Source organism: Enhydra lutris, unplaced genomic scaffold (assembly GCF_002288905.1).
Source record: "Enhydra lutris kenyoni isolate GAN:26980312 unplaced genomic scaffold, ASM228890v2 scaffoldscaffold12, whole genome shotgun sequence".
Lineage (NCBI taxonomy): Eukaryota > Metazoa > Chordata > Mammalia > Carnivora > Mustelidae > Enhydra > Enhydra lutris.
In genome coordinates this window covers 33,038,209-33,099,156 of record NW_019154096.1, presented here as the reverse complement: position 1 = coordinate 33,099,156, position 60,948 = coordinate 33,038,209, and the positions used below count along the sequence as shown (strand labels likewise).

The following is a 60,948-nucleotide window of genomic DNA, read 5'->3' as shown; positions in this document are numbered from 1 at the left end:
GACAAACTCATGCAGCAGCAGGGCCCAGCTCCCCGCCCAGTGTCCCCAAGCTCTCCCACCTGGATCACACCACCCGAGGCTGGACAGAGGTCGCCTAATGCTTTTCCTGCCACCTGCAGAGTCAGAGTTCGGCCTCGTGCTTCCAGCAGGCGTAAGCAAGCCACAAGCCCGCTTGTTCCGGGTGTAACCTCCACACCAAGGATAATGGAAAGTGGCGCACAGAATCTAAAACAAATCACCTGATGGAAGTTGTTTCAAACTGTGCTGCCCGTGGATTCCTTTACCCTCCACTGTCCTGTCCTGTCTCGTCACTCCCAGTGCCCCCGGTTCCCGTAGCAGCCGAGTTTACCACCGTGATGTTTCATGCCATCTTGATGTCACTCAAAATAAAAACGACCAAGACAACAGCATTAATATAAAGATATATTCCATAAAAGAGTTTGGCAGTCAAAGAAAAGCATCACACTTCCTGAAAACACAAGCATTCTTCTTCCTCTAATCTACAGAGAAAATTATAAAGAAATAAAACAAAAAACAAAAACAAAACAAAAAAAACAAAACAAAAAAACCCAGAAACAAAAATCGTAACATCATCCACAAACACCCACCAGTATACACCACACTAGCATGTACACTTCGGCAAGTCAGTGAAGGTAGCACTCAAGTCCCTGAACGAGGAGGACAGAACTGGTACGGGGTCGAGAGAAGCGTTAGAGAGGAGCCCAGCCAAAGACGCACAGACACGCCAGCCACCCCCGGCGGGGGGACCTTCGGTACATAAGACAGACTTCATTTCCAAGAGCAAGCCCCAGGACAGCCCTGCCAGGGAGGAGGGACATGATCACCACAGATCCCTGACTGGGGACAGTGGAGGGGGGAGTCACCACAAAAGTTAGCCAAAGAAGAACCATCCTGACCTTCTACCCAGCTGCAGGCTGGGGTCTCAGGCTCGACACAGGGGCCAGGCCACAGTTACGCTCTCCAGGGAGAGGCAAACACCAGGCCGGCCAGCGGCCCTTAGCATGTAGCCTTGATAGAAGCCCTGGTCACAGGTTCCAGGCTGGACGTCTCTGGCTGGGGCTCCCTGGCCTTGCAGTGGGGGGGTAGGGGGAGTGGCAGGTGGGGTCAGGATTCAAGTTCCAGGTGATGGATTCAGTAGCACCAAGACCAGAAGACGGTGAGGCCTAGCTGGGGAAGGGAGTGGGTGCATGTGAGCTAGGGTGCAAAGAGGAAGGGAGAGCACATGTGTGCACCTGGGCTGTGAGGGTTGAAAAGGAGAAGTTGAGGGGGTTGGTTCTTGAGACACACGAGGGAACTGAGAGGGATGGCTTCAGTCCCAGACATCGTGTAAGGCTGCTTAGAGGGAATGCCAGAGGAAATGAAGAAATGGTGTGAGAACATTCTTATCCCTATAAATAAACTATTTACACACTTTCAGAAAGGGAGAGCCGACTCTCAGAGGAGCACCCTGCCCGTGACCTGCTCCCCCCGTGTCATCAGGACCTGATATTGTGGAAACTGGAGGCAGGTCTTGTCCTGGAAGGGGCAGTCAAGGAGGCACTCCGTGGCGCCTGTCCACACATGGCTCAGGCTTCCTTGGATGTGGCAGAGGAACCCACAAACACCCCCCCAGCTTGTGCGGACACACAGGCTCCGCTGGTACGATCCCCTTGTTCCCCTTCCCCTCCCCAGTTCCAGGTGACACCTCTCTGCGGCTGGGAGAAGCCTCGTCCGTGTCTGCTGGGCCCCCACCCAGGTCCCACTCATAGCAGATGTGGCCGCCCTCCAGGCCGGCACTGACAACACAAGTGGGGAGGCCAGGGTGCCCTGCAGACACACTTAGTCTCCAGGAAAACTGAGTCAGGCCCTTTTCACAGCCATGGGAACCTTCTGTCCCTCAGAGTCCCTGCCCCGCTTAAAGACATGGTCTCCATCTCTGGGTAAATTCCGAGCGAGCGGGTCTCTGTCACGAGTCCGTGCAGGTCAGAGGAGCTCCTTGGTCTTCAGCACCAGCAAACAGAAATAGGGAGGTCGCGTCACGCTGATGCCGAAGACAGGGTGCTGACTCTGGCTGGGTGTGTCCACTTCTCTCCCTCTGGATGTCGGGCTGACAGCAGCGAAGGGCTCCGGCCTCCACGGCGTGGCTCAGCTCTGCTTGCTCACCTCTGCTCCTCAGAAGTGATGGCCTGCTTTGACCGCCTCAATGTCCGAGATCAAGGTCTTCGCCAGGAAGATGCCAAAAATCTGAAACCAAAGCCAGGGGAGGCCATCAGTGCTGGGGCCCGACGGGACAGGGTGGGCACAGAGGGCAAGGGGCACGGGCCCACTCTGCAGACACTGAGGATGCAGCACAGAGGACGCACCCGCCAGTAAACAGGGAGTCCTGGGGTCTGTTTTGCTCTATCCCTGGGGCCTAGAAGTTTGGGGCAAACGGCCAGCAGCAGAGAAGGCCTGCCTCCAACAGGGCCACGCACGTCACATATCATGCGCTGGGATACACTTTGTACCCACCGTTAACCCAAAAATAACAGTCACCTGACTGGCTTTGACGTAAAATAATACATCTTGATGCTTCCCGTAAACCAGGACTCCATGATAAAAACGAGGTTCTCCCTGGTTTCAGCCGTGGGGCCGTCCCACCTTGGTGACCAGCATCATCACTGTTTTTTTTACCAGGAACAGACCAATGTGCACTCGGAAATCTTGGAATTTTGCTTATTTCCCCTTTAAATTCCTGTTGTGGTTTATATCTTATGAGCCAGTTCTTCTGAAGTCTGAATGCTTTGCCCATTTGGCAAGTAAATTTGTTCTTTCCTTTTCTAGATGCTTCTGTGTCTAAGCTTCCCTTGCAATCACTCAACACACACTGGCGGGGTGAAGGAGGAAGGGGAGTGTGGACGGTCCGCAGCCCCCGGGCCGCATCAGGCACCCTCTTGACAGCAGCGTCAGAGCCGAACGATGCACCTTCTGCACAGCGGTGATGGCCGTCTGAGAGGCTGCTTGGGGGCTGCCAGTTTCTCCTCCCAAGCCCTGGGCACCCCGGAGAACCGGTCTCTCTGACTGGCAGAGTTCTTGCCTCCCCTGCCCCTCCCCATTCTCTGGGCAGCTGCCAGCTCAGCCCCCAGTCTCCCCACGTGTGAAATCTGGTTCAGATGAACAGGTGCGACCCGCAAGGACAAAGGAAGCCACAAAGGGCAGGGGGAGCAAACCTGCAGCAAGGAGATGGCGATGAAGACGCCGGCCACGATGTAAATATTGCGTGGAAGCCAGCCCTCCAGCGCCTGGATGCAGCCTTTTGTGAAGATGGACTCGTCCCACTTGCTCTTCAGCTAAAGGGAAACAGCACAGCGAACTGAGCCCAAGACATGTGGGGCATCCCCACCCCAGCTCCCCAGAGGGCTCCCCCGGCAGGCAGGGCGGAGCTCAGCGGGGGCCAGGGGGCCAGAAGGCGGGTGCCCAGGATGGACAGAACCCTCCAGGGGAACTGCCTCCACCTGCCGCAGTCTCTGCCTTCTCCCTGGGCAGTCTGCATCTTCTGCTCTGCCCAGAGGAAGGCTCCTGGCGGTGGTCTTTACCCACTCCTGGTGAGGCCTCCCCAGACTGAAAGAGGGACTAATTTGGCACACCTCCAGAGCCCACATCTGAAGGACACAGAGGGCCCCCAAGGCTCCAAGGAGGAAGATGGGGCTTTAAAGAGAAAAACTAGAAGGGCCTTCAGCATCTTCTGAGTCAGAGAAGTTGGCTGGGGAAAAAGGGGACAGTGGCTTCCCAGAGTGTGTCCCCCAGCCAAGGAAGCTTGGCTCCAGGAGCCAGAGTCACAGTCCTAAGCCAACAGGCACCTTCCAACCCTGACCCCTAGTGGAGGCTCAGGACGCACACTGGAGAACCCCCAGCACACACAGCCCATCCTCACCCCCACCCACCGCATACAGCCTCGCTCATGGCAATACTGGTGGAACAGTAATCCATTTTAGTGGGGTAAGAGACTGCACTGTGTCTCCCTAAAACTCAGAATGTGACTGCACTTGGAGACAAGGTGTTTGAAGTGGGACTATAACCCATTACCCTAACCTGAATCATCCGGAGAGGTCTCTGAACAGCAGGACACCAGCCACATACCCTAGCCCCTAACCCCCACCCCTAACGCTAACCCTAATTCTAAAGTTATCCCCCCAGACAGGTCTCTGAACTGCAGGATAATAGGCACATATCCTCACACTGTCCCCAGCCCTAACCCCCATTATGCTGGCCCTAAACCAAACCCAAACTCTAGATGTGAGGGAAAAAAAAAAGATGTGTTACATATCTACAACGGATTAGTACTGAGCCATAGAAAAGAGTAAGATCTTGCCATCTGCAACAGCAAAGTAAGTCAGTCAAAGAAAGAGAAATACTATATGGAGAAAAAGGTAAACAAATTAAAATGAGGTCATCAGATAGGCCCCAATCCAATATGACTGGTGTCCTTATAAAAAGTGATCAGAACACCAAAAGACAGAGGGAGGACCATGTGGGGACACACACAGGAGAAAGCAGCCACCTACAAGCCCAGGGGAGGCCTCACACCAGCCCTACCAGCACCCTGATGTCGGACTTCTAACCTCGAGTTCTGAGGAGAGAAGTTTCCGCGTTTCAGCCACAGTCTGTGGTACTTGGTTATGACAGCCCTAGAATCTAACACAAGCAGCAACGAAAGGATGATGCTGGTACAGGCCCGTCCCTGGGTAACGGGCGGAGGTCCCTGCAGAAGGGCTTTAGGCCTCCCAAACCGGAGGCACACATCCCTGGCGTCCATGGCCAATAGGAAAGGTGCCCATAGATTCCCCAAGTTCCCTCCTTCAGAATAGCAGTCACTCATATCACCAAAGGCCACCGAGCAGTGCCTGGGAGGAGGGGGACACTCACTTCTCTCCTCCCTCACACCCCCTGTGGCCTGAAGAAACCCCAGGAGAACTGAGCCTTCCTCCCGCCCCAAGACCCGTCTCCCTCCTCACTGTCACCGTGCCTCCATATGGCGGCTAAACCAAGCCCTGTGCTCCTGCAGCTTCACCCTGAGCTCCTACCGAACAGACACCCACGGAACTCCAAGGAGCCATTAAAAATAAAGGCTTTGTTCCCAAAACTTTCATCTGACCTCTTTCCACTAATGCAGCAACTGCTAGACTTTGTGACCGCAGTTCCCAGGCTGGGAAGCACCCCCATCACTGTTCCTTGGAGTCCTGCTGCCAGGGGCTCCTACCCAGCTTGCTCCCAGCTTAGACGGCCCCTCCCCGAGTCTCACCCATTCCAATTTGCACTTGTGCTAAATCAGGAAGTTGGACCACAGGGAATAAACCTGACAAACTCAAAGCTGCATGCCTCGGGCACTCACCTGGGTCCTGACGTCATATCCACACTGTGTGTTCACAACTTTTTGCTGTAAGAAAAGCAGAAAAAAAAATGGTCATTTTTGTTCTCTTGGGAAGCCAGTGGTAGAAGGTTCTAGAAAAGTCCCAACCAAACATCAGCAAACACCTGTACAAATTTCATTATAGCTCACATCCTTTAATCGCAATGCCAACTAACCGTTCACACTAGGACAAAGGTTGACCAACCGTGTCTGTGAAGGAGACCCGTCTACGTAGCAACTATTCAACTCTGCTCTCGGAGCATGAAACACACAGACAATACATAAATGAATGTGCATGGCCGCATTTCAGTAAAACTTCATTTACGGACGCTGAAATTTAAATTTCAAATGATTTTCACCCGTCACAAAATATTATTCTTCCTTTCATTTATGGTCAGCCATTTACAAATGGCTGAAACTACTTTCGGCTCGCAGATCATACAAAAACAGAGAGGAGGCTGGATCTGGCCCATGGGTCACAGTTTGGCAGTGCCTGAGCGGGGAGATGAAAGTTCCACTCGCTCAGTATTTCATGGTCACGGTGGGGATATCAGGCGCTGGCTGTGCGGCCACAGCAAACCAGAGCTTCCTGGTCTGGGAAGTGGGTCGTCTGACAGTGGCTCTGCCCTGCCTGCTCTGAGCCCTGGGGCCGCGTACTGAACACCTGTGAGCACACCAAGAGCTGCAAAAGGCTCAGTTCTAGCAAATGTTCAGTGCTCCTTCACACATCACCCCAAGGGCCCTGGTTCTGGAACCCACGGACCCGGGCTATGGGCTGGGAATAAGAACAGGTGAAGAAGAAAAGCGAGATGCCTCCACCACCCCCAGATGGTGAGTAACCCCCCCCACCCCCCCAGTTCTGTGCACGGGGCATTCTCTCCAGAGGATGGTGAAGAGGGTGGCCCAGGGCTCACCACATTTCTAGCATTTCGTCCAGGCACCCTAAGTGAGAGCCCCTCAAGGGAAAGACGCGACTGGTTTTCTCCTGCCTCACCCAGAACACTAGAGCAAGGGCAGGTCATGCAAAAATGTGCCTGGGATTTACACACAGAGGACTTGGGAGCTGCAGACCCTGCGTGGTGTGCAGAGGGAGCACAGAAGCAGCCCGGAGCCCAGCACAGCTGCACGCCCCCCGGGCAGGCCGACTCACCGCAGGATCCGGCACGCAGCAGGAGAAGGGCACCCCACACTTCTCGCGGCTATAGCTGGCACCACTGCAGTTGAAGTAGATGTTGAGGTCCCAGTCTTCTGGCCCATATGCCCCGCAGCACTGGTTCTGGGGTCACAAAAGCCGCGAACTGTCAGGGGCTCTGGCTCTGAGCCAGGGCTGTGACCACCCCCCCACAGGGGATTGGGGACATGAGGGGAAGCGCTGCTCCATGTACACACAGAGAAATCCAGCACACCCCCCGCCCCACTGACCTCCCACATGCACAGGCGCTAAGCACGGTAACCTAGGCAGCCTTTAAGAAGGAACCAGGAAACCTCATCTAAGACCCCCCACACACCGGGTGCGGCATGCAGGACTGCCTCTGCAGCGTCCCCTGGCCTCCCCGGGGACACCCCAGTCAGGTCCAGACCCTCCGCCCCTGGGGCTTCTCCTTCTTCCCCTCGCCTCAGCCCAAAGTGGATTCCTCACTCTCCGTGGAGACCCTCAGTATCTCCGATGCAGTTCTCTCATATCCTCCAAGAGAACCCCTCCTTGTGGGCAGTGAGTGGGGCTTCCTCCCAGAGAAACGTCCGAGCTGGCCTTACTTCCCTTAGGTGCCTCTTTACAAAAAACAGCTGCTAGACGTCTACTCCCAAGGCCAGAATCATGAGCAGGGTGAACGGTTAACACAATCACAGCTCAGTCCCCCTAACCTGGGGTCTCTGCACCCCCTACTGTCCAATGTAGTTGCAAACGGAATCGCCCCTCGTCTACAAACTTGTAAAACCAAACACTGAAAATGACACAGGGATGTCAAGGGCCTCCTAGACCGGAGCAGACTCCGCTGTCTCCGTTGTCACACTTGTCCTGGCTGTTGACATGGCATTGGCCATGATCACAACAAATAAACGACCAGGGTTCCTGGCTGTCTTTTATTTCTGAGATTAAAATCCCATGCCCCCCGCCGCCCTTACCCTGCTGTGGTTCCAGCTTCTCTCATGACTCCCAAATATTTCAGCATGAGGAATCTCCACAATTTACCGAATGCCTCTGGAGAGTGTATTTTCAAGAGGAAAGGACGGCACTGGAGAAGAGTGCCCTGTCCTCGAGGCTAGCGGGGGGCAGGAACACCCGGGCACGCCACGGCTCTGGGACAGCGGGGAACGGCGGGAAGGCTCAGTGAGGGCAGAAGGAAATGGCTGAGGTGGGATTTTCAAAGACAAATGCTAGTCACTATTATGACACAGGAAGTGTCTCTGGTCACATAAAGTGGGTTTTGCTGGGTCCCGGGCGATACAACGTAAGGGTAAACAAGTTTTAGTCAGCATGAGAGTGGACCAGAGTTATTTTTAATGTGTGCTTGCTTGTTTTCTCCTCAGAATCCAAGTGTTCCACGTGAAGTCCCTGGGGAAGCGAGGTTTTCCGGGAGCTCACAGACGGACAACACGACGGCCTTGCCCCAGCCGGTGGCAGGGAACGGGCCCCCCCCCCCCACCAGGGCAGGGACAGCAGTGGTCCAAGCCTCCAGGTGCAGCTGCACACAGGGGAGGCGGAGGCCAGATGAAGTCAAGGCCAAGGCCTGGGATGGCTTAGACAGCCCCCTGGGGACATATTCCAAGGAGGTCACATTCCTCCCCATCTGGGGAAGCTTCCTCCAGGCAGCTCTGCCTTCTTGAACAGGAAGGGGAAAAGGTCCCAGGGAGGAAGGGGACAGGAATAGCCTCAGACAGTGAGTCATGCACCGGGGAGGGGACGCTCTGCCCCTGGGTACCCAGAGTGCCTGGGGACCTGAGGCCGCCTGTGTGGCCAGGACCTGAGAAATCTGGGCCCCTGAAGGAGGGTGCCTGCGGGGGCAGCAAGACGGCCTGCCCCACGCAAATGGGGGAGGACACACTGCGAACACACCTACATGACCAGGCAACAGTAAACGGGCAGAGTCAAACTGACCAGAGGCCAGAGCCCCCCCCATAAGCCTCCCCGCCACCTGCCATGCGGAGGAGGGACACCCCGGGTTCCCCATTAGCCGAGGCCTGGGCAGCGTGCATGGCCAGGGAATCCCATGCTCTAGCCAGGAGGCCAGCACGGATGTTGTCCTTACCGCTTTCTGAAGGGAGTCAATGAGGTTCTGCAGGTCAATGTCGTCCCGGTAGGATCTGATGTTGCTCTCGAAGAACTCCCGGAACCGGTCCCTCACCCAGTCCTGGAAGAGGAAGGCCAGCACGGCCACGGCCAGCTCCAGGAAGAAGATGAGCACGATGGTACCGCAGAACTGCGTGGTGGCAAGAACAGAGGTGAGAGTCATCACACCTCCAGCCTCCAGCCAGGCACAAAGCCTCGTCTGACCAGGGATCGATGCCTGCTGCAAAGAGGGTGAGCTCCACCCCTGCGACACGAGTGCCGGAGCCCCTGGGAATCCCATGTGACTGGCTGGCAGCCCTGCCCCCTCTGTAAATGGAGAGGTGCACCCCCACCCCATCACAGCACCACTGGGAAGAGACGAGTGAAAGAACCAGAAAGCTCCAAGCCACTATGTCCCCCACTTCCTGTGAGGCAGCCTCCCCCCCACAACAAGGAAGCCCCATCCCAGGGAGGCAGGGCTAACCTACCCCACCAGGCCACCAGCAACTCTAGGGCAGAGCCTGTGCCCCAGACACAACACTTAACCACTCTCCTCGCACACACAACTGTCCAAGTTGCTAGAAATCTACTGTCGCCCCCGCTTTAGGGACAAGGAAACAGAGGCTCACTCTGGCACATGGCTTGCTTGAGGTCACGCAGCTCATGCAGGACATCTGAGTGCCTCTGTACGTGGCAAGACCTCTCCAGAAGCACAGCACCGTTGGCCACCACAGCGGTGGCCCTCTGCAAGGGCCCCCCACAGCTGCACCCTCCCATCCAGCAGACTTCCAGCCAGCAGTGCGTGAGTTCCCCCGCCCATTACCACCACTGGTCACCCTGGGCTCTAAGCTGGGAGGCCATGGCAGGCGAGGGTCTCAGGGTAAGACAACAGGAAATACCAGCGTGCGTGCGCACACACAGACACACACATACACACCAGGTCCTTCAAAACCTAACCTCCATTCACACAGAAGGAAGATACTAAATATATTTTTAAAAGGAAAAAAAATGAGAAGACGAAAAAAAAAAAACCAAAAACATGTTTTGCTTTTTAAATTAAGCCCAGGGAAGAGAAGGCTTGATCTAATAAGTTCAACAAATAATATATTGCAAAACACGATTATGTGTTTTCCCCACCAGGTGCTATTTAATTTTAACTGAATGCATTTCAGCATGAATTTTTATCTAAATATAAAACCAAACCCTAAGTAACTGGCAGTTCTGCCAGGAAATTAGGGATTCTGTGTTGCACATCCCAACACACACCCCCCTGGAGGAGGAAAACGGTTTCCTAACTTTACTGGCAACTTCTTTTGATCTTAGCCAAGAAGGGCAAAGGCAAGTAGCAAACAAACAATTCCTTCAGAACTTCAGAGGGAAGAGGCAAGGGAGGGGACAGGAGCTGGCTGCTTAGCCGTCTCTTCCCTCCAGAACCAGAACACCAGAGCGGCCCGACTTCTCCAGGGGTGAGCAGCCGGCTTAGCTGACTGTTTCCTGAAATCTTCCCAGTCGGTGGGCAGCCTCCTCCCCACACGGCTGGGGCCCAAGGGGCCCTGTAAGAGCTACGACCCTCTTCAGCCAGATAAGGGGTGAGCCTGCCCAGCAGAGTCCACACCCCCACCCGCCCCCGCATCCGCGGCTACTCACAAACTTAAGCAGACAGATGTTCTCCCGCAGGGCGCCCACGCAGCCCGCGAACCCCAGCGTGAACATCACCACGCCCACCATCAGGACCAGCACCACGGGGTCGATTCCATGCAGCCGGGTCACTTTGGTGAGGTCAGACAGCACCCCCTGAAAGAGGTAGAGAAAGCATCAGCTTCAGGGAGTTCAGGGAGTCAAGGGTGCCTTGGGGGGCAAGGGGGACCTAGGTTATGTCCAGAGATAAAATAAGGACAGGGACCTGTCTCCTGAGGCTCAGTCCTGTCCTTAACAGCCAGGCCAGAGCACAGAGCGTGGCCCCTGCCCACTTGCCCTCTTAGGGCCCCCTCTGCCCGCAGATCCTTGCCAGCCTCAGCTCCCAGGGCCCTTGCGCGCAGCAATCCTGGGCTGCACCTTGGCTCTGAGTCCCTCCCAGGCCGACCCCATGCTTTTTTTGGAGACTGCAGGGTGCCTGTGCCAGGCCTAGAGTGCAGGGGGGCCCTGGGGAACCCTGTGGTCTCCGGTCCAGGCACCTTAGGGCCAGAGGCTCGCCCTGGCCTCAGGCCATGTGACGGCTAACTCTGTACTCAGTTTGTAGAGAACCCCACGACCCTGAGCTGAAAACAGCTTCAGTATGCACACTGTTCTGGAAACACCCACCAAGGGCAGACGAAGCAGCGCTGTCCATAAAACCTTCTGTGATGATGGGAGATGTTCTCTATCTGCGCTGTCCCAAACGGTAGCCACCGGCCCCATGTCCTATTGAGTATCTGAGCTCATGTTTCATTTTAACTAACTTAAATACATACAGTCACATGTGGCTAGTGAGAACCAAAACTGACAGAAAAGTTCTACAGGATTCAAAAGAGGAAGGAGAAAGGAGCCACCAGCCAGGCCCCCAGGGACCCCTAGGGCCCCAAGGTAGCCAGGCCTCTGCTCAGGGCTCTGCCAGAGCTGCTGCTGTTCGGGAGATGGCCACATGGTGGCGATATGAGTCACAGTTTGAGCAGGCTTGTGGGGTTTGGCCGCAGGACGAAGGGACATTGCACTCCAGCTCCTGCGCTAAATTTAGGGGATTCCAGGGTACCCTGAAGATACCCAAACCCCAAGGCGGGCCTTATTCAGCTCCGAAGACCATGGCAAGAAGGCCCATAGATCTAAGTGCTCCTCCCTCTATCTCCCAGAACCCAAGGCAGGTTCCACTGAAGGGATAAGAGGATTCAGGGCCTGGGGCTCAAGAGGATGCTTTAGTTCCCATAGTTTCCCGCCCGGCTCAGTGCACCTTACTCCACCTTGCTCCTTCTCTCTCCCTTCTTCCGCTCTCGCTGGAGAGAGGGTCCTCCTAGGCTCTCACACCTCCCTGGCGTGCACCCACCAGCAGAGCAGAAGAGGGCCACAGCTCCTAAGTCTAGTCCCCTCAGAGCTTCCACTGCCCCTTGTCCCGCTGCACAGGAAGAGCCTGGTCTCCCCACCGCCCCACTGCCCCCGTCTCCTGTACAGGCTGGGCAAGAAGGCTCACAGGTGTAGAAGCCCCTGCTCTGCCCCACAGGGCACCCAGGGGGATTTAACACAGCCCTGCTCCCAGTCTCAGGACGAAACTTTGGGAACAAACACGACTGTGTTCAGGGAGCTACTGGCTCCCAGAGGCACAGACAGGAGCAGAAGGTGGCCCCAGGCCCACCCCAGAATCCACCACAGACAAGCCCCCGGGTTGTCTGAGGCTTCTGGGAATAGCAGAGAGGGCTCTCCGCATTCATGGATCTCAAAAGCCCAGCCCAGCCCACCCGTGGTGGCCCCTAGCAGTGACCCCACCACAGGGAAACAGCCAGTCCCAGGGCCCCAGGAGGTCCTCATGATCAGCTCAGTGACCACTTCTCAGAGCCGCCTCTGCGACAACCACAACCAATGGCTACAAACCTATAAACCATTGCCCCAGGCAAGAACGCTTATCAAGGGAGTCTGGAGGAAGGAGCAAGGAGAGCTGAACACACCCGGCCTGGGCTCCCCGATGCTTCCAGCCCTGCTAACAGGGACACTTACCTTTTCACTCCATGCCCACAGTCCGACTCCAAGGAAGACAACTCCAGCCAGCTAAGCAGGGGAGGGGTGGAGCGAAGGGGAGAAGTGAGCAAGGAGGGAGAGAGGGAGAGAGTTAGTTAAAAAACCAGGACCACGAACAGGCTCTGAGGAGCATCCGCACGACTAGTCAAGGGACGTTCCTGGCTCACGTCCATGGAGGCCAACCAGGGGCAAGGCAGGCCCTTGGTCCCTGCAAATGACACGCACTCCGCCGCAGAGCAAAGGGATGGCCAGGCATTTGGGATAACTTACACCTACCTTCCTAACATCTGGCTAAACTCCTTCTACCCCAATGGCCCCCCACGCTCCAGAGAGCAGAGAGCAAGATCTCTGAGCAGAGTCTGCCCCCGACACTGGAGTCAGAGACATCGTGACAGCCCTGCCCTGTTTCTTCCACATTCCCAAAGCCCCTGAAATCTCTTCAGTGCAGGATCCGGTGTAAGGAAGACATGACCTCCCTGTGACAGCCCCCCCCCCCCCCCCGGTGCACTCATGGGCTCCCAGGGCCAGAGAGCCTCTCTCCAGAGCCCTGGGCACCGCCACGGGGACACAGAGCCCGTGGCACCAGGGGCACACATGTGCTTCACGTTACTAGTTACTGGGTTATTCATTATAGAATTAAAATAGGCCTATGCGAAACAACACACTCACCCCAGAAAAGGAGCACCCCCCACCCCACTGGGACCAGGCTGACTCACCTGTACCACAATGGGAAGCCCCCCACCAACACCACACAAGTTTCTAAACCAGAGACGATTTCTTCCGTATAAAACAAAATACCTGGTCTCTGCAGATGAAGCTGCCTATTTTTCTATGTAAGTTCTTTACACCATGCTGGCATCTGCCTGCCTTTCGTCAGCCCCTCCTGCTAAATAATGGGGCCAGGTTTGCCTAGAACTCACCTCTCCAAGGCATACGCTCACACTTTAAGACCTCCCTGCCTCCTTTGTTCACTACTGGACCTTTAAAGAAAGCCCCCACCCCCACCCCGGGAGATCACACCCTCTTTTGAATCACAGACCACTTTCAGAGAATGCTTACGTGCCCAATATTTGGGATGGGATTTCAGAGGGTTCGCAGACCCCTAACCACTGGCTCCCACAGAAGCCCTGCCTGCACCTGATCTGACCATTTCACAAAGGAGAACACGAGCCCAAGAGGGCCAAGATCAAAACACCCAGCAGTGGAGGAGAAGGGCCTAGATCCCAAGTCATTCAGCAAATACCGCCTGAGGCCCTCCTAAGCACCAGGCCCCCTCTCCGGCACTGGGGTTGGCACAGAGGATGCAGGCAAAGCCCCCGATGCGTTGGACTTTCAACTCCAGGGAATGACACAAGGTCCTGTACATGCCATGCTGGTTTCTCAACTCCTCAAGCCTCCTGCTGAATTTAACTCGCTGCTGAAGGCCTTGGTTCTTCTTGATGGGGTGTACGAGCACTTCCTTTCTCTCCCCAAGCACCTGACACTGCAGGGCAGGCAAGCCCGAAGGTGACCCATCACTGCCCACTGAATCCAGCAGGCTTCCCGCCCCGCCATTCCTCAAGGTCTCCAGTGACTTAGCCTCTCGCCAGAGCTGGAGGGCAAGTCTTCTTTCTGTTCATCTGACCTGACCAAACACAGCTGGTCATTCCCTCCTGCACTGGTCTGGTCAGCTCTGGGGACACGAAGCACTGGTCACTCTTCAGCCTCTCCTGCCGGCTCCCCTTCCTCCAGGCACCTCTATGCGCTGGTGAGCCTCGCTGCTCTGTCCGGGACCCCTCCCCATCCCCCGAGTTCCCTAGATGAGACCATAATCACAGGGCTTGGAAGACCTTCTCTACACAGCTGACCCACACACCCGAATCTCCGCACCTAATGTCCATGTGACATGCACGGAACCTAGCTGACAACACTGCAGTCTGCGCATGTCCCAGATGGAGCCTTGCTCTCCCAGCCCCAACCCGCCCCTGCCAACTCTTGTCCTTCTCATTAGATGGCACCACAGCCGCCTCGCTTGGTTGTTTAGATCAGAAAACCTACACCTCATGCCCTCCAAATGCGTTCAGAGCAAATGGGGGCCGAGCAAAAGCCCAGCCTGGCTCACGTCCATGGTCAAGCTCTACACAGAGGCTTCAGGATCAGAACAGGAGGCTGTCCTAGAGGCTGTCCTTCCCTGTGCCTCCCTGTGTCCCCAACAGCACTGCAGCAACTGCCTTACCTATTCCCATGACAGCCTCCCTCCCACCTGGCACCGTGGTGGACGGTGAGAGAAACCCGAGAAAAATCTGCCCATCCAGGACCCCCAGCTGAGTCCTGGCCAGTTCCCTCCCACCGCAGCCCAGATTCCCTTCTCTCCCAACGACTGGGCACTAAGAAAAGGGCTCGTGGTTTTTTCCATTGTTTTAAAGGAAGAACTAACATGAACTAGCACCAGAAAGACAGGAACCGGCAGGGTGGGGGAGGAGGTCACATGTCAGATCATGGGTTCAATGAACACTGGCCCAAGGCAGGAACTTTGGGGACCAATTCTAGAGATGAGAAGACTGAGGGAGGACCAGACAGGGGAAGTGGCCTGTCTGGGAGCTCACTCAACAGCCCTGTGAATGAGCCAGGCCAGGACACGCGCCAGCTTCACCCAGCTCCCCGTGGGGCCCCTTCTCCGGATCTCTTTGGGGCAGATGGTCTGTGGGGCTGGGCTGTTGTACCTGGCAGCCAACCATCTGGGAGCGACAGTTCAGCTGGGTGCTTTCCAGCCTCAGAGTAACCTCCTTTGTCTCTCTTTTATGACCTGATTAAATCCCCTCCCAAAGGATAGGGTGGACTGCCGCTAAGCCTAAAGGGAGGCCGGCCTTGGGCCATCAGGTCTGCTGTCCACTGTGGTCACCATGGCAGGTGGTACCACTCTTTCCTGGGTGCCAAGCCCAGCATTCAACACTTCTCATGCTCAAAGGGCCCCTCTCAAACCCCATCACAGGTGTGTGGTACTATTACCCCCTTTATCAAACAGGAAAGCTCAGAGGTACAATGACTTGGTTTTCTGCCCAAAGGCACACAGCGAGCCAGTGGCAGAGTTCAAACCCAACCGGGTGTCTCCGACCCTCCTGACAGCACTTTATCCCACCGCCCACAGGGCCCAGGAAGACAAGTAGCAGTCGGAGTCCCCACCGAGGGGGGCTAGGACGGGCACCTGTGGCATGGGAGTTCCGCAGAAGGGGCTTACGGGCTGTGTGACTCTGAGCCCACAACCCATATCCGCAGGTGGTGAGGGTCACTCTGTGTCCCACTCTGTGGCCAGGAAGTAGGGCTTCCCTGGGTGTCACTGTAAACATTACTGACCCCTCCCCACAAGGCAAAGGCCCCTTATTCTGGGGCCGCTCTGGGCTAGAAGCCCCACGGAATCCACTCACCACGTGAGCAAGCCTGTGGCACTGCACCCAACAGGTTCAAGCGACAGCAGAAGTGCAGACACCTGTCCGGGCCCTGCCGGACGCCTGCCGGACGGGGAGGGTTCCAACACCAAGCAACTTAAAAGCAGCCTGACATCACTCACAGTTTAATGGCCACGGCCTCTTGCAAGACTGCATTTCAGTGTATGTAAAAGGCCCTGGGCAATTCCTGCAGGCCTCAGAGGCCTTCCAGCAGGGAGCTCAAGGCAAACCACCAACAGCAATGCAACCCTCTCAGCTCTGGCCCCCTGGCCTCTAGTTCTTGCAAATCCCCTGGTTGCCAGAGGCTGACATTCACAGGTCTGCCTACGGGAGTCCCAGAGAAAGGACCAGAAGGAAACCCAAGAGTAAGCCAGACTCAAGACCAGAGTAGTGCTGAACACACAGCACAAGTCAGCTGGACCTGGTTCCCGTCTCTACTTTGCACCTTCCCGGCGACTAGACTTTGTGTCAAGCCCAGGAACTCCTCTGTGCCTATGATTTCCTCTGCAAAACAGAGACGACCTTTCCTGGGTCATAGGAGGGTTGCAGGGATTGGAGGAAGTGTATCACAAGTGACATGCTTACCCCAGGGCATGGAGCTGGTCCAGGGGAGCCCTGCCCTCCTGCAAGCGGTGAGGAGCAAAGCAGAGACCTCAAGGGGCCTTCCGGATGCCATCAGCATTTGCTGACTCTCTGCGCCGAACCCCCCCAGTAACCCAGCCCTAGCCTTTGTTCTAAGACAGCAACTCTATACCCAACCTGACCCTGAGAGCCCAGGGGGCTGAGAGTGAGTCTCAAGACTTCTCTCCGGGCCAGGAAACCTCGCCCTTCAAGACTGTAGCCACTCTGAGCCCTACAGAGTCCAGGGAAGGCCACTTTCAAACAGTCCCACATTCAAAGAGTAAAAACTAAGCCACTTCTCGGTGGGAGTCTGGAAGGTCGGAGCCGGAAGGGACACTGGAGCCCAGCTTCCTCATTAGTGGGGAGCGGAGCCCAGGCCGGGTGGTGCCTCAGATGGGGTCACACAGCTATCACACACCAGCTTTCCTCCTGCCGGAAGGGTGGCTCTGAGAATAAGAAGTGTGTGTGCCCTTTCCAGCACAGCCAGCAAACAGATGCTAGGGGCCCTGGTGAGGAGGGGTAAGACTACCCAGAGGGCTCTGGGGGCAGTTTCCACAGATGTCTCTGAGTTTCCAGATAACAGACAGCCCACCCCCACCAAGCCCCACCCAGGAATGACTGTGTCAAGGCCTTCGAGAGGAAGGAAGAAGGGCAGAGTCATCTGAGGGAGGTTAGAAGCAGCCCTCCAGGCAAGGGAGAGAAGGAACCCCAACTGAGCCTCAGCCCCACCTTCACCCCAGTCTCCACAGTTGCCAGCACAGTTCAGTGAGGAACAGTGGGGCAAAACCGAAATACGAAGCCAGCATTGACATTTCTGTAGAGGGCCAGGCAGTAAACATTTTCAGCTTTGTGCTGATGTCTGTTTCAAGCACTCAACTCTGCTTTTATAGCAGAAAAGCAGCCACAGATAACATGTTAACGAATGGGCATGGCTGTGTTCCAATAAAGCTGTACGTGCAAAACCTGGCCAAGAGCCAGCCAGGCCTGTGAGCCACAGTCTGATGAGCGCTGCGCTGAACTTTCACACTAAAACCACGTAGACCTCGGGACCAAAGACAAGATTTCCTTCAGCTTGGTCCCACAAACCCTGGGCATCCCTATAATTCAAGTCTCCAACCTGGTCATCTTTATAGGGCCTGAACAGGTCATAATAAATAGCCTGAAACCGTAAGAACAAAATCCCAAGTGATCCATCCCCACGATGGAATATTATAACTCTCAATGTGGTGTCGTCTGGAGGTGGGCCTCTAGGAGGTATTTAGGGTTGGATGTGATCATGAGGGTGGGGCCTCCATGATTAGTATCCTTATTAAGAGGAAGAGAGACCAGACCTCTCTCTGCCACGTAGGACTCAGCGAGAAAGCAGGCATCTGCAAGCCAGGGAGAGAGCCTCACCAGAACCCAACCATGCCAGCACCCTGATCTCAGACTTTCAGCCTCCAGAAAAGTGAGAAATTACATTTTTGTTGTTTAGGTCAATGAGTTGATGGTATTTTGGTATGGCAGCCTGAGCTGACCAAAACAGGAGGATGTTTAAATGGAGAAACTCTATCTAGCATCTGATCAAAACTTACTAGACAGGGTGCCCGGCTCATTCAGTAGGTAGAGTGTGGGACTCTTGATCTCAGGGCTGTGAGTTCAAGCCCCATGTTGGGTGTGGAGCCTACTTAAAATAAAAAATTTACCAAAAAAAATACAAAAATTTACTAGATAGGCAAGAAGGGAAATAAATGTGATCTATAACAAGGAAAAATATTCAGTAACTAGAAAAAGACACAAACATGACAGAGAAGATGGAATTAGCTAAGACATGAAAACAGATTATTGTACACACCCTTGGGGATTTAAAAGGAAATATAAACATAATGAGGAAAGAAAGAGAAACAGAAGGTCAAATGGAACTATTACAAATAGAAAATACAACAGTGGAAATGTAGAATTCACTAGATGGTTTAACAGCAATTAGACACTACAGGAGAAAAGATCAGTCAACTTGAAGACAAAGCAATAGAAACTATTTGAACTGAAGGGTAGGGGTGGGGGAATTGAACAGAGCCTCAGGGACCTACGAGACAATAAGCAATCTGAGAAGAAAAAGGGAGAGATGTATATTTTAAGAAATATGTATATTTGAAGAAAAGGGAGAGGTATATACTTGAAGAAATAATGGTCAAAGTAGTCTTAAATCTAATGAAAACTATAAACCCACAAACCCAAAAGCCCAATGAACGCCAAACAGAATAAACAAAGAAAACCACACCAGCCCGTATCATAAGAAAACTGCTGAAATCCAGTAATAAAGAGAAACTGTGGAAGTGAGCCAGGAGGGGGAAGAAAGGACACATTACATACAGAGTACACATACACAAGATATTTTAACCAAATGAAAGGAAAATGTATCAAAATGAGTGAGATGCAGAAAAGAGTATCAAATACCCATACTAGGAAAGAAGATCTAAAATCAATGATCTAATCTACCTTAAACAGCTAGAAAAAAAGGCAAAGTGACCCCAAAGTAGAAGTGAGGAAATAAAAATAGGAGCAGGGGCACCTGGGTGGCTCAGTCAGTTAAACCTCTGACTCTTGACTGAGGCTCCAGTCATGATCTCAGGGTCGTGAGATCAAGCCCTGTGTCGGGATCTGAGCTCAATGGGGAGTCTGCCTAAGATTCTCCCTCTTCCTCTGCCCCTCCTCCCCTGCTTGCACAGGCTCTCTCTCTCTCTAAAAAAATTTAAAATAATAATAATAATAGGAGCAGAAATCAATGAAACAGACTTAAGATAGATGGTGGTAACAACTGCAGGAGAATGTGAATGGACCTAACACCCCTGAACTGTGCACGGAAAAATGGCTACAATTCTAAATCGTTCTGTATGCTTTACTATAATTTTTCAAAAATAAAATTTAAAAATACTTTTTAAAGTCTTTAAAGATATCAATGAAATTCAGAACAAAAGAACAGAGAAAGCATCATCTAAACTAAAAGAAGTCAGATTCAAGAGTCCATCCTAACATAGAGCGATGGGAGGCAGATGGATGGTTTTCCTGAGGATGGGGTGGGAGGGAATGACTACAGAGGGGCCCAGGACAGTTTCGGGAGTGACAGAAAGGTTTTCTATCTTCACTGGGGTGCAGGGGTTCCATGGGAGTATACAGCTGTTAACTCCCCGAACTACACACTACAAGTGGGTATTATTCTATCAAATTTACACCTCAATAGAGGTGGTATTTTTAAAAGTGATTCTGGGTGAAAAAAAAAAGAGAGAGAGAGAGAAGTTGGGAAGATGGGAACCAAGATGGGAACAGAGGGCACTCCTGCACACAAGACAAACCAGTAGACTGGGTCATGCCAGCTATCTACTAGGGAAGGATGCAGAGTTACACACATCACTGGTTAGCTACACTTGACCCCAATCCTGGGAGTGTATAATAGTCATGTACACTTGGCAATGATCACAGTGCACTGTGAACAGCCTCCGTCGGAAAACTCTGCTGATGATTCTGGTTTCCCACATGCCCAAGTGAGAGCAGGAGCTGAAGCCCCGCAGCGAGTAGCACTAGGGTGTTCTAGTGGAATCCCTGATTAAGCAATCTTTGCCCTCGGCCTTGGAAAATACAACTATGGAAAAATACACATACACACACCCAGGAGATAAGGAGATCTATTTCCTATGAATTGCGGCAACCCTTCTAGAGAAGTAATTTTGACTGTATAAATGTGTCAGCCAGGTCAAAACAACATACACACTCTCTGACCCATTTAATCCCACTCTTGGTAATCTATCCCAGCAAATAATTTCCCTCCCTTGCCCAAATGGAAGAATCTGTATTAAACCAAACTAATCTCTGCATCCTTATCTAGGATAGTAAAAAAAATTGGAAACAACCGAAATGTCCAATATGGGAATTTCCAAAAATACAATCAACAAGACTGTGTGGCAACCTAGAACGTTCTATGCTAGCTGACATGAAAACACAGAACTCATGACCGCAAGGTCGCTCTCACAAAGATGGGAAAGTGTCCTCGACTGCAGACATGGACGGGACGGGGTAAAGCTGGGGTGCCTTGTGCAGCCTTCTAGAATTTCCATGCAACTACAAAAGTTTGTTAAAACTTGAAGAGAAACGGTTATCATTTCTCAGCAATGGAAGTGAAAATATACTACACACATTATTAAAGCCCTAGACTTTCTCTTTGCACTCATTACCCAGAGACAGAAGCAGAGAAACTGCGTTTGAGACCAGGCAGTCAGGCCTTGGGATGTGGTGTTACATGGACAGAGTTCAGCTCAAATAAGGGCCATTCTAGATCAGAGCGATGCAGAGACCTGAGCTCACCACGGGATGTGGGGAGCCCCCTATCAAAGGATGTACACCATACAGGCCAAAGAGAATTAGACCCTCTATCCTCAAAGGTGCTGGGGGCAGGGGGAGGGAGCTGACCTTTCACGCCTTCCCCGTCAGACTTGCTCTGCCTCTCCTGGGTAGGGTGACCACCTGTCCCGGTCTGCCTGGGACCGTCCTGGGACACACCTGTCATTCAGGCAGAATTCTTAATAACCGCTCTTTCACTCTTAAAAGTTTCCTGACTTGTCGCCCTACTCCTGGGAGGTCTTTGTGGCTTTGAAGGAAGGGACCTGAAGCCATGCTGGCCACAGAGTACAAACGCCCATGGCTCCCCTCTCACATACAGGCTGCCCGCTGGGCTCCAAAGCTAATTCCCGCACTCCCTGAACAGCAAAACAGCAGCTCGGCTCAGACCTGCCCACGTCTCCGAAGGCCAGGGGCAGGGGGCTCTCCGGTCCGCAGAACACAGGCTCATTGTCTGTGCCACAAGGGGCCTCAGTTCTTCTCCGTTCAACCACCTCTGAAATAGATCCAGGCAAGGGCTTCATCTGAACCTTCGCAGGTCAAACTCGAAGCTGGTGGTGGGAAGCGATCCTGCGGTCGCAGACATCCTCTGAATCGTCCCCTCCAGGGGATTCACTCGGCCAGACCAGGAGGGCTCGAATTCTTGGTGGCACCAGGTGGGGCGAGAACAAAAAACAGGACCCCCTGCAGCCCTTCCTCTAGGGTATCCCTCTCCCAGCGGCCCATCCTCTGCCAGTCGGAGGGGACGGCTTTCTAATCTGAATCGTGGGAAAGCAGAGACAGTACGGAACGAGCCATTTGAACCATCTGATCGAGGCCGGCTCAGTGGCACTCAGCATGGCCACAGTGTTGAGCAACAGTGCCACCAAAACCGGAACTCTGTACCCCCTCAACACTGACTTCCCCTTCTCCCCTCCTGCCGCCCCGGCAACTCCCCTCTCCTGTCCATCTCCGGGAACCGGACTACTCTCGGGACCGCCTCTAAGTGGGGCCACACAGGATCTGTCCTTCTCTGACGGGCTTATTTCACTTGCCATGAAATCCTCGGAGCTCACCCGTGCTGTAGCATGTGTGTCACAATTTCCTTCCTTTTTGAGGCGGAGAAAGATCCCGCTGCATGCACAGAGCATGTTCTCTCTATTCATCTGTCGGTAGACACCTGAGCCGTTTCTGTCTCTTGGCTGTCGTGAATAATGCTGTTGAGAACACAGGTAAGCAGACATCTCTCTGAGATCCTGCTTCTTCATTCTTCTGGGTCTATGCCCATAGTGGAATTGATGGATCATATGGTAATTCTATTTTTTGACATTCTGAGGAAACTCCATACTGTTTTCCAGAGTGGCTGCACCATTTTACATTCTCACCAACAGTGCCCAGGGATTCCAATTTCTCCACATCCTCGTCAACGTCTGTTATTTTGGTGGGCGTCGTGTGTTTGCTTGTGTGTTTAATAATAGCCATCCCGATGGGAGCAAAATGGTATCTTCTTGCTGTTTTGATCTACATTTTCTTTTTTTTAATTAATTTATTTATTTATTTGAGAGAGAGAGAGACAGAGAGAGGAAGAGAGAGAGAGCACAAGCGGGGAGGAGGGGCAGACAGAGAGGGGAAAAGCAGACCCCCGGCTGGATCCCAAGACCCGGGGACCATGAACTGAGCCAAGGGCAGATGTTCAACCGACTAAGCCACCCAGGCACCCCTTGATTTACATTTTCTTAAGACAAAATGACATTCTGCACTTGAAACAGGGCTCACTAATAAACCAAAGAATGACTATGATTTAAAAAAAAAAAAAGGCAGAGGGCACCTGGCTGGCTCAGTTAGTGGAGCACACAGCTCTTGATCTCGGGGTCATGAGTTCAAACCCCATGTTGGGCATGAAACCTACATACGAACATACATACATACATCGATAAATACATTTTTTTAAGTAGAAAGTGCTAGTGCCCTCACAACATTCCGTCATCTAGAAGCATTGTTTCCCCGATGAACCCTATGAAGCCCAGCTCCCTGCTCACCCCGTATAGAGACACCAACTGCATCCCCATTTGTCCTCTCAAGAGAGTATTTAACAGTCCCTTGGGAAAATCTCAGCCATGAACCGAGGGAGAGAGCTTTAAAAACCCTGGTAGAGTGTGCAGGTATTGGCTATGAAGTATGTCAGTGTGCAAATAATTCTGAATGGGGCAAAGTGCTCAATATAGCCTTGTTTGTTCTGGCTCCCAGCATGGGTCAGAGAAACGACAGGTTGCCGTCCGTGTATCTGAACCTGCCTGTCGAGCCCAGGTCTGCCCGCAAAGCTGCAATCCCATCCCTCTGTTCATTGTTCCTTCGTCAAACAAAACAAACACAAAAACTCTCTGTGCAAAATGATTATCTACGCTTTACTTCAAAATAACGGGCGGAATGGTGTGTGGGGAGGGAATATAAATTAAACCGGATCAGCTAGGAGTTGATTGATGTTGAAGCAAGGTGATGGGAACATGGTGGGGCGGGGGGGCTGTTAGATCGTTTGATTTTGGTTATTTCTTCCATTTCAAAGAGAAAACTTCTCAGACGAAGTAAGGCTTGGCATATGACTGCATGTTTCCAGCGACCCTGGGAAGCAGGAAGCAGGCCTGTGACATCAGCATTTCACAAAAACACGAAGCCTCCTCAGGACCACTCAGTGTGCGTGCAAGTCCAGCCCAGCACCTGGGTGCGGGCCTCCCACTGCACCTACCCTGTGTCTCCCGGAGGGCCCTGCACCCCGCTTCTCAAGCCTCACCGCATACTTGAGCTCCGGTGCAGAAGAAGAGAGCAATCAGTGCCAAGGACCCAGAAGGGAGGCATCTGGGTCATTCTCCCCCCAAGCTCTTTTGTGCCTCATTTCCCTGACTGCTCCTTTTTGTCCCTTCCTGCTCGGCCCCCGGGCACACCAACTGAGAAACAGACTCTTGACCACACACTTGTCAATCCTGCAGAATGCAGTAACACGGCAGCACCCTTCGCTCAAGCAAACTTGCTACGATTCCGGACCCAGGAGCTCCAGTATTCGAATCTGGTGCTGCAGAGTTGTTACTACTGGGCAAGTTGGGAAGCTTCCCAAGAGCAAAGAATCTGTTCTGAAAAGAATGTGAAGAAATGGAGATTAGCGGGCCCTCAGCCACAGCAGTGAGAAGTTTTGCTCTTGCTGCAAAATTCAGGATGACCTTCAGAGGACAGGCACAAGACCAAGTAAGCAGTGCCTGGGGGTGGGAGAGAACAATATGCACCTGGGTGTCCAACTGTCCAAAGTGTCAGACTGCCTGCCAAGGCCAGGGGGCCCTCTGCCATACACTGGGCTGGTGGGCAAGGCCTCCAGGTGGGGCCAGGGAGGGAGCAGGGCAGGTCCAGGAAGCCATACACCGCACAAATGAGGCAGCCACAGGCCTCTCATTAGGAAAATCCCACAGGAACCACATCGACTGTCCTATATTGCCTTATTTCAAGGGAAATGATGAAGTTGCTGGTGACAGGTTGTCCAGGCAAAGAAAAAGATGTGGGGTGAGTGGCCAAGCCACTGAAACCCACCCTGTTTCTCCAGAACAGAAACCCTCTAAAACTTTGAGGTAAATCATCAGGAGTTGATGATGCCATAGGAAATCAAGGGTAAAAGCTGAGAATTCTTAGTGATCTGCCCTGTTTGCAAGAGTTCCGGTCCAAACAGGGCATGCCAACATCCTCAGTAGAAGCAAAATGTGGCATGACGGCCGATCATTCTGTCCCTCCTTCTCTATGAGCCCCCCCCCCACACCTTGAAGCTGACCAGCGATGCTTGCTGCAGGTGCACGATCACGTCCCCTCACCCACCCGCACAGACTCAGTGTCTGCTTCTCCCTGAACCGAGCCCACTGGTGACACACACATGCTGTGCTACCTCCCCTGATGCCCTGACCATCTCCAACCAGTGCCCAAGTTCTCTGATCTTCTTTAAGGCAAGAGTCCTTGAAAGAACCGTCCTGAGTCACAGTCTCCACTGCCTCACATCCCGCTGGCCCCCCAGCCAACCCCAGGTGGGTTTCCATCCCTCCAACCAGGACACACAGCGGCTCTGACCAGGGTCACCAACAACCTCTACCTCTTCAAAGCCAATGCCAATTTTCTGTCCTCATCCTACATTACTTCCCTGTGCACAGCTAACTGTTCCTCTCTACCTGGAAGGCTTCTGCAATACAGAGTCTCCTGGCCTCCCCTCAGCCCGCTTACTCACAGCCAACTCTGGAGCAGACCTTCCCCTTCAAGGAAGAGGTTGCTTCACCTCTAGCAACCCAGGACTCCATATTCACACCTCTCCTCTTCTCAGTCAACACATTCCCCCTCCATGATCTCATCTAGCCGCCCCCCACCCCCAACCTTCTCTGATGTGGCCAAGACTTTCATCTCTAGGATGGTCACAGACATGGGAGGTGGACATGTTCATGTGGCCAAGAGACCATTCTAACACTTCTGTCCCCAAATTCTCAGAACATGGTACCACCACCCATCCCTTCACTTTGCAGAATCATTCCAAAACTCGTAACCTACCAAGAATTACTAAAAGAAGTAGAAAATAATTGCACCTACTTACTGAGCATTGTAAGGTCCTACATGACCTGTTTCCTTCATGTCTCTGTCCTCACTTGTGTCCCCTCCCCCTGTACTCACTGAGCGCCAGTGACTTGGTCTTCTCTTTGTCCCCTGCACATGCATTTCTGCCTCAGGGCCTTTGCAGATGCTGCTCTTCCAGCCTGCAGCTTTCTTCCCAGACCCCTACTGGCTGTCTCTTCATGGGTACACTGGTCTCAGCCCTTAAGTCACCTCCTTGGAGTGCCCTCCCTTGACCTCCCTAGCCAAGGAGCTTCTCCCTCCCTGCTCTGTTGCTCAGGAGGTTAATGTCATTACTGGTTAAACACAAGCACTGAAAGGAACAGGGCTTTATTGCCCTTGCACACTCTTACCTCCCAGAGCACAGAATAGCGCCTGGCCCATAGTCAAAGGGGCACAAAGCGCCCCACCGCCAAGGTCTCGTTGTGAGCATCCCCAGGGCAGGGAAGGCAGGAAGCTGACCTGCATGTGGGCCAGAGCTCCAAGTGTTCCTGAGCCTCCAAGGCTGGGGTAGGGGTCCATTAGCCTGGTTTCTGATCACCCCGGCTATCCCCGTCACAGTACTTAGCAGCCTGTTGTATAGCATTAACTTGTCACTGGTTCTGCCTAGTCAGGGGCTCTTCGCCCTGCCCGCCTTCTCCCCCAGAGCCTCGCAGTGGGCCTGGCCAATCGGCAGTGCATGAAGAACGCGAACCACTGAATAAAGGACAAGGCAGGGGACCAAGATTGCTCTCGGGGACTCACCCAGAAGACGATGTTGTAGCTGAAGAGCAGGTACTTGTACCAGCAGCTGACCTCGGCGTTAGAGTATCTATAATAGTGCATCTTCCGAGAAGCAGGACCTGTAGGCAGACAGGGGGTGGTGAGACGACACGTGTGGCTGCAAAACACCCCCCAAAACTCCTCCCCTAGGAAGAGCCAAGGTGAGGCTCACACACAGACTCTAGAAGTCTCCAAATTGTTCCCATGTTCCTGCACGAGTCCAGGTGTCACTTTACTATCAGTGCCAGCTACAGACTGGGCAAGAATCATGCTAAGTCAACTTTCTAAAAGCAGCCAAAAGAAGAAGAGAATTTTTTAAAGAATGGAGGATGCCAACTTTTATTTATTTTTTTAAAGATTTTATTTATTTGAGAGAGAGAGAACACAAGCAGAGGAAGCAACAGGCAGAGAGAGGGAGAAGCAGGCTCCCCGCGGAGCAGGGAGTCCCGATGTGGGGCTTGATCCCAGGACCCCAGGATCATGACCTGACCCTCACAGCCTCCTCTTCATGACCTGAGCCGAAGGCAGGTGCTCAACCGACTGAGCCCCCAGGTGCCCCTACTACTTTCCTTCTGGAACCCAACAGCAATCCAGGTGGGCCCTTATCCTCCACCACCCCCTGCTGCCAAAACAGTGGCTCGGTGGTGGGGAAGGGGGTGGGGTCTCAAGCTGATCTCTGGGGGGCAGGCAGGACCTAGGGCTCCCAGGGGAATACTCACCCCAGCCCCTTGTTCTCCTCCCACTTTCTGGGGCTGAGCGGGCAGTGGGGGGTGCGGTGGGGGGAGGCAAAAACAGAAAAGGCTACTCGGGCCTTGAAGACACAACCCACCCACAACAGCCAGGAAGAAACCAGCGGCTGCCACCTTGTCGAGAAAGGGCTGCTGCAAAATCCCTTCCTGGGAGTGGCCTCGGTGGACTGGCCACGGGCTTGTCATGTTCTGAGCCAGTGATGCCAAGCAGGGACACGCAAACCACACCCTTCTGGAATGGGTGCTGTGACCGCTCACCCTCCTGGCCACAGGGTGGCACTGACAGGCGCAGCAGCCTGGACCCACCATTCGCTCACCTCCTCCCTCAGAGGGTGATGGGAGAGTCCGGCCCATCCGGCCTCCAAAACCAGCCAGGAAGGGGACAGTGACCCAGCAGCCCCCGCCCTGCCCTCAGCACAGGACTTCCACAAAAGTCCCCTTCAAGAAGGGAGAACGAATGCAATCCCAGGCACCAAGGGACACCATGGACACAGGACACACAAGAGGCCCCTGGGCAAGTTCCTGCCCTCTCAAGGCCTCAGCATCCTCAACAAACTGACCCCTAGCATCCCTAGTGCTAACGGACCCTGCTGGCAGCATCACATGACTCCTTCCAAATAGATCTGAGGGCTCTACCCTCTGCAGGTCCTGAGAAGTAGATGCAGGTTGAGGCAGAGAATTGGCATGTTTGATAAATTCCCTGGTGATTCTGACAAGCCTAACGTCCCAGGTAGCAGCCCGGGCACCAAGGGCCACCTGCAAAGGTAGAAGGACTGTGCTAGCCACAGCCCAGCACACAGACCAGGGCTAGGGTCGGGATGCCTGGCGGTAGGCAACTAACTAAAGGGAACCAACATTCACTCATTTGTGTTTCACACAAGACAAAACCCCCAAAGCAGTGGGTTTTTCTCTAACTACAGGTGACTGGCTTCATGCTATAGAGAAAAAACATTTTTTAACTTAAAACTCAGGTAAGTTTATGACAGAGAACTGTCAACTTGGCCAGAAATGGCCTAGAAGTCAGGAAAATGTTCTAAATGGTAGAAACCCTGTTCCTTTTTACGGACAAGATAATCCTACTTCTTGGAATCGTCAAACACAGCCTCCTCTTCATGGCTCTTAGAGAAGCTTGGAAGGATGGTCATACCCTTCCCATGGAACTGGACTCCACAGAGGGGAAGGCTGCCCAGGCCCAGTACCCCAAAGTTCAGAAGTCCCAGAGAGTACTCCCTGGGCATCATTTAACCATGGTAAAGCTCTCTCTTAAAAGCTATGAAGCAAAGTCAGACTCCCTTCTTCCTCCACAGAGAAACCGGCTAGTTAGCACAAGTCTATCTGTTTTCCTCAGTACTGGCGACCTCATCCCTGCCCCCTGCTTGGAGCCTTTGGGAAATGATTACCCTGAGGTGATACAGGGACTCTCAACCTGGAGATCCCTGTTCTTCAGCTCTGGCCAATTAACCGTGGAGAACAGAGAAAGGTCACAGGAACCCCATGGGCTTGCAGGCTCTGGAAGGGGGAATTCTCCACAGGGTGCCTGGCCACCCTCACCATAGGTTTCACCCCCTTTCATGTGGCCCAGAAGGCCTCACCCCACAGACACAAAGCCACCCAAGTAAGACTGCTTTCACAGACATCAGGGTCCAAATCCACACCCAGAGAATCTCCATACCCAGGACATACCCTCCCAACCCTCACTTCATGGAAACTCAGACATCTGGAATTACACTAGCCAGGTCCACACCGGGGAAGGACCAGAAGCACCCTAAGCAACCACGAGGCAGTGTACCACACTCATATGTGTCTCCTACACACCTGCCATGCACAACCCAGAGCATTCACACCAGGCATCACACCTTTTCTGTTGAACCAAGATAACCCTCTGTGGCCTTGGGGTGGGGCTGTCCCAGTGACAGCATTTCCCCATCCAACTCATGAATGAGGAAACTGTGGAGGGGAAACAGTTCAGTCTTTGTCCACCCCCTTGTTTATTCCTCCCTATGGGAAGATAAGGCACTCAACTAACCACGAGGTGGGGAGCGCTCACCCATTCCCCACCCCTACCCCACCGTGAACCTGAAGAGCAGGGAGGAAAAGCTGCCTCTCACCCTTGCACTGCTCTCTATCCCACTGGCCGGAGGGTGGAGAGGCAGATCCTGAACCTCAATGTCACGGAAAGATCCTGTCTCCACATGGGTGCATCCCAGGGTATAAATTAAAGGAGGTAACGAGGGAAGGAGGTGATGGAAAGGTTTGGACCCCAGCCTAAACCACACCCTCCAACATGGGGTTCTTGGCTCTCATCTGGAGAACAAAGCCAGCGCTGAGCTCCCGAGGTCTGGCTGGGCGGCTTCACTGCATCAGTGAAGGAAAAAGTACTGATGAGTACACCTTAGCTGCCAACCTGAGAGTCATCCACACAGACACGGAACCCCAAGAAGGGGACAAGTGCATCAGTGCTGAAACTAGAACCCAGATCTGACTCAACACTCAGCCAAAACGACTTCGAAGTGACTGTGGTCCCTGACAGCTCACCAGTCACATAAGAGGAAGGCAGAACTTTGCTCTCCATCAACTAAATAACTCAACAAAAACCAACACTGTTCCAGGGCACCTGCTGGCTCAGTGGTTAGAGCAGGTAACTCTTGATCTCAGCATTGTAAGTTCCAGCCCCATGTTGGGTGTAGAAATTACTTAAAAATAAAATCTTTTAAAAAGCAAACAAAAAAATCCGACCAAGACCATCTATCTTAAAACACACACACACCAAGAATCTTGTTTTAACAAAATATCTTAAAAGATAGCTAAACTTTTCACAAATGCTAATTATCATTGCAACAGAGAAGGATCTCCAAAAGCTATTCTGTAGCTTTCAAATTTTATAGAAACACATAGAAAACAACGATCAGAAAAATTTAATTCCAAGTCCTGAAACTGTCTCAGTTCCCAAACTTATTAAAACAGAAGAAAGCATTTACATGACAAAGTGTTTGTCAAAACATGTACATCTCAAAACAAAGGGGAAGGTTACAATCACGTCATAGTGTTGAGAGAGCTGGCTAGCAGTCTGAGAGCTAACTAATAAGCCAAAATAAGTCCAAATATTTAAGGTTGCAAGCATGCACAAAATAACAGAGCATTTCAGGAAATCTCCTTCGCTTTTGACCCAACAGGGAAAAAATACAAAGTATAAAAATATTAATATGAAACAAATAAATAGTTTTCAAATTCCCATACAATTAAAAATAACATTAACATAAAAAGAAATACAAATGATGTTTTCAGCAGCTGTAGCAGTTATGACAAAGGGTAAAAATCTACAATATATAAAAATCCACACTTAAAAGACTCCAGTGTTAGACACAAGGACAAAAGATATGGACATTATATGAAATGGATGGACAATATAACTAACATGGCAAAAGGCCCAACACCACCGACGGGACACCGAAAGACAACGCAGAGACACTATTTCATGTATCACCGTTTAGCAACAACTCCGGCACTACTCCAGGCAAGCCCCTGGTGAGGGTGGCAAGTTTGTACCTGGTCACTGGCAGCAGAGTCGACCGTGACTATCCTTGGGCAAGCAATATGTTTAGAGATATTCAAAACCAAAAAAAAAGTCATACCCTTAATCCAATAAAGTCATGACTAAGAACTTGCCTCCAGAAAATAAACCAACAGAGGAAAAGGAATATGCATTAAGTATGAAATCTGAACATCATGGTTTGCAATTATGGAACAATTTGTAAGCATGTGGTTAAAGGCCAAAACGGAATATAAGAGTGTGGAAATGGCTACATGGGGCGGAAGATTCTCTAAAAACATTTCCACTGTTGCGCTCACCATTACCACCTCTGCATTATACATGCAAACTGGCCACTGCTGGGGGGAAAGGGTGGGCGGGCCTACCTCAGAGGTTGCTGGCCCCCAAATGTGATGATCTTTACTGACACTGTAGACCAGGCTTGTCTACTTTGGGATCATTTCAACCTGTAAGAGTCCTTCTTTCTCCCTCTTGCTGTTTATTTATTTATTTTTAATATTTTGTTTATTTGAGAGAGAGAGAGAGAGAGAGAGAAAGCGTGTGCGAGTGCATGGGGGGGGAGGGGCAGAGGGAGAGACTCTCAAGCGGTCTCTCCACTGAGCATGGAGCCTGACAGCGGCTCAATCCCACAATCCTGACATCATGACCCGAGTCGAAACCAGGAGTTGGACACTTAACTGACTGAGCCACCCAGGTGCCCGAACTCTTCATTCATTTTCAATTTTTAAAAAAGGAGCACATGCTCAGCTATAAAATATCTGAACAATTCAGTAGGATGAAAAGTGAACTGGCAATGAGAAACCACTAAACACTGTTTTTCACATTTTCACCATGACCCATAATAAGAAACACACTAACAAAATCAAGCCAGTGCCCACATACTCGGATGCGCAACTGAGCCTCATGAAACCCCATTGGGTGCCTTGTGTTCTAGATTTGCTGTTTCCGTTTTTTGGTTTTTTTGGTTTTTTTTCAAGATCATGCTTGCACATTACCTAAGAAGCAACCACTGTAAAAACTGTGTTGACAAAAAGAGCAGATCCTGGGCCACAGCTTGGGACCTTTTCAACTTCCAGCTGATCTTGGTATTTATACCCCCATACAATAGCTCTTAGAAACTTCTGTACACAACATACTTGTGTTACTATTCCCCCGCTTTTCAGTTCTAGGTGTTACCTACCCACTTCCTACCCTGGAAGGCAAGGATGTAACTCTTTCTCTCTTTTTTTTTTAAAGATTTTATTTATTTATTTGACAGAGAGAGATAGTGAGAGCAGGAACACAAGCAGGGGGAGTGGAAGAGGGAGAGGCGGGCTCCCACTGAGCAGTGAGCCCAACATGGGGCTTGATCCCAGGATCCTGGTGGGATCATGACCTGAGCCAAAGGCAAACGGTTAACAACTAAGCCACCCAGGCTCCCCAAGGATGTAACTCTCTTTACTACCGTGGAAACTGCTTGTCCCCCTGATACTCCTTACTCTTCTCCTTTTCTGTATCTCCACCCCAATTACAGTTAAACTCCAGCAATGGCTGGGGTGATTTTCAGAGTTTACGTTATTATGATCTCTTCAGCCATCAGAGTGAGCCATATAAACCATCATTACTGTTCCCACTTTTTGTTCTCTGGAATTAATAATTCTCTTATTTTTGTTTAATTTCCTATAAATTTATCAACATTCAACCCCAAATTCAATGCCAGTTGTTCAAGTCTCCTCTAAGTACATTCACTCACACCAGATGCTGTAATTCTATTTCTTCTTCCAGAAGAAAACTCTCCTGGAGCTTACTGAGTTCGAGCTGGACTGGTATGCAGAATTTCCTTTACTTCAATTTGGGATACAGCCCATGAGAGATGCAGTCTTGGCTCCACTGGGTAGAGAAACCCTTCTGGGGGCACCTGGGTGGCTCAGTGGGTTAAGCCGCTGCCTTCGGCTCAGGTCATGATCTCAGGGTCCTGGAATCGAGTTCTGCATCGGGCTCTCTGCTCAGCAGCGAGCCTGCTTCCCTCTCTCTCTCTCTCTCTCTCTCTGCCTGCCTCTCCGTCTACTTGTGATCTCTCTCTGTCAAATAAATAAATAAAATCTTTAAAAAAAAAAAAAAAGAAAGAAAGAAACCCTTCTGTTCAAAAGGCAAGGTTTTGGGACCCTGTATGTCTAAAAGCATCTTATACTACCCTCATCCTTGAACAAAAGTTTGTGTACAGAGTTGGGAATCAATTTCACGGAGAATGACAAAGGCACAGCTCCACCATCTTCTATATTCCAATGTACCGAGAAGCCATGAAACCACTCAGATTCCTGATCTGTGTGTTTGATGTGCTTCTTTCTCTCGGTAAAGTTGTAGGATCATCCCTCTCTCCCTGGAATACTGAAATTTCAGGGCATTGGTCTGGGTTCATTTTCACCCACTTGGCTCAACAACTGATGAGCTCTTCCAATATGGAAACCAATATCCTTCTAGGAAATTCTTTTTCTTGATCATTTTCCCCACTTGTATTGCTTTCTGTTCTCTCCTTCTGCAACTCTTATTAGTTGACACGGGAACCCTGCCTGATCCTTCTGCTCTAGTATCCATCTCTTCACCTTTTTTTTTTTAATCTGTTTCCTGGAAGACTCCTTCAACTTTTTCTTCTAATCATTCTGATACTTTGGTCCTTCCCTTAGTTTTTAAACTTTTAATCATTTTGTTTTCAAAATATTCTTTTTTTAATAGTATCCTGTTCTTACTTCATGGATATGAAATTTCTTTTATCTCTGAGAAAATGTCTAAATCTTTTTCAAAATGTTCTTCTTCCTAAATAGGGATGTTTTTCTCAAGTTGCTTTTTTTTTTTTTTTTTCCTATTTGTTTTGCTTCCTTTCACATTAGGCAGCTTCTTCAGATGTTAGTAACCCTTGATAATCCCCATAATTAAGTAATCCTCATGAGGAAGGGTAAATGCCTAAAAACTAGCTGGAAATGCTGAGTCCTGGGGCTGGTGAGTTTGTGTTGTAGGTTGATCTGGCTGCCATTTGCTAGGAAATCCTAGCTGTCGCCATCATTATCTCTTTTCTCCTAGACCAGTCAGGTTCCCCCAGTGAGGTCTCCTTTATTCTAATCTCCTCCCTAGAAGGGAAGGGTCTGGATGTCAGTGTTCTAGAAGCCAAATGGAAGTAGAAAGCTGGGGAATGAATGTGATCTCCCACTTTTACCTCCAGGAACGCCTGGAGTCTCACCTTCTAAAGAAGGTTTTTCCTTCTCCAGAATAAATCTCCGATATCCAGCCAAAGGGAAAGGGTGTCACCAAGCATCATGGAGGAAGGAAAGTAATCTAGGTATCTAACCACATCAGCTACTCTCCAATAATTCTTATATTTAGCTACCTCGGATGCACCTCTGCCCCGCTAACCCCGAAGTAACAATGTAGTGACACCAACTTCTCTATTTTAAACTCGGTCACTCATGCATCTATTCCTGGCTGGCAAATTTTTTCTTGTTGTCGTTTCTTCTCCCATTCCCCTGTCCTCAGAGACTCATTCCTTTTTAAAAATTCCCTTTATCTTGGGGCTCCTGGGTGGCTCAGTTGGTTAAGCAGCCAACTCTTGGTTTCAACTCAGGTCGTGATCTCAGGGTCCTGGGACTGAGCCCCATGTTGGGCTCCGTGCTTAGCAGGGAGTCTGTTTGAGGATTCTCTTTCTCCCTCTGCCCCTGACCCCACATACTCACACTTGCTCTCTCTCCCTCTCTCAAGTAAATAAATAAATCTTTAAAAAAATAAATAAAAATACAAATTCCCTCTATCTTAACTTCTGTGGAGTTCTGTAACAAAGTAAAATTAGATGTGTCCACTCAATCCAACAATTTACCAAGATCTCTAAGAAGACTTCAAAATATTTTTAGTTGCCATCTTTTTCCAGAACAAAGCAAAAAACCAGAAAGCATGATTTATCACCATATAAAAGGAAGGGTAAAATAAGCCTGCAGATGTAGTTAAGATGATTGATCAACTGGCTTAAAATAGTGAAACTATCAGAGTGGGTCCAACGTAATTATGTGAGCCCTTAAAAGCAGAGCTTTCTATCGGCTGAGGGCAGAAGTAGCCAGGTTCCAAGTACAAGAAGGATGCGATGCATTACTGCTGGATCTGGGCTCCAGGAGCCACGTGCACGGAGCAGGAGTTAAGGGCGGCCCTGGCTGATGGTCAGCAAGGAAGCAGGTTCTTGGTCCTACAGTAGTCAGGCACTAAGTTCTGCCAACAACCAGCATGAGCTTGAAAGCAGATTACTCCCCAGAGTATCCAGAGAGGAATGCGACCCTGCTGACACCTAGATGTGGCCCATGTGAGGCCCTGAGCAGAGATCCCAGCTGAACTACACTGTACCTGGACAGCACCATCACCCATAACCTAGAACCCGCATCCCTCCCTAGTCACCCTTGCTGTCTCCTCTCCCACTCAACTCTCCAGTCGGCCATTCACTAAGGTTCACTCTTTCCATGTGGCTTTCGAGGCTCCCAGCACTGACACCTGGCAAAGTCACGGGCCCATCCCAGGGAAGGGCAGCCCTACTCCCAAAGGAGCTAAGGGCCCTGTTGCACCCCCAGGTAGCATGCCTCAAGCCCTGGACACCCCTAGCACCCGAGAAGGGAGACCTCAGAGCCACTGAGGGCTAGAGAACATTCTCAGCCCAAAGAAACAGGCAGGCCTAAGGTGACGAGTCTAGGAAGGGATAGGTGAATAGGAAAGAAGAAGAGGTTCCAGTGGGCGGGAGGGTCACAAAGGCAGGCCAGAGTAGGCTCTCTCATTGCCCACAGGAATGGTGTGGAATCAGCCCCAAGACACAGCCACCTACTGAGAGGGGAAGAGCTCAGATCCACAGGCTCTCTACTGCTCTCCAAGTCACGCTCAGAGTCAAAGTGTCTATGTCCCACTCTAGTCCATTCCCCTTAGGACCCAACTCCTCACAGTCAGGGTCTGCCAGGAGCAGTGTGAACTGGGCATGATGGCAGCAGCCACTCAGAAGTATCCAGAAGTTTCACTCTTCCTCTGGGAAAGACACTATAAAGCCACACAGGGGTGAGGGTGAACCACCCCCACTTATCAAGGGGACAGCGTGCCCCTGGCACACAGGTATAGGAAAAGGGAGGGTCCCTGTGTTCAGAGACTGGAGGCCCAGGGATGGCCTCCATGTGGAGGTCCAGGAGAGCCCAGGCTACCTGCTCTGAGCCCCAGCAGGCTCCCCAATGTGCCTGGGGTTCTAAGTGCTTGGTTTCCTGTATGAAACTCTGAACTTAGCAAACATAGCATTAGGAGTTTCCATCACCAAAACCCACAGCCCAAAACCTGCTGAGTCTAAGGCGCACCAAGGGGCCTCCTTGTTGATCTTGGTGAGAGGAGAGACCTTTGTCTACCTCAGTGCTGTTACCGGGAAAGAAGCAGAGGGAGGGACGGAAGTGGGTCAGAGGAGGGAAGCGGAGAGGCAAGGGCTCAGCAGGAGCAATGCTGGGCCTAGAATGGAGGTCACCAAATCCAGTGATTTTCAAACTTACTATTTTTATTACTTTGTAAGCTACAGGAGGTTTTGTTCAAAGAAACTCTGACCCAGAAACCCAGCATGGAGACAGGCAGAGCAGGTCACGCATCTCAGGCATCTGGGAGCAAAGGGGAGGCTCCACGAGGGGCACACTTGAAAATGATGGGCCTGGTCCAGGGGATCCCAAATTCCAAAGAACATCAGAATCACTCAAGGAGCTTTTTCCATAATGCACATGGAGACTAGTTCAATAGGACTGTGACAGACCTGGAAATTCACATTTTTAAGAGCTGTCCTTCACAGCAGTCAGTTTGAAGGGACCCTTGCCGGCCAGTCCGCAAGAATCTGAGCCTCAGACTAACAATTACGGTAATGGATTTTAACTCACTGAATAAAATAAAAATCCACGAGTCTGCTCAGATATATACCAATACATGGACAAATAAACAAGGGGAGAAGACAAAGCTCTCCTTTACAGCCGAAGGCCAAATGATAAATGCAGAAGGAATTAATGGAATTAAAATATCACTGTTCAGCCACCATGACAGAAAGAACTATCAAGAATCTGGTGAAAGGAATCATCAGTGGGTTGGGTTTTTTTTTTTTTTTTTTGGTCTGTTACAGCTGCTACAACAAAGTCTGCTAAAACAGACTGGGTAGCTTATAAAGAATGGAAATTTATTTCTCACAGTTGGGGAGGTCCAAGATCAAGGCACCAGCAAGGCCGAGTCAGGGCCCTCTTCCTGGTTCAAAGCTGGTACCTTTCTGCCATGTCCCCACACACTGGAAGGAGCAATGGAGCTCTGTGGTGTCTCTTTTAAGGGTGTTAATCTGATTCATAAGGGCTCCACCCTCCAGACCTAAGTACCTTCCAAAGGGCAGTCAAATGGGGCAGTAGATTTCAGTATGTGAATCTGGGGGACACAAACATTCAGACAGTAACGGGCTCTAAATTTAGTTGATGAAAGTTTGATGAGAAACAGCCTGTTTACATGGTCTCAGAGGATCTCCCCATAGGACACTTATTAATTACAGAGAACATAATAGTAACTCAGCAGTGGAGAAACCCAGCAGATACCACCACCTTATTAACTAAGTCATTGCTGTTTCCATCATCAGTAATGAGTCAGGCCAACACGGGTCCCTCCTGAGGGGATATACTGAGAAGACACCTCATTTCTGTGGTATTCCTGATGAAAATGAAGAATGTGAATCTCATCTTAAGGAAAAATCCAACAAATTCAAGTTAAAGGAGATTCTACAAAATAACTGGCCTCAAGTCAAAACATAGAGCTTGTGGCCATTTTCCTTAAACAAACCATCCAACAAACGACAACAACAAATGCAAACACCACGTTAGGAACAAGAGCAAGCCTGGGGCCCAGAGAGAGACGGTAAGGCTGAATCACCAGGCAGCTCACCCACCGGCCCACCCCGGTGAGGCAGAGCCCAGTCACACTCAGCTACTGCCCGCCAACTTCTCAGAAAGCTGGCTGAAAGGAGGCCTGGAACCTTCCTGTCTTCCCGGCGGCTGTCCCCTCTGCCGTGGAAGGTGACAATGGCGGCTCGCAGGAGGACGGGGAGCCCCTGCTGCCACGGTGCCCAGAGCCCCATCAGCACGGCAGGCCCATCTCTGAAGCCCTAATGTCTACACCCAGAAGCCGGGTGTACACAAGATGGGGAGAATCCAGGCCCAGTTCACGGTGACATCTTCAACAGGGACAAGACTCCAGGAGGCCAGCACACTGAAACCTCCAGACCTCAGGGGAATCCACCTGGGCCCTCTGTCCACTCTGAAATTCTCAGCTAAGGGCCTGGAGCACAGGCTCCCTCAACTGAAGAAGACTTGTGGAGCAATCCCCCAGTGTGCCGACTCGCTCAGCCAGTCCCTCCCAGGGAAAAGGCTTTCATGGTGGGTGACCAACACCACCGACTTGAGTGCACATGTCTGGACACCTGCTGTGTGCAAGGCACCCACAATGATGCTGTGGAGGCCAAGCACTCCCAGCGAGACCGCTGCCTGACTCAGGGAACCGGGGACACACTTCCTTCTACAAAACGCAGAGTCAGGAAGGTGCTGGAGGGCAGGATCCTCCTGCACAGGAAGGAAGGAGGAGGCGGGAAGCTGGTCAGGAAATGCTTGACAGAGAGGCCGCTTTAAATGTGAACAAGACGAGCACTCCACATGGAGCCGGTCACCAGTGTGCCCTGAGATGGAGACACCGCTGCGACACAGAAGCCACCAACCGTCTCACCCACAAGGCTCCCCGAGGCGATTATCAGCATGACCCCGGGTGTGTCCCCTGCTCCAGGCCAGGCCCTGCCGACAGTGTCACTACACGCCAGCGTAGCTGCCCCCACAGAGCTGACACCGCGGGGGCCCTATCCTCCACAGATGCTCCAGATGATGAGCGGGCCCACTCGTGGGGAGAAATCAGCTCTGCTCCAAGAACTGAGCCTTCCCCACCATGGGGGGCCGCGGGGGGCGGTAACAGGAGGTGTAAAGATTTGACCTGCACCTCTCACGCAGACCTGAAGTGTTCTCTTTGTAGGCGTCTGCCCCACCCCCGTCCTGCTCGGCACCAACACACACACACAAACTACGTAAGAGAACTGACAATTACACATATTGACTCCTTTTCTTCCAATTTTCCATGCCTGAAATGCATCAAGATTATGGTTCTTAAAATGTTAAAAACCTCTGTACCAACATTGCACAGTCTGCTATGATATCCTGTGTTTTAAGACAACCAACCCACTTCACCCCAAGGACAGCATTGGGAGCACCCGGGATTCCTGCTCGGGGTGGGAGCTCTCCAAGGCCAGGGCAGAGCCTGGCTTCTGGCTTCCTCCCAGCAATGCAAACAGCCCTGGGGAGGGCATTGGGTGGGGGGGGGGGGGGGTGCTGTCACAGAGCAAAGAAAACAAAACAAACTTCCCAAACAAGCTAAGAAAAATGAAGCCTGCTCAAAAAAATAAATAAATAAATAAATAGAACTATGTGCACTGAAAACATAAAGAGAAAAGGAATGGGGTGGAGGGAGAGATTTTTTTTAAAAACTACAAATCAATGGTGGGCCCTGTCGAAAATGGCTGAGAGGGGTCTGTCAGGAGATTAGCAGCTCAGTCCCTAAACAGAGTCCCAGCAGGCTAGTCCCCACCCCTGCAGCCGTGCGGGGAGCCAGGTCTCCTCCAGCCTGGCAGACTCATGCCCACACACCCCCATCAGAATGGAGGAGGTGGGCGGGCAATCCTGCTGGTATCAGAGGAGCCGTAGCAAACTTCTTTCTGCTACAAAAGTAATGCACAGTCCCCTTTCTGAACGATTTCTTTGAACTTCAACATACACCATAACGTCGTTCTACAGAATGGTTTGTGTTTCTACGAGAAAACAACATTTACAACCTGATTCTGATCCTGTCGTCCAGCTGGGACAGATGGGGCAGGGCGAATGGCACCAGATGGCTGAGGGAGGCTCCCTGCCACCCTTTCACAAAGGAGGGCTCCGTGCCCCAAAGCTGACCTCGCCAGCAGGCTTGGGGGAGGTGCCTGCACTTGCAGGCCCAGGGGGCTTTCTTGGTCCCCCGCCCCACCTCCCCGTCGCCCCCAGCACCCAGGGAGAGCTGCTGGAAACTGCATACTCGAAGGGACAGGGACTGTCAGAGCTCCCAGACCCGTTTGAAGTCGACAGCTTTCAGGAGGGCAAGAGGGCGAGGTCTGCAAAACCACCAAACAGACTAAAGAAGGTGCTAGAGCAACAGGCGGGCAGAACAAAGGTGTCTGAGCCAGGGCTTCTCAAACTTGAAAGTGTATGCAAATCACCTGAGAATTTTGTGAAAATGTCAATGCTGCGTCTCAACAAGCTGGCAGGTGTTGCCAATGCTGCCCTGCGACAGGCCGGTGGGCAGCACGTTGAGCGGAGAGGAGCCGAGATGCCTAACAGAAAAGCCACAACCATGAGGGCAAGTCGTGGGAGAAAAGGCCACCCACCTTGACTGTGACTAGATTGATGGGGATGTCATCTGCTTTGCTGGGGTTTTGGACTTTGCTCAGTATTTCGATGCCTCCCACTGGATCCTTCCAGGTTATTTTTATTCCCATTTCACAGCTGTGGAAGCTACTCTAACCCAGTGACTGGAGAAGCTGAACTCTCTGCCTCTTGGGCATCTTCCAAGAAAGACTGCTGTGACTTCCGGCAGAAACGCACAGCCTAGAGCAGTGACACAGAGGACGGTCCTGGTGAGGCAGGCAGACAATGGGAGGAAAGCCACTGGGCCGCCAGGCTCAGGAGGCCCAAGGGATGGCGGCTGGGTGGGGAAAGGCAGATAAAGGGCCAGAAACTAACCCTAAAGGGGAACCAGCGAAAGGATGGTTTTGCCTTCTGGAATCCACAACAACACGGAGACAAAATTTAAACCTAGCAGGGCCCCCCCATCCCGCCTCCCTGCCACCTCCCAGCCCCTCCCTTGCAGGAAGAGGAGAGGGGATATTTAGGTACAAAGAGTGTCTTTATGTCAATGTTTCTGTTTTTACTTTTAACAGCCTGGCCTCACTTTAAGGGAGGGTAAAATGCAGAGATTTACCTTCCTCCCCTGACCCCATGATTCAAAGAGGGAATGCAGCATTTTGGAGAGAGGAGTTACTCACTCACACCACACCCAGCCCCTGAGAACTGATATTATAGGTTAGGCCTCAGGGTGGGTGAGTTTCCATTGTGAAAAACATCTGTGGAAGGGACCATCACCACCACCTCTCGAGAACCTAAGAAATACCTTCTGCCAATCCCATCTAATAACATTTCCTCCCCAAAAGATCCTGAGTTAGCAAGAGGGGCTTTCAAGGTAGTGACCAATCATTAGAGTCAAAGAGCTCAGAGTCAGAGCTAAAATGTTCCTGAAGTTCATCTTTGCACCCCTTCCATTTCCCAGAGACGGGTGCCTATGGAAATGAATTGCCAAGGTCCCCGGGAAAGAGCCAGTGGCGGAGCTGGGACTCAACCCCAACCTTCCACCTCCACTTCCAGAGCACCGTGCTGCTGCAACCATGACCTTTCCCAACCCCGTCTGGGTCCAACTACCTAAAAGCAGCACCTGTGTTTCAATGCATTTAAAAGTAAACTTAGCTTTTTGCTGTGTCTTATACATTTGCTGAAATGACGCCACTCCAAAGTACAACCTGGGACTCACTTCCTAATCCGTGAGACCTGGCTAATAAGGAAGGGAGCGGAATCTGCCACCCCAAAATCTACCTCTCTGGCATAAAGATTACCTCGATCTAGTTATTTTTTAAAGACAGCAGGCAGGGGCGCCTGGGTGGCTCAGTGGGTTAAAGCCTCTGCCTTCGGCTCAGGTCATGATCCCAGAGTCCTGGGATCAAGCCCTGCATCGGGCTCTCTGCTCAGAGGGAGCCTGCTTCCTCCTCTCTCTCTGCCTGCTTCTCTGCCTGCTTGTGATCTCTGTCTGTCAAATAAATAAATAAAATCTTAAAAAGAAATGAAAATAAAAATAAAGACAGCAGGCAGGGGAGAAGTTCTGAGAACCAAGGAGAAGTTACCGAAGGGAAATTTACATTGACAAGGGGGAGTCTCCACTTGTAAGTCTGTCTCCTCTCAATACCAGGAAGACTAGGATGAGACTAAATCATAAGAAACTCTTATCAAGGGAGCCAGAGCCCTACTTAAATCTGCATTAACAACCTTATCCCGGTTCCTGGTCTTCCCTCCCAGCCAAAGCACGCATTTAAGGTGATGGCTTAGGCCATTTCAGGCAGTTCCTCAAGCCCTCCTGCATCCGTCTCATGTATGCAGGAGGTGTACCTGTTACTAAACTTCTGTTTGTTTTCCTCCTGTTAATCTGCCTTTTATTACAGGAGCTCTCAGTGAAGAACCCAGTAAGGCAGAGGGAAAATTATTTTTCCTCCCCTACAGTGAGCCAGGCTGATCTCAAAGATGGATGGGTTTTGGATGGGTAACATAAAATGCTAAACACACAAAAAAATAGTGAAAGTTACTAGTCCTCATGCAAAACAACTCTATTTCAAAGGCAGGTGACTATTACAGATTCTGGCTGCGGTTTAGAAAGCAAAGCAAGAGACTTCTGGTTTGGGGCAGGCTCAACTCCAGAAAGAGGTACTCGAGTGTAGCGCTCAGCTCTGCCGGCAACTCCACCCCATGGGTGAAATCGGTCCCCCAAGAGGAAGCTCATTACGCCCACCAAAAACCGGGGGAGGTGAGACAAAGGAGCAGGGGATGGGTCCCCTCAGCTGGGAGAAAAATTCCCACAACCATACAGAGATCAAAATAAAAAGAAACTTTCTCAGCCACCCCTGCCACTACATGCCAAGAGATCCTCCACGGACTTCACGCAGGAGGGCCAAGAGGTAAAGGAAAACCACACCTGGTGCCTGGGAGTAGTTTGTCTGTCAAAGACCTAGAGGCTAGAGCTCCCACGGTGCTGTTTGTTCTCTCCCCCTCCCTTCTCTCTCACCTCCTCCACGGCCACAAACACGTGGGACCTCTCCAGGTCCCCACTGCACAAGTCACCAGGATTCTGATCCAGTAAGAGGGGGTGACTGTCTCTAATCAAAGAGATCTTGGCAACCTTGGGGAGATGGGGAGACAGCTGGGAGAATGGAGAGCAGCCGGGAGACTGGCTCAGTGGGAAGATTCATGCACAAGTCACCAGGATTCTGATCCAGTAAGAGGGGGGGACCGTCTCTAATCAAAGAGAGATCTCAGCAACCCTGGGGAGATGGGGAGATAGCTGGGAGAATGGAGAGCAGCCGGGGGACTGGCTCAGTGGGAAGATTCATGTCCTAAGGGCTTCCACTGGTGCCCTGCACCCGCTGTCTGCAGCCTGCCGCCCGCCTGAAATTCAAGAGTCCGGACGCGGCAGAACAAAGGAAAATGGCCGGGGCTCAGGCAGCGTGGAGGCTACAGGCCAGCCCCCCAGCAAGCAGACCGTTCTGTAGCTAAGCACTCCAGGCAGGAACAGGGGACACTGGGCTGAGCACCGAGGTACAAAGGGAAGTGGAGCCTGCAAAGCTGACAGCATCCCAGGCACACACCTGGCTGCCACCCAAGGGCATAGCTGGCCCAGGAGAGCTCAGGCAGCACAGAGGCGGCAGGCAGGTGGCTGAGAGGACAGGCACCATGCATTCCCACTCCTTGCCCCACTGCTCTAAATTCTTGGTGGGGGGCGGTTCCAAGCACAGCATAGAGACTTGAGAGGGGCAGAAGGGAGATCCTGATGGAGGTAACCACAAACAGCAGGGCCCACCTAGATCTCCAAGAAGGGCAGGGGCGGGGCGCACAGGGAGAGGGCAAAGTCCAGGCTGGGCAGCTCACCCAACATCAGGAAACACAAGAGGGCCCTGGAGTGGCTAAGACCGGTCTCCCAAAAGACTTCTAGCAGCATAATGGGCTCCTGCCGCCACCAACAATAGCAGCACTGGGAGCCCCCTCCCCCCTTCCCCTCTCCCAGCTCAAAAATCCACAATGGGAGGCAGCAGGAAACCAGGGCAGAGCCTGTGAATAGCTCCACTGTCAGGCCCCAAGCCCCACCTCCTCAGCCCTACAGGTCAGCTGTAGCTGCCACCCGGCCACAATAGGAACCTCTGTGCTGCCCTGGCCCCAAGGCCCACACAACGGAGCTGTGGGCATGGGAAGCTCTGGACTTCTCACAGGGGCAGCAAGTGATGGCAATGGTGGGAGACATGGGGCAGAGGCACAGGCATCAAACCCACCAGTTCAGGGTCCTGTCAGCCCCCTTTCATCTGTCCGCCAGCCCTAAAAATCCCCCTGCTTCTGGCCCTGCCCAGGCGAGGGGCAGCCAGAGCCACAGAGGGAAAGACTATGGTCACTTGCAAGGCACACAGTGACCACGGGGATGGAGAAACAGACAGAGGGCTCCCAGAAGTCCCAGGAGGATGCCAGGAGATGGCTCTCACAGGGACCCTCTCACATTCCTCCCTCCCTAACCCCAGCCCAACCCAGGAGGAAAATCTTAGATGCCCTCAACCTCCAGCTTCTGCTCTGAAAGGAAGCCGCCTGAGAAAACCCATCTATGATTTACACCAGGTACCTTCCACCTAGGCTTTTAAAATCAGGGTGGCAGGGCGCCTGGGTGGCTCAGTGGGTTAAAGCCTCTGCCTTCGGCTCAGGTCATGGTCCCAGGGTCTTGGGGTCGAGCCCCGCATCGGGCTCTCTGCTCAGCAGGGAGCCTGTTTCCTCCTCTCTCTCTCTCTCTCTCTCTCTGCCTGCCTCTTTGCCTACTTGTGATCTCTGTCTGTCAAATTTTTAAAAATAAATTTAAAAATTTAAAATCAGGGTGGCAAGTCACACCCAAAGTGGCCTAAAGCAGCTGGGGCTGAAGAGCGGCCTGGAGACGGGGGATCCTAGAGCAACAAAAGGTCCGAGGAGGCCAGGACAGGAGGCCTAACCCCCACACCAACCACCAAAACTGAAGAAGAAAGTGGATGCCCAGGCCCTGCTGGTTTCTCAGCCAAGACTTCCGGGTCACACCCCTGCCCAAGTCATGCACGCCCCTGGGCCTCCTCAAACCTCCATCTGCAAAGCCTCTCCTCCCTCCCCAGCCCTCGTCTGGCTCTGGTCACCTCCTCTTACATCACACTTTTGGGTATGCACAGGGCACAGTCAAGAGGTGCAAACAACAGGTGCTTTGCGGAGACAAGCTAACCTGAGCTGAACCAAAACAAGACTGCGGTGGGAACCAGGCCACCAGCGCCCCCCCCCCCCCCCCCGCAACCACGGTGTGCTCCCTTCAGCTCGGGGCTCCGCCTGCAGAAATAAATACAAGATCCCTCCGGAAGAAAAGCTTGGAAACTTTCCTTCTCTCCCTTGGAATCAAAGCAACGTGCTTCTTTTCTCGTTAAGCACTCAATGCCTGGACTCCTCTCCCAGCCGTCTACTACAGGCCTACGAGCGTGTGCAAGGCATTTCTGCAGCTTGGCTTCTAGAAACAGAATTGGTCCTGAAAGCAACCTCGATGTCCATCAAGAGAGGCTGACAAAGTGAATCACGGTTTACCACACAGCGGAAGAACGTGTTGCTCTTAAAAAGAAAGGACTCAACTGTGAGCTGAAATGGAACAATCCCAAGATAAAAATCACTAAGAGTAAAAATCACTGGGGCGCCTGGGTGGCTCAGTGGGTTAAAGCCTCTGCCTTTGGCTCAGGTCATGATCCCAGGGTTCTGGGATCGAGCCCCAGAGCCCCACATCGGGCTCTCTGCTCAGCAGGGAGCCTGCTTCCTCCTCTCTCTCTGCCTGCCTCTCTGCCTACTTGTGATCTCAGTCTGTCAAATAAATAAATAAAATCTTTAAAAAAAAAAAAAAGTAAAAATCACTAAGTACAGCACAGAGTAATTAGTATACTAGCAAGGGGATAAACAAGGGGAGTACAGAGAGGAGACGCGTGACTGGGCGCCCAGCATCTGGTGGTAGAGGCCTCAGGGGAGCAGACCTGAAGGGGTCAGGCATGGAAATGCTAATTTCACTATGTATCTTTATGTGTTTTTTTAATCATGTATACATTTTTTAATTAAAAAGTTAAACCTAAGGTGCCTCGTTAGCACAGTAGGTAGCGCTCAATCTCATAAAAAGTTAAACCTAAACTGACATTTAAAATCCCTCGTGTTTAAAAATAAATTAAAAAATGAAATAAAATAAAATAAAATCCCTCAAGTTTGTGACTAAAGGCATACACACAAATACTCGCACCTGTAACTCTCCACATGCAGCTTCTGGTATCTCCCTAAAACACCTAAGCAGGTGGCAGGGGAGAAATGGGGGGAGAGGGGGCAGCTTCTGTCATCAAGAAAGAGTAGCAACTCAGAGAGCTGCCTACTCACAATTCTTCCCCAGATCCCAAAACAGAAGTTTTCTCAGGCAGACCAAGAGCAGATTCTGCCAAAGGCAGAGAGGAAACTTGAAGTGATCTCACAAGGAGGACCCCCGGGGGACAGGTCTACTCCCTAGTGAGACTGAAAGACCCCCAAGCTTCAGGCCATGTGTGCAGGTGTGGGGGAGGCTGAGCCTCGTGCATCTCAGGCCTCCAGCAGGGACCCTTCTCAGGGCCCTCCCCAGCCATTGGTGAGGCTCAAGATCCTAGTGGTATGAACCCATCCCAATTTTAGCAGCTAAAGAAAGCTATTTCAACAGATTTCTAGGCCTGGCCCAACTCCAAGTACAGGCTAAAAACAGTTTCTCCGAAATCCCAGCTCAAAAACCCCAATCCCTTAGCCACTAAACCCCATGTCTTTACCTTTCGGGAAATGGGAACTACAAAATGGAGTCAGTGAGATGGGTCTGTATATTTGTTCCTTACTAAAGGGATACATACATGTTGTTTAAAAGCCTCCCTTAACTGCATGTCAATAAACACTCTGCACTCAGAAGCACTGATGTATTTCCTCCAAGTGATCTTCCCCCTGAGGAGCAATATAATAACCACCCCAGCCTCTCCTGCTTCGGAGGGTATGACACAATGCCTGTTACAACCGGGACTGGCCAGAGCATTTGGGCGAGACCATCTAGAAAACAGGGAGTGGTTCATGAATGGAGCTCTCCCTACCTCGCAGAAACAGACCCCCACTTAGTGCCACCCCCCCAGGCCACCACAGTGAAGATCTCCTAATGACCTCAAGCTCACAGACTGCCCAGGCCACAGGGAAAGAAGGCTAGAAAGAGGGGGAGTGTATGTTTGGCTCCCCTATGCCATAAGATGCTCTCTGATGACTACTCGCTATTCAACTGGTACCCCCCCCCCCAATTAAAGAGCACAAATGAGATTTCATAACAGGGAGAATCAGGCTGACTTGGAGCCCTCAGACCTCAGCTGCTGGGAAGCAAGTCCCTGCCCCTCTCAGTGCGCCTGGCACATCCCCTCTGCAGCTCTTGCCCAGAATCCTCGAACCCTCCCTCAGACCAAGACCGACTCCTCTCCAACGATCTTCCTGCATGAGTGGGCAAGGACCCCACCCCCAAGGAAGCACTGATCCTCCCACACACCAAATCCTGGGGCACCTCAGCTGGCACCTGCCCCATGACCTCATCTGTTTTCCCACAAGGCAGCAGTTCAGGCTACCCTAACCCAGAGGGGCCTGAGCCACTCCTGCACCTGGGTACGTGCCACTCCCTCCTCCTTGCTCCCTGGGGAATGAAAACCCCACCACATCACATGTCAACATGTACCTCCCTTCAAAATGTATCTGTGTTTACACCATTACTTGTATTTCACAGGAAGCACCTAGGAGACAGGAGAGAGTGACCGTGGCAGGCAGAATGAGGGCACAGAGCCAGCTTCTGGCCTCCAGTCTTTAGGAGTGAGGAAGGGCCCCAACCCACAACCAGCAGATTTTCTTCACACACGTTTCTGTCTCACAACAGCGGGTGGCCTCCTTCCTAAAAAGTTGGCTGTTGAGACAGGAGCTGCCCCAGGAGTAGAAGACACACTGAACAAGGTCATCAGTGGGGACTGTCCACGTAGAGAGGAGGGGCAGAGAGAAAACAAGGAGTGTCGCGCCTGGTTGGCTGAATGCAGGGATGGGAAGGCCTTAAACAGGGGAAGGAGACTAGGGGGCTCCCACCAGAAGGCAGTCACGGCAGGGGAAAGAGACCGCGCCCCCCAATCCAGTACCTCCCTGGGCCAGGCTCAGACAAATGAAGCAGTCCAGTCCCTAGGAGGAGGGAGATCCACAAAGCTGTTGGACTGGTTTGCCCAGGATGGAGAGAACAAGAAATACAAGGTATAGAAGCCAAGAAACAAGGGTCAAACAGGGAGGGTCCTCCAGCATCAAGGGGCTGTGGTCTGGCACCCAACAGATCTGGCAACAAAAGCCAAGGGTAGGGGGCTGCAGGGAATCCAGGCCCCAGGTCTACCCTATTCCCAGGGTGCTGAGGGGCAGTCCAACAGGCCGAAAATAAGAAGCCAGGAGATGCCAAAAAGACAAGGACACAGGTTTCTGTAAACGGGGCAAGCCACCAATCCTGAGAAAGAAGCGTGAACAGTGAGGAGCTCAGGACAGTGTAAGAACCAGGCTGAACGCAGGCTGCTGTAAGCCTCGGAACCCTGACAGACCGTCTCTCTCCCTGACCAGACTTAGCCAGGCTCTCTGGAGCCCTCCGCTCAGCCAGGCCTGACCTTGGGCTTCCACCTTTGGCCTCGCAGAGTCCAGTCTCAGCAAGAATCCTGCTGAGTCCGTTTGGCCAGAATCCCTCACCCTCCATGTCTGACCAGCTCCTCATCTTCCAACAACCCTTGGGTAACAGTGGATCACCCTAGCCTGCCTTCGACAGAATCCTGAGGTCTGTCAGCAAAGGATCCCCCTACCCTTTTCCATCCACCAACTCCCTCCATTCCGCTCCTCAGCTATTAATCTCCACTTTCCAGGTTGTATCTGAAGTGGAGCCCAATCTCTCTTCCCCACTGCAAAACCCCAGAGCAGAAGTCCTATCTACTGCACAAATCCTACAGAAAGTCCGCTTTACTGCTTTAACAAGTGTCCAAATAACTATTTCTTTAGCAAAACGGAACTCCAAGTCTTCCTTGACCCAAAATGTGGGAACCACCTGGTCTGGAGCTGGGGCTGGCCTCCCCACCAAGACCCGGGGACAGAGCAAAACGGAGCTCCAAGTCTTCCTTGACCCAAAATGTGGGAACCACCTGGTCTGGAGCTGGGGCTGGCCTCCCCACCAAGACCCGGGGACAGAGCAATCTGCCTGGCCCTGGAGTAAAGGGCTGACATAAGACAGCCAATCTGCAGGCTGGCCAGACAAGGTGGAGGTCTCTTCATGACAACGGCCACTCAGCGGGCAACCAGAGCCTCTCCCTAGAGCTGCCGGAGGCATAGAATGTGCCAAGTCCTGAGCACAGCAAGGGTGCCACAGACGGGGGATCACAAGGCTCCTGCTGCATAAAGTCACCGGTGGAATGAGCCGAGGCATCAGGTGAGTGGGGCCCGTCACCCCTCCTCAGGAAGCCCAAATCTGAACACGAAGTGGCCCTTTCCCTTAATGCCATTTTCCGATGAGCCCAGCTTTGCTCAGGTACCCCAAAGGCCCTCTAAGGCTGTGAGCCCAAGACCTGGCCTTGGGACCGCACGTCCTCGGATATGCTGTGGCCCTCAGCGCTCCCAGGCTCAGGACTCAGACCTCCCGATGTAGATGAGTTTCAGGGGACACACATTCAATCCCAGCAGTTGCTAGGGACTCTTTCGTAGGTGTAAGGACTAGGAATTATTCCTCAAAGCCTTTTTTTTTAAAGCTCTCTGGGCCCTGCAGTGTAGCTTGGCACAGGTCCCAGTAGCTGGTACACGTCGTCAGGGAAAACCCAGAGAGGTCATCAAACCTCTCCTCAGGCTCAAGCCCTGCCCGGCCCCTTGTCCTGGCCTGCCTCTCCCCAAACCTTAGCCCTGCAGGAAAGCCCAGCCTCAGCTCTCCCAAATTCCAGAGAACACGCAGTCTCAGGCAGCACCAGGAGCTCCCCTCTCACCCAGGATCCCAGAGGCCGCTTTAGAGCAAGTTGCCATGGCGCTGGGCCATAGAGCGCGGGCTGGCAGAGTCCATCGAGAGAGGTGCCAGTTCCTTCAGTTATCCAGCTGACGGACACCAGGACTCCAAGCCTTCTCCCTGGCTTCTCAGCAAGGAAGGCAGAATGGACCTTGAGAAGGGAAGGGTTTAACCCCACCCTGCCCTGGCGCACTGAAGCTCAGCTGACCAGGCCTCCCAGAGGAAAACCACAGCACGGCAGAACCTGACCCAGCCCCACCCCACCCCACCAAACCCTAGAGTAGGGGAAGTGGGGTTCCCAGAATCAGCTGCTGGTGAACACTTTGCTGAGAGCTGTCAACGTGATGGCAGCGGTCCCAAACCAGAGCATCAGGCCTAACGCCGGGACTCAGTCCTGCTTCTCGGACCTGAAATGTGTACTAGAGCTTCACAGTAACCCCGTGAGAGACAGAAAGGGCAGATTCTTCTCTCATTACAGATGAGAACAATCAAGTCCAGGCAGGGGGAAAAAAATCAAGGACTTGTCCAGGTCCCTTGGACTAGAAAGGGGGCATGACCTGAAAGGTGGCCTCCCCGCTGTCTACCCGACAAGCCGGACAATGTCACTTGTCTTCATGCTTGATCGGCAGAGGCACCGAACACTTCCCATCGCCAGCCGGGACTGTGCTGTTCCAACACAGGCGCCTGCCCTTCTCTGAACAAAACTATGCTGTTTGGTAGAAAATGAATGTGGGGGCATAATGAATACCCCACATTGATTCAGAGAGGACACCACAATAACAGAAGGTAAGACAAACCAGGAACACTGGCATCCACCTAGGCCGAAAATTCACAAAGCACTAGTCTCCGGAGTACCCTGGGAACTCTGGTGACCAGCCAAGAGTGAAGCCATTGCTGTATCCCCCCATGACCTCTCCCCCTATTCCAGATGGGAAAGTGGAGAGGACCTGAAAAAGGAGGAATCAGGAATAAGCATAGTAAGTTTACCCAGTAGAGAAGCACCTGGGGTCTCACTACCTCCACTAGGGTTTCCTGGCCCTATTGAAAGTCACCAGAGACGAAGCAGGTGACAAAGCCCAAAAGCCAGTTCCATAGCTTGGCTGGCTCTTTAATATGCCTCAAGGGGGGCTCAAGTGGAAAACTGCAATTAATGGAGGGGTTCTAACCCCCCCTACAGCCAGACAACCATCCCAGTCCCACACTCAATCAATCTTGTTCTCCATGCGTTTTAGTGACCTCGTTAACCTTTCCTACAGGCTTACAAGCTCAGCGCCAGAGTCTCCGAAATGGAAGAAGAAGGGCAAGGCCTATGGGGTGCTTCTACCTGTTCCTGCTTCTAGAAAAGATGGCCTCTCCTACCAGCCATCTATGGATAAAGCATGGGGAAGTCCAAGAACTTCAGGGCTGATGTGCCAGGGCAGTGAGGGGGAGCAGGAGCCCACTTCCCTCCCCACCGGCATTAATATCCGTCTTTAAAGGCCACCAGGACCCCGCAACAGAAAGCAGGGGTCATCATCCCAGTGCATAGCCCTCAGCACTGGGCTAGGAGCTGAACATGTGCTTAGTAAGAATCCATAGCCTGGGCTCACCACGAGTCCTTGGACCCATTAATGAATGCATGAATGAGCAAAAGAAGACCCATGGAACTCAGGTAACTTGCCCAGGGTCAGAGAGTGGGCTGCCTCTGCAGACTACCCATGACCAACCCAACCCACAGTCTCACTCACCCTCCCTCTGCCCTTCAAATACGGAACCCCAATTCATCGTTAGCCTCAACAGTGTTTCTTCAACTCATGACCCATGTTTCTGATGACACAGAAATGTGACACTCAGGCCTGGGCCTGGGGAAGAAGTCACAGAGCAGGAACAGTGGCAGGCAGAGGGGAGGGAGTCAGTGCTATTGACTAGATGTCCCCAGTCCTCTTCTTCACCCCACGCTCTAGGGGTCAGTAGGTCCACGTGGCTGCTTCGGCCCTGAAATGCCGCTTCTGGGCAGGAGCCTTAAGAGCCAGGGTGAGACTGACAGCACTCTCCGTCCCTCTGTCCAAGGGTCTGGAATGTTCAGTTAATCCGCATGGGTTCACAGTGAGAACAACAGAAAGCACATATGCAATGGATATGGTGTGAGCAGTAAATAAACTGCTGCTGCTTTAAACCTCGGAGATTTGGGGATTGTTATGATAGCAAACCCTGATCTATCTAGACAGACAGAGGCCACAATTCACTCCCCAAGACTCCCTGCCTGGCAGTGCTGGGCTTCCCATTCCCTGGCCCAAGGGAGGCAAAAGCTACATCAGCAGTTCCTCACCAGGGGGTCAGGGATGCCGGCTGCATGCCCAGGCAGATGAGATGCTTTCAGAAGCAGGGATCAAAGGATCCTGCACCGAAGGACTTACCAGCTCCACTGTGGGCCAGCCTTGTGCAGCGTCCTAAACACCTTTCATACAAAGGCTCTGTCTACATTAGAAATGACGAGAGTAGCTCACATTGAGACCTGCAGCAAGTTACTCTGTGACCTCTCTACAACAGTGTCCTCCTCTATCATATGAGATGGATACATTATGTCGGTTCAAGAGTTAAATGAGTTAATGTGAGTAAAGCTTCTAGGATAGTGCTTGGTATACAGGTCCATAACAGTAAGTCTCAGGGCACCTGGGTGGCTCAGTCGGTTAAGCATCTGCCTTCAGCTCAGGTCATGATCCCAGGGTCCTGGGATCCAGCCCGGGATTGGGCTCCCTGCTCAGCAAAGAGCCTGCTTCTCCCTCTCCCTCTGCCTGCTGCTCTGCCTACTTGTGATCTCCCTATCAAATGAATGAATAAAATCTTGTTTTAAAAAAGAGAGAGAGAGAGTAAGATTCAATAAACTCACTGTTACAGCACTCTCAAACCTTCCACAGAATGGCTGTAAACTTTCCATAACCTCCACTAGGTCTTAGCTGCAGCACAGGTTGCCCAGGACGGGCACAATGGTACTCTGTAGGCTCCGCCAAACTGAAAACCCATCACATCCCTGAGCTCACAGTGACCCAAGGAAGGCTTCAGAAAATGTCTCCAGAAGCCAGGGCTTCCAGAACTCCCTCGCCTCCACTATCACCATGACCTTCAGGGCGGGGCACGAGGTTTGCCCTCCTATTCTCAAACATGGGAAACCCTCACCTGTCCTCAGAGATTATCACAGCTCCCCAGCTGGTAAAGGAAGGAACTTCCCTGGGCAGCCAACCTTCTGCAGGCCCTTCTCCTTCATACCTTTTCTTCCTCGAGGCAGCCACCTTCAGAAGCACCAGTGGGTCTGGAGTCCTGCTTGCCTGGATAGTGCTGCTTAAGCTGAGTTCAAGTCCAGATCAATAAAACACCAGAGAGCACCTACTACCTATGTCCAGTCTGGGTTCCAAGACCACAGGGGGCTTACGGGCCAGTGAGGGAGTCGTGAGCCTGGAACAGCACCTGTGAACAGCAGCTGGCCCCTCTTGTATGCCACAGACTATCAATCATGCTTTGTTAAATGACCTGAAGGTCACATTTGATGGTCCAAGCAGTGCAGTTCAAAAATGCAAAGATGGAGAGATCAAGAAATTCTCCAGCTGAAAGTGGGACAACAAAGGATGATGAAGTAAGAAGGGAGGGAAAAATCCCTCTAGCGGCCTGTCTCCCAGACCCTAGGGATCCTCAGACTGGGACAAAGTTTGGAGAGAACTGAGAGAGGAGCTAGAAGGGCCTATGAGACAAAGACAGGAGAGGATGCATTCTAAGGGTGCCAGGGCCCGGAGTATCCCTGAAAGGAAGGGTGCCTCCGCCAACCACAGGGCTACTTGGAAGTAGAAGGGATCCAGGGGTGCTGGGGGTGCTCCGAGAGCCCAGACGCCAGGTTTCCCTTCACAAATAGGGAAGAGTGGCCCAAGCACTCAGCCGGCATTAACTTCCCCTACTTTGAGGTCAAAGGGTAGGAGGAAGGCTACTTTTTAGGATTTGGCAGGCAGCTACACCCATTCCTATGAGCCCAAGCAACCCCCATCCAGGAAGGAAGACCTCTAGAGAGCAGACCACTGGAGAGAGCACACCAGCAGAGGCTCTCATGTAACATCCTGCACTCACCCCCCAAAAACACCTGAAGCCCCCAGACACCACCAGGGCGGGACAGCCACTGAGTCTGCACAAACCTGGGCACTCATCACAGCTGGCAGCCATTGGCCAGGCCAGTACCAGGGCCCATGCCTTCCCCCAGAATCCCCACAGCAGGGACCACTTCTAGCAGGCGACCAACTCCAGGCATGTCCCAGAGGTCCCAGGACTGAAGTCCCTACAAATACACACACACACACACACACACACACACACACACACACATCTTACCCACTTGCATCACCACCGCTAGACACACAAACTTCCTACCCACTGCATCATCACCCTTATATACACACACACACACACAAACACACACCCTGCCGGCACCACCACCCCTCCATGCACACACACTTCCTACCCACCCGCACCAGCACCCCTCCCCAGCAGGAGGAGCGGCGCGAGACCAGACAACTCCGTAACCACAGACCCAACTCCACCGAAGCTCTAGTTAGGTCAGGAGCCGGGCTTTGCTCCCAAGCACAACCTCACACGACCAACACGAAGAAGCTGGCTCACCCACCACCTACTCAAACTCGGGCCGCCCCAAATCCGTGCAGGGCAGAGTGGGGCGCATAGCCGAAGTGAACCACTCGGTGCAGACCCACCCCGGGGCGGAGGAGGGGACGGTCCTCCCAGGTCTGCAGCACCCTCTACCCCTGGCCGGAGCTCTGGGGGGACCGAGGGTCCCTGGCCGAGCCGAAAGGAATGCCCCTCCCTGGGTTCGCTGTCGGGGACAGGGTGCAGAGCCCCTACAGGCTGCGGCGGCGGCGGTCCGGCCCCTCTCTCCCCGAGCTCTCCCACCCCGCGCGGACCCGGCACGCACCCGTCGGCGGACTCGGGCAGGACGCGGGCGACAGAACCCCCAGAGCCAGGCTGGTCGCCCGCCGCGGTTCCCACTCCGCCCGGCGCCGGAGTTCGGCTCAGCGGGGTCCCGGCCAAGGCCTCCAGCCCCTCGCGAGCGATCTGGCCAGACAAAGCAAGCGCCGCCCGCGGGGCCGCCCACGGGGCAGAGGCGAGGAAGCCGGAGGGGCCGAGCCCGAACCTGGGGAGCAGTCCTAGTCCCCAGAGGGCGCTCGGCGGGGCGGGGGGAGGGTCTGCCTCAGACAATGAGGGGGACAGGGCCCGACGCTCCAGCTGGGGCTTAGCGCTCCACTCACCCGGGCGCGGCTGCGGCGGCGGCGGCGGCGGCGGCGGCGGCGGCGACGGCGGCGGCGGCTCGGCCCGGTTCGGCCGAGGAAGTTAAAGCAAGTTCGGAGGCGCGGGGTGGGAGGGCGCGACTCCGGCCGTCCGAGAGATGGGGGCGGGGCACGGAGGGGCGGGGCCGGGGGGCCGCGGAGAAAAAAGCGCCGCTTCCCTGCGCGGTACAGGCCACCCCGCGCGCCTTGGGCCCCGCCCCCGCCCCGCCCCCCCCCCCCCCCCGCCCCGCCCCCGGAAGGCCACGCCCTGGGCCCGCCCCTCCCGCCTCCAGCTCGCCCCTCCCCCAAGCCGCCTGGCCTTTCCGCCCGCGATGCCGCCGAGGCGGCGGCGGCGGGGCCTGGTAGTCAGCCAGCCCTTTTGTCTCGCTTTGGGGCCTCGGGGAGCGCTCGACGAAGGTGTGCCCCCCCCGGGTCCCGACTGCCTTGCGGACGACTTAGCTGGTCCCCCCGAGCTTGCAAGAAACCTGAGTTGTGGGGGCCGAGGGGAGGCCACATCTCAAGGGGTACGGGGGTGACGGGTAGGGGTGAGCCAAGGATTAGAAAAATGGCCATATTGAAAATAGGAGGCGGGGCCCCTGACTGGCTCAGTCGGTGGAGCAAGCGACTTTTGATCTTGGGGGGTCTTCAGTTAAATCCCCCGTTGTGCATAGAGCTTACTTAATAAAAAGACAGAGAGAAAATAGGTGCTCCCGCCTGGCCTGGCGGGGGAGGGGGGATGCTTCAAGAGAAGGGCAGTAAGTTAATATTTTGCACTTCTTTGCACACTGGGCAGCAAAGACCTGCTCCTTCTTGCCTTGGTGCTAAAAATAACAACCTTTCTTTGGACTGCCTGCTGAGATTTGTTCCTAAGATCTGTCCTGGGGAGATGGCTGAAAGCACTCTTGAGGAACATGGGAGACTCCAAGTATCACTAGCTTGCACAGGGGTAGTCAGGCAGCTGGCTAGGTACTGGCTGACCTCAGTGTTCTCCTCCTGCCTCTGAAATGAGACACAGGCGCACTCTGACTCTGAAACTCTTCCAGGGGAAAAGAGCTGGGTGGGCCACAGAAAAGTGGCCACATTCTAGTACAAGCAACCAACAGGTGGAGTCCTATGCAAAGAGGAGATCTTGCAATGCAGACTGTTCGGTCCGTTCCCCTTTGTTTTTTAAGAGGAAGGCAGCCTGCCTGTGACATCCCAGGCAGCTCCAGGACCTCCTGGTGAACCTGTCCATTCAGTCACCCTTAAGCAGATAACTGAGTGCTCGATTGAGTGCCTCATCTGTGCCAGGTCCTATACGATGCTGAGGGTAAAACAGTAAACAGGACTGCTGAAGCCTCTTGTTCCATAAAGCTTACTTTTAGTGGGGAAGACAATTACAAGTTGAGATAAATGCTGGAACAAAAGCAAGGGGCTGGGATAGAGAATAGGAGCCACTTTCCATGGAGCTGGCAGGGAGAGTGTTTTTGAGAAGGAGACGCTGAAGTCAAATGGATGAGGAGACAGCCTGGGGGAAAGCCAGGCAGACACCTTCCAGTTTGAGAGCAGTATGTGCTGAGGCCCTGAAAAAGGTAAGCTTCAGGCGTGAGAAGGAGCTGCCAGAAGACAGTGCAGCTTGTAGAGCAAGCCTGTGAAGGAGGATCAGGATGAAGTGGGGAGGTGGGCAGGGCATGCGAGACTGTTTGGGGATGGAGGCTTTTTATTAAACCATTGAAGGGTTTTATGCGGAAGACTAACATGTTCTGGTTGACTGCTGCGTGAAGAACACACTGGGGGGGGGGGCGCCTGGGGGGCTCACTGGGCTAAGCCTCTGCTTTTGACTCAGGTCATGATCTCAGGGTCCTGGGATCGAGCCCCACATTGTGGGGGGGGGGTCTCTGCTCAGCAGGGAGCCTGCTTCCCCCCCCCCCACCCCGCCTGCCTCTCTCTGCCTACTTGTGATCTCTGTCAAATAAATAAACAAAATCTTAAAAAAAAAAAAAATACCCTGGGTGGGTGGCAGGCAGAAAGAAAAGCAAAAAGACAATTAGACTGTTGTGGCAGCCCAGGCCAAAGATAATGTTGGTTTGGACCAAATTGTGGCCACAGTAAGATGAGTAGTTGAGAGAAGTTATTTTGGACATGAACTCAATAGGACATATTGGTAGGATGGATGTCACAGGAGGAAAGGGATAACTTTCAAATTTATGGCTGGAGGAAGCTGGTGGACAGGGCCTCATTGATTGGATAAGGTAACCTAGAAGAAAGGGACTAGAGCTCAGGGAGAAGCATCAAGAATTCTGCTTTAGCCGCGTTGACTTTGAGATGCCCATCAGGGACCCAGTTCAATTGTTGAGACTAAGAGCTCAGAAGGGAGGCCTGGGCTGGGGGTGGGGCTTTGCGAGGCATCATCTTACAGATGATAAAGGCTGTGGAAGGCTGAGGAAGTTACTTGGGTGAGCCCGTAATTGCAGAAGAGAGGGTTCAAGAGGAATCCCGAGGAGCCAAAGGAGCCAGAGCAAGAAAGAAGACTGAGCAAGAGAGGCTGAGGAAGCAAGAGGAGAACCAGAGGCTGCTATATTCCAGAGACGGAGAAAGGAAAGACTTTCTAGAACAGTGGCCGGCTGTGTTAGATGCTACTTAGAACTCAGACAAGATGAAGACAGGGAGCGATCCGTGAACTCTGGCAACATAAAGGACATTGGTGACTGTGAAAAGGATAGTGTTCCAGGAGAAGTGGGACGGGGAGCCAGACCATGGTGGAACTATCGTGTTTGGCCAGCTTGTCTAACAGGGAACAAGAAAACTGGGAGGGGTCTCGAAACGGATGTGGACTCACAGGAGACTTTGGCAGAGATAGCTAGATGACCCTAATAGCCATTCTCCCCCTGGCTACATGGCTCCCTAGAATAAAAGCAAGTTGTCAGACTCCCTTGCAGCTGGGTGTGGTCATATGACTTAGTTCCGGCCATCCTGCAGTAAGGGGAGGCATCCACGAACAGCGTCTGAGAACTAGCTATAAAGGGCTGCGGTGCTCTCTCCGCATCTGTTGCTCTTCCCCGCTCACTGGAGAACATGAACATGTGGCCTGAGCTCAAGGAACCATATTAGACCTCGAAGTGGACGGTGTATGCTGAGGATGTTAGTGCCACCAGTGAGACTACATCTGGGTTCCTAATGTTCAGGGAGCCACCACACCGGCTCTGGGATACCTACGTCTTGACTTTGTCTAGGAAAGAAAGAAATTTCTGTCTTGTTTAATCCTCTGTTTTCTGATGTCAGTAGCCATATTTGACTTTAACTCTTGTTAGAATCCTGAGGGGTTTGTTGAAATATGGAAGTTACTAGAAGTTTATGGAGTGATAGGGATGATCCAGGATGTAAGGCAGGAGTGAGGACTCTGAAAAAAGGGAGAAGGGCATGGGCCCCAATGGAGAGGACACCTCTGATGAGGAACACCTCCACCGTTATTGAGGGGGGTATGGAGTCAGAGATGTTTCCAGTGAAGTCGGCCTTGGAAAGGCAGTCATTCACACCTGATGATATCTGCTGAATCCTAGATGTGAAGGAGGTCCTGAGCTTAGAGCCAGGAGGAAGGAGAGAGTGAAGCCACCATGACACCTCATGGACTAGCCGAGGAGCTCCTGCCAGCCTCAGCAGCCTCTGAGAGACCACCCCCTTGTGGACAAGTTGGGCACGCTGCAGCAGGAGAGGAAGAGGGTGAAGAAGGGACGCCTGGGTGGCTTAGGTGGTTAAGGGGCTACCTTTAGCTCGGGTCATGATCCTGGGGTCCTGGGATCGAGTCCCGCATCAAGCTCCTTGCTCAGCAGGGAGCCTGCTTCTCCCTCTGCCTGCCGCTCCCCCTGCTTGTGCCCTCTCTCTCTAGCAAATAAATAAATAAAATCTTTAAAAAAAAAAAAAAAGAGGGTGAAGGAAATGCCCACAGAGGCCCCATGGCCTCCTCCAGCCCCCACCAGGCCTCACCTGACAGTTACTTATGCCATTCCCAGCTGCCATATGAGACCCACCAGGCTTTACCTGACCCATTTTATAGCAATCTGTGTGGCTTTGGAGCCTCAAGGATACTCAAAGCAGAGCAGGCCCATTTTATTTTCCTGGTGTAAAAAAATAAAAAGAATCAAGAGACTGACAGCCCCAGTTCCTAAAAGGGCTAGCTATATTATAACCTGGGACTTAGTTTCCAGGCCAGACCCTGGAACTGTAATTACCAAGAACACAGCTGAATTATATAGTGCAGACTACGAGCCTGAGATATGGATTGTGGGAACAAAAACCAGTGCAGGAAGGAAGAAAAAGGAGCTGAGAGTTTCTTCTCCTGTTCCTGAACCTGTAAATAAAATGTTAAGTGGCAGAGCTTGGTCTTAATTGTCTCCTGACATCCTCCTTACCCCTCTGGCTTGGTTGAGTTCCAGTTTTGGTCCCAGGGCTGCCTTTGCTCTTCCTGGACTCCATGCCGAAACTCTGTGGACCAGCTGTGGGTGGGGAAGAGGGAGGAAGCAGCTTGAGCAGAAGCAGGGCTTGGTGTTGAAGTCTAAAGGTAAGCAGGGTGAGGTCCAGTCAGAGCTCCACAGTGCAGTACTGGGAACTGGGGATCACTCCTTCCTTCCTGAAACGTCCGTCGCCCTTGACTGGTTCTGGCTTCTGGCTCTGCCTCTACCTCCCCGGCGGCTCTTTCGGTCTCCTTGGTCCCTGACCTCTTTCTCTTCCTGATCTTCTCCAAGTCTGTGTTCATCAGAATTCCGCCTTGGTCTTTTTCACATATCTCGCAGTCCCGGGCAAATTCCAATTTTTCAGAATTACATTTCCCAGCCTCCCTTGGAGCTAAGACTTGCCATGTGACCTGACTTGGCCAAGGAGACATCAGCAGGTAGCTATGGGGATTTCTAGGAAAGTTTCGCTTTCCTAGCACAGGTGCTTCTGCTCAGTTCTTTTTGCTCTTCTGCCTGTCTGGAATGCATGTGGGAAGTAGAGCTGGAGCAGCCGTCTTATGACCAGAAGCTAGCTCTGAGGAGGAGAGATTCCTCAGTAGGGAGAACTCCAGAGCAGACCTACAGGGTAGACCTGGGACCTGAATGAGAAGCTTGTCCAGGAGGTGACCTCCCCGTGCCCTTCCAGCCCTGCCCTTCTGTGAGTCACCCATACCTTAATCACTTCAAATGAGAGAAGGTGGTTTTGCCAAGAGGAAGCCCCCCGATGTGGCCAGATGAGACGTGAGAGGGAGGGAACAGATCAGAGAGGTTAAGACACAGACCCATGAGAGTGCTTGCATTCAGCCCCCAGCTCTGTCCCTGGAAGTTTGGAAATGAGGGACGCACACAGAAAGTGAAAGTCACCTGACGGTATAAAAAGTGTTCCTTCGGGAATAATCTCATGTGAACTGACCTTCACAAAGCCATGCATTTATAAAACAAACGTGGGAATTAGTCCCAGGGAGTGACGCAGCCCTAAGTGGTAGAACCAGAACCAGCTTTATGTCCAACCTTCCACCCAAGACTGTGCCCCCGGGGAGTCATAAACTCAGGGCTTTGGGGGGCTGTTGCATCCCTGGGACCTCTATGCTCAGGCCCAGCCAGGAGTAATCCTGATAGGACCCTTCCCCCCCAACCCCAGAAAGGGGAGAGAGAGGTACCCCTACACACCCCCTGAAGCAGAGCAGAGCATAGGTGGACGCAGCAGCCATCATGGGTGCTTCCGGGTCCCTGTCACAGCTTTTTGCTGGTCCCATGAGAGAGCGAGAGCGAGAGAGTGGGGGGGGGGGGGGCTTGCTGTCCTGGGGGAGTTTTGCTGGGCAGTTCCTGCCATGTGCTCACACTGCCATCTAGGGGCAGTTGGCTGAAACGAGATTATCCAGCCACTGCTGGGTGTGTATGTTGGACCTGGCCAGGAGGGCTTCTCAATCCTTGTCTGACAATGGGGATGCCGCCTTCCTTCCTGGAGCTTTTGTTCTCTTGGCTCTCCTATTTACCTACCCAGGAAAGACCACATATTGCACACCTAACTCCTTAGAGTCTCCTGATAGCCCCATAAGTGCTGCTGCTCTTCCCAGACTGCACTCAGCCCTTTCCCCCTGCCCCCTCACCTCTACAGGCTCTGTGAGGTCTCAGCCACTCCTGTGTCTTTCCAGGTCTTCTGTACACTGGCCGTACTTCACATTTATTGCCAGTCTTGCTCTCT

The 60,948-nt window shown here is 52.4% G+C and overlaps 1 protein-coding gene across 2 annotated transcripts; it reads right to left on the bottom strand.

Moving 5' to 3' along the window:
• Positions 1-410: 410 nt before the first annotated feature.
• On the bottom strand, positions 411-26,218 carry LOC111144913 (tetraspanin 14). 2 transcript variants are annotated; one of them, XM_022499516.1, is made up of 8 exons: positions 26,126-26,218; positions 12,339-12,389; positions 10,305-10,451; positions 8,638-8,808; positions 6,540-6,665; positions 5,372-5,416; positions 3,210-3,329; positions 411-2,244 (listed from the first exon to the last, which is right to left on the bottom strand). In XM_022499516.1, the coding sequence occupies exons 1-8, from the start codon at positions 26,204-26,206 to the stop codon at positions 2,173-2,175; spliced, it is 813 nt and encodes a 270-aa protein (XP_022355224.1). In that variant the 5' UTR covers positions 26,207-26,218; the 3' UTR covers positions 411-2,172. The 2 variants fall into 2 exon arrangements, with proteins under 2 accessions (XP_022355224.1, XP_022355225.1); XM_022499517.1 differs by lacking the exons at positions 8,638-8,808; positions 10,305-10,451; positions 12,339-12,389 and having other exon boundaries at positions 26,126-26,206.
• Positions 26,219-60,948: the final 34,730 nt, after the last annotated feature.

Coding starts and splice junctions, on each gene's coding strand:
- LOC111144913 (XM_022499516.1), bottom strand. CDS start 26,206: ATGCACTATTATAGATACTCTAACGCCGAGGTCAGCTGCTGGTACAAG. Junction 3,330..5,371: donor GATATGACGTCAGGACCCAG/GTGAGTGCCCGA, acceptor GTTTCCCTTTAG/CTGAAGAGCAAGTGGGACGA. Junction 2,245..3,209: donor TCGCCATCTCCTTGCTGCAG/GTTTGCTCCCCC, acceptor CTTTGGTTTCAG/ATTTTTGGCATCTTCCTGGC.